The sequence below is a fragment of the Maniola hyperantus genome, chromosome 20 (assembly GCF_902806685.2).
Source record: "Maniola hyperantus chromosome 20, iAphHyp1.2, whole genome shotgun sequence".
Taxonomy (NCBI): Eukaryota; Metazoa; Arthropoda; class Insecta; order Lepidoptera; family Nymphalidae; genus Maniola; species Maniola hyperantus.
Window position 1 is genome coordinate 154,085 of NC_048555.1, and position 72,089 is coordinate 226,173.

Sequence of the window (72,089 nt, forward strand, 5' to 3'; positions counted from 1 at the left end):
CATCGTTAAAGCCCATTTTAAATTGGTTAAAACTTTCGTTTCGTTTTATCAAAACATTTCTTTTTTCAAACTTAACTTGGTAAAAAATGCCTAAGAATATTTTTTATTTATTTATTTATTTTAAGAATATTTTTCAATTTGCGTAACTTTAAAAACATATTGTACAACAAACTCAGTTGGGTATTGGTTCTCTTCGACCTATCTGTTCGATCCACTTTATTGTATCTCCTTAGTAACACTAGGGACATTGTAACTCGATAACTTTCCGATATTCCCCCCCCCCCCCCCGATCCACGGGCAGCTCGCAGTGGAACAAGGCTCTATAACAATTATTATAATTATACGATTATACATTCGTTTGTTTCGTACAATCTATACTATAATATTATAAAGAGGTTGCGTGTAAGTTAGTCTCTAGTAAATTACATGCTGTTCTATATCAAATCTAGGTTTTGAAGGAATAAAGAAAGTTAACGCATCTATCAACGGCACCGGCAATTTCTGCAGAAATTAAGTATAACTAACTTCAATTATTATTTTGCTTGGCATCTTACTTCGCACTTCGCACTTACAATGTTGTTGAGGAGAAAGAAAGCGTAGGTATCGTAGCTAATAATATAACGCTAGTCATTTATAAACCGGGCGCGAGATGAGCTGAGTCGGTGAGATGAGAGTTATGGTTAATGTTGTACTTACTTCACAGTATCTGCTCTGTGCGGGTAATTGCAGCAACAGCTCAATGGCTCACACTGGTGCAGGACTGAACATTCAAATGCCACTTGTTTTACTGTCTTAAATACACTAATTGTTCGTTACTCATCTAAATATATAAAAAACCGGCGAAGTGCGAATGAGACTCGCGCACTGAGGGTTCCGTATTACAATAGTATTTTATCGACATTTTGCACGATAAATCAAAAACTACTTACTAGAACTCGTTCAAACCAATTTTCGGTGGAAGTTTGCATGGTAATTTACATCATATTTTTTTAGTTCTATCATTCTATTATTTTAGAAGTTACAGGGGGGGGGGGCACATTTTACCACTTTGGAAGTGTCTCTCGGGCAAACTATTCAGTTTAGAAAAAAATGATATTAGAAACTTCAATATCATTTTTGAAGACCTATCTATAAATACCCCACCCCACACGTATGGGTTTGATGAAAAAAAAATTGAGTTTCAGTTCTAAGTATGGGAAACCCCAAAAAAAATTTTTTTCTATTTTTGTGTAAAAATCTTAATGCGGTTCACAGAATACATCTACTTAGCAAGTTTCCACAGTATAGCTCTTATAGTTTCGGAAAAAAGTGGCTGTGACATACGGACGGACAGACGGACAGACAGACATGACGAATCTATAAGGGTTCCGTTTTTTGCCATTCGGCTACGGAACCCTAAAAAGGAAAAGTTGACTGACTGACTGACTGACTGATTTATCAACGCACAGCTCAAACTACTGGACGGATCGGGCTGAAATTTGGCATCCAGATAGCTATTATGACGTAGGCATCAGTTAAGATAGGATTTTTGTAAATTCAACCCTTAGGGGGTGAAATAGGGGTTCGAAATTTGTGTAGTCCACGCGGACGAAGTCGCAAGCATAAGCTAGTTGTATAACTAAGACTACCTAGCTTTTTCTAAAGTACTACCTTACCCACTGTATAAAGGATCTCCTACTACCTATCCTAACTGTCTGGCGTCTGGCCCCCACCCCACTGGCATGTGCGAGGATGGGAAGTGTGAGATATTTATGCTGAGATCTATAGAGCGCACTTTGACTTTGCTCAGACTTAAAATTGAGTTAAAACGAGACAGATTTATGCGAGAGATATAGCTCTGTCTCGTTTTAACTCTGTCTTAAGTTTAAGCTAAGTCAAAATGCGCTCTATAGACCTCACCCTTAGTGTCATAGGACAATTAGTGTCTTTTTGCAAGGTAGGTGTCTATTTGACATAGTATGCAATTAATGTTTCATCGAGGCCAGGCACCATCATCATCATGTTCAACCCATAGCTCCGGTTCACTACTGAGCCGGGGTCTCCTCTCAGACTGAGAAGGAATTAGCCTTAATCCATCACGCTGGCCAAATGCGGATTGGCAGACTTCACAGACTTTTGAGAATATTATAGAGAAGTCTCGGGCGTGCACGTTTCTTCACAATAATATAGCTTTAGCTATAGCCGTTTCCCACAGCACACAACACACGTCATAGTAACAGCTCAACAAAAAGCAAAGATATATAAAGAGCTACAAAGAAGATAAAAAGATGTGTTGTTATTGCGCGACACTGTTGCGAACTTTGTTATAATAACAGACGACGACCACTCCGAGATAGTCGAAGAGCTGGGGGAAATATCGCTAGAGGTAATAGAGGTAGGGAAGAAGAGGTACCATATAAAATTACAAGATAACCCGCTCTGGCTTCACATGGAATTCCTGAAAATCTTTAGTAAAGATCGCGCGCGTCTACGCGATCTACGCGTATGATAAAGAAAAGCGGCTTTCAAATTTTCAAGTTTCCTATACGTACTCAGCAGTTTGAGCAGTACGTTGATACTGATAGCCACAGGATACTATTTTGGGAGCGGTCAGTGAGGCAAATATTTAAACTACTAGCTGACGCTCGCGACTTCGTCCGCGTGGATTTAACAATCCCGTGGGAACTCTTTGGTTTTCCGGGATAGAAAGTAGCTTTTTCTCTCTCCAGGTCTTTGACTGATGGGTATCCATGCAAAAAATCACGTCAATCCGTTGCGACGTGATTGAAGGACAAACCAACAAACCAATAAACCAACAAACCAACAAACACACACACTTTCGCATTTATAATAAGGGTACTGAGGTACTGATTAGTGATTACTTAGATATAGAAAAATTTGGTTAAAGAAACCGTAGAACGTCGAATTAGTAAGATAAAAACTGCATTCGAAGACTATCTTATGCACAGATCAAAAACATAAGCTGCACTTATTTAAAAAAATTGTAGATTTTACTGTATCGTGATAATCGTTAGATTATTTATGGAGACTAATAAACGATCGATTTTTCATAATATTTTTCGACGTAATAACAAAAAAAATTGAAAGTTCCGAATGAGCCAGTAAAGAATGTTTTAACTTTCACCAAGTACTACCTCAAATATCCCACTAGCTCTTGGAGCATAACTGTTTGCAAGTTCGCAAGTCGCGGTTTGCCGAGTTACCCGGGGCGAGGGGGGGCGGGGTGATCCCGGACCAACTTTATAATTATACGACTTTCGGCACATTTTTCGAGTCGAATACTTTATTTTTTATGAGCGAATACAACTTTTTTTTAATTGAGTTTCTTTTAACGAATGCAGTTTTGTGCGACAAATAGAGGGGTGTTCATATTTTAAATGGGACTAACTTTGTAGCGTTTTTTTTAAACTTTTTGAACAAATTGCGACACAATTCGAGATTATAATAATGATTGATACAGGTTTAATAATTTACCAACAGGATAAGCATGGATACAATTAGATAAACTTTAGAAAAAACATTTTTGTAAAATAATAAATATCATATAATAGGTAACATCCTAACCACCAGACCAATGAGGCAGTGACGCTGCCTTGGCCTTGTTGGCCTAATCCATACTAATATTATAAATGAGAAAGTATGTATGTCTGTCTGTCTATCTGTATGTTTGTCCCCATCCGTTCAACCGATTTTGACGAAATTTGGTACAGAGATAGCTTGCATATGGGAAGGACATAGGCCACTTTTTAACCCGGAATGCCAAAGAGTTCCCACGGAATTTTAACACTCCTAAATCCACGCGGACGAAGTCGCAGGCATCATCTAGTCCATACTTTCTTATTTATTATATTATGTAACATTATAAATGAGAAAGTGTGTCTGTCTGGCCGCTGTGGCCAGAATACGGTCACCACCATCATTATCAACAAATATAGAGGTCCACAGCTGGACCCACACCTTGCAGGACTTCCACACGCCACGGGATTCAGTCGGGAAGATAATATTATACAGATCGTTAGTTCATGTTATCACTTACATAATAAACCGTCTGAGTCCCTTACGGGTCCTACGACTATAGAGTCGAGGCTAGAGCTTCATACAAATGCCATAATAGTATGCCTCTACTGTATGGCGTGTTCGCGTGAATCCCGAGACGCGCGAGATATACGACGCATTCATTACATACAACAAAGGACGCGGTAATCTGCGTGAATTATATTCACTAACAAAAACTATGCCCTGATATATCGCCTCCTTGCAACGAGCGGCTCTCTCCGCCCCTGTTCGTGGAAGAAGCGATACACAACCCTTCCCTTTGCCAAAACATAGGATCACTGGGCGTTAAAAGTGCTTCACATCATCATTCCATCGCCATTCCACAACTGAGCACCCGTTTTTCCTCTCAGAATGTAAAGAGTTATGAACTCTCAGACACGCAGGTTTCCTCACGAAGGTTTTACCATAAAAGTGCTTACAATGCGTGATTTTTTTGTTATTTAAGTGCTATTTTTACACCTTTCTGCAAAAAAATTAAGCACTATGAAGCTAAATTATTTGTTTTTACTCGTATTTTTCAAGCAAGCGTGGACAATAAAGACTAGCATATTTAGTACATGAAATAACCGATATAATTAGTTAATTCATTTAAAAGTCTACTTAGGAACATATTTCTCGTAGCGACGAATTATAATATTTGAAGGGTGTGTTGAGTGCTAACTTCGTATATCGAGAAACGTTCTTGAAAGTCCTTGCATATCTACTCCTAGATGTATTTCTTGGTTTTTTGTTTGGACTGTACGATAGCTATTGGTGTCGTTGCTGTATGCACAGTAACTAATACTGTAAGCTCACAGTGTCTTCAAATTATAAATGTATTTTCTGAGAGTGGGATGTCTACTCGCAGACGCGTCGCTCGAAGTCCTTGTCGCTGTAATTGCTTGTACGCGTAAATTAGTAGTGTTAGCTCGCTCCGCCTTGAATTTATAGAGCCTAGGAATTGTCCGACACACAGAACGCTTTTGTTTGCGACAACAAACAGTAATTTAGAACGCACTAATGGAGAACGTGCTATGATATGAATAAACTTACAAAACTAAGAAGTTACGTTTCAATATGGTTTCAGTACCGTTTGTTATAGAGAAGGAATCTGTGAGGCCAGACCTCCATCCTAAGTTATGTGAAGATGGATTTGACTCGCTCCAGCAATGCACGGGCTGCAATGACTTGTATAGTACGGTATAATAACATTGTAAATTGAAAAATTAAAAAGAGCAACCGCCGAGTTTCTTGCTAGTTCTTCTCGGTAGGAACGGTATTCCGAACCAGTGGTAAATTAAAACTACCCGACTTTTCATAAGTACTTGTAAAAAGTTTGCATGAATATAAAAACATTCTATTCTATTCTATTCTATGTGGATGTTTGGATGTTTGTTACTCAAAAACGCAAAAACGGCTGAACGGATTTGGATGAAATTTGGAATGTAGATGGATTATACCCTGGATTAGCACATAGACTACTTTTTATCCCGGAAAATCAAAGAATTTGAAAAATGTAAATCCACGCGGACGAAGTCGCGGGCATCAGCTAGTCATTTTATAAAAATTAACAGTTTCTCTGCGCATTATCCCCCTGGGAGGAACGATCAGCGATTATGAAGTGTCTGGCAATGGATGACTTTATACGTCTTTGTTGACTGTTGTCCTTGTTTTAGTTAGTTAGCCGAAATCCGACTAGGTACTTTTAAGGAAAAATAACTCAAAAATCATTTATTCAGCATTTCCCATTTCACTAAGAGTGAAGGGTCTTACAGCGGCCCTAATTCTATTGTTAGACATGTATTCACTAGGGTCGACATCCCGGCTTAAGGAACGGAGCGAAATTTGCATGGATATGTGAAACGTCTCGCGTACGGAATACTAATCCCAACCTTCCGTTTCTTTCCCGACCAACCCTTCCGAGCCCCGAGCCCCGAGCCCCGGGAAACTCCAGCCTCGCAGTGAATCTTTCAAAATCTTATTATTTTATTTTATTTTATTTTATTCGTTTTTTGCAATCAACAATATACAATATAATTTTACATAATAACAGACTGAAAATAAGGCCAAATAGGATTACAATTTTTTACAGATTACTTAAATAGATATTAATTATAAATTTATAACAATACGTTTGATAATTTAAACAAGCTTTACAATAAGATAATAATATGAAAATATAAAAGTCAATTAACTAGTAAAAATACCTAGTAGGTATGTTATGTTATGTGATACTTCATAACTTTTCCAAAAAAGGCTATTTAAACTCAAACTTTCTTAAAATATACAAGTCAATTTAGAGTGATACTGGTAGTGCCACTTGTCGATAAGTAACCATTTCTCAATTTCGTCAATTTTCAAAATAGACATCATCATCATCATCAACCGATACAAGTCCACAACTGGACTTCCACATGCCATTGAATCCACCGGCTCCCTGAGACTCATCTGATGTCATCCGTCCACCTAGTGGGGGGTCATCCAGCCTGCGCTGAGCGTGGCGTGTGGCGTGTGGAAGTCTCTACAAGAGACCTATGTCCAGCAGAGGACGTGTATCGGTTGTGGATAGTGATAATGATGATGATGATGTTACCCTCACATCCTGTTTCGTCGTTGTGTTCCCGACTAGTTTCCGATCCGTCCGGTTCATAATAATTTGTGAGTTTACAAGCTGATGCCGGGAATTTCATCCGCGAGGATTTAGATTTTTAAAAATCCCGTGGGGATTCGTCGATTTTCCGTAATAATAAGTAGCCTAGGTATACCCACATACGGGTATCTCTGTACCAAATAGATGATGCCCGAGACTTAATGCACATGGATTTAGGTTTTTTAACAGTTTAATTTCCAGGACAAACCGCTTTCTATATCTATCCATCCCCAGGATGTAAGCTATCTTTGTATCAAACGTCAAAATCGGTTTAACGGATGGGCGGTGCAGAGCTAGCAGACAGACGGACAGACAGACAGACATACTTTCGCATTTATAGTCTGGAGTATGTATGTATGTATTTATTATATTTTTTATTGCACCACAAAACACAATATTTTTATTTTTTTAGAAGAATATTAGCCCTGTTAATTATGACTGATATTCCCCTTTCCCCTTCAACTAAGCCAAAAGCTTGTGCTAGGAGTGGATACGATATTTGTGCAACGGGTGGGATTTGAACCGGCGATCTTTCGAATTTCAGTCTGATCTTTAACCGTTGAGCTATTGAGGCTCTTGAGGTGACAGGCTACAAAAAAGAAATCTCAAAAATTAGGTACAAAAAGGCGGTCTTATCGCTAAATAGCGATCTCTTCAGACAACCTATACATGCATATAGAGTACGTATGTATTGGCGCGTGACGCGTGAGAGAATGAGCAAAGTCCGATTCATGAAAAATTCATGCAACTGACTAACACGAGAATGAACACGTACCTACTAAAGTTGAGACACTTGAAACAAACTTCGTTCAAGTTGGTCTTGTAATGAGTTGTTTACCGTGGCGGAGGGCGGAGGGCGGAGGTATGAAGCGTTCTTAGAACCGGTTTACATTATTCTAGTTGCTGGAACCACGCTGTATATATTATTGTATCTAGTTGTTAATTGACTATTCAGTCACAAGTTCTGACATTGTACGGTTTCTGCTAGCCCTGAATCTATACTATATATGAAATGAAATGAAATGATTTATTTGTTTTAAAAGGTCTTTTTAAAATTGTGCCATATATAAAAGGAAAAGCTGACTGACTGACTGTTCTATCAACGCACAGCCCAAACTACTGGATGGATCGGGCTGAAATTTGCCATACAGATGTTCAACCCCTAAGGGTTACCCCTGAAACCACCGGACAGATCGGGCTGTTTGGCATGCAGATAGCTATTGTGACGTAGACATCCGCTAAGAAAGAATGTTGAAAATTCAATCCCTAAGGGGGTAAAATAGGAGTTTGAAATTTGTGTAGTCCACGCAGACAAAGTCGCGAGCATAAGCTAGTTGAATAATAAGTAGCAGAGTGCTGGGGCCAAAAGATGACTGACGATTCAGCAGATCAAACATAATCATTAATCAGTACGACACAGCCTTCTCGCATCTTCATCTTTTTATCGACAAAAGGCGCGAGAGAGATATGTCGCGTTGTTTTCTTGACGTATCTCGTAATTGCTTAGTTACCATAAAATTACTCATTAGTTTTTGATAAATAGTGTCGTTGACTTCGTCATAATTTTCCACGTGTCATAGGAACTAACACGAAGTACGGAATATAATTAAACCCAATTAAAGCCCGCGATACATATAATGCGCAACGGCAACGCGGCATCTACATTCTGGTTTTTAATTCGGTGGAATTCTGTGTTACCAGAGATAAAACATTTCCTACAAAAAAGATAACATTAAATCTTGTACATTGTACAAACTATGTACACGTTGAACATATTGCATGCTAAAGGCAGAATTTGGCTGTACCTTTTTGTTTTTGTAACATCTCAACTGTTTACCCAGATTCGCAATAAAGAAATTTGTATTTGTATTTGTATATTATATAAATCAATAGGCTACTTGACTCATATCTAATTTCGTCCAATAAATGATTATTTATTATAGTATTTTGCTTAAGAAAACGAAATATATCAATAACAATTATTAAAAACGCAGGATGGATACATAAATCCAATTTAAAAAAAATACAGTTTTTATTTTTATTTGAAACGCAGAAAACGCTGTCAGCCATGATGTGACGTCATTAAATATGTAAACAAAGAAATGTCATCCCTATGTCACGCGGGGACTAACGTAGTATCCATATATATAAAATTTAAAGTCCTGACTAACTTATATAAATTTTTATTTAAATTTTTTTTTTTTTTTTTTTACTATTTTTTTTTTAATACAATAAAACTTAAGGCTAGCCTTATCTTATATAAATATATATCAACGCACAGCCTAAACATCTAAACAGCTGGTCCTAGATACATGAAATTTAGTGCGTGTGTTCTTTGTAGGTAAAGAGAAGGTATCCACTAGGAAAGGATTTTTTGAAATTCCACCCCTGAGTGGGTTAATGGGGGTTTGAAATTTATGAAGTCCACGCGGGTGAAGTCACGAGCATAAGCTAGTTTTTATATATTTCTAAAAACTCATAGTAAACGTAAAAAAATATCGTTTTCTCTTTATAAATTGAATAAGTTATTAAGTAACTTGTACTTACAACAAAGTGATCTTTGCAAAAATAAATTTGGGTTGAAGTCGTTAGTCATATAGGATCCCTTTAAGCAAGTCTTCGCGTGTTACGTATATTTATTTCACTGGGCACTCTAATCCACAACTTTCCTGTGGTCTTTATCGATGCGTTTTTACATTCTCGGATGATACAATAACGATATTTACTATATTTTTCATGTAAACTAGTATAGAAGTCATGTTTATTAAACTTTGGGAGGTTATGTTGTTGTTTACAAATGCATGACGTCAGAGCACAGATAATCTATCGGTCAAACATGGCCGACAGTGTTTTCAGCTGTCTAAGAAAAAAATATTTTTACATTAAAGTTTTACGGTTTTTAGGGCGCAAAAAAATATAGTGTTAATTTTTTTGATCTAACAGGACAAATATTAACCATTTAAGACCAACTTAAAAAAAGTGTCAACTAGCCTATTTCCGCATGTATAGAAGATCATCACTTGGGAACAACTCGACCGATTTGGCCAATTTTTAGGGTTCCGTGGGGATTTTTAGGCAGGCTGTCCGCAGTATTCCATTTCTACAGCACGATGTTGTCTCGGCATAAAATAAACTCTACGAAAGTGTATCTATCTGTCTGTCTGCTAGCTTTTCACGGCCCAACAGTTTAACCGATTTTGATGAAACTTGGTACAGAGTTATCATCAACATCTCGGGGAATATTACTTTTTACCCCGGAAAATTAATTAGTTCCCACGGGATTTTTAAAAACGCACTTAAAAATTGTACTAACGGTATATATATGAAAAAACCGGCCAAGTGCGAGTCAAGCTCGAACAATGAGGGTTCCGTACTACAGTCGTGTTTTTTCGACATTTTGCACGATAATTCAAAAACTATGATGCATAAAAATAAATAAAAATCTGTTTTAGAATGTACAGGTGAAGACCTTTCATAATAATACCCCACTTGATATAGTCACTTACTTCGAAAGTTGAAAATAATAATTATTAGTTCATGGCCACAATTTTTTTTTTGTGTGATCTAACCCTAAATTCGCGGTTTTCAGATTTTTCCCCAAATGTCAGCTATAAGATCTACCTACCTGCCAAATTTCATGATTCTAGGTCAACGGGAAGTACCCTGTAGGTTTCTTGACAGACAGACGGACAGACATACAGACAGACAGACAGACAGAAAGACAGACAGACAGACAGACAGACAGACAGACAGACAGACAGAAAACAGACAGACAACAAAGTGATCCTATAAGGGTTCCGTTTTTCCTTTTGAGGTACGGAACCCTAAAAATAGCACCTGTATGAGGTGCAGTGGAGCGCTGCAGTTGTCGTCTCGCGCAGTGGTAACTGGTAATGTATCGCACGAGTCCGCGTTCCTTATGTAACGTTGTGCCGCGCGCGTTTTGTGTGTGTCAGGCTTTAATAGATGTAAGGTAAAGTAAGAGCAAAGTTCTCAAGCCTCTAGGCTCAGGGCTGGGGGCTCAGGGCTGGGGGCTCAGGGCTGGGGGCTCAGGGCTGGGGGCCCAGGGTTGGGGGCCCAGGGCTGGGGGCTCGCGCCAGGTTCTCATCGGAACGTAATCATCCCGGCGCGGCGCGAGCAACTTTGTTTACGAAAACATGCGAAATTATATGATTTACGAGTATGTAAGGTAAGGTTGGGGAACAATTTTACACGCTAATTTCCAGAATAGACCTACCGGTGGAAATTCCCAGTACGTTATCTTTAAAAGTAATTATTTACGATAGCATCAGGTATCTGTTGAAATACTTATTTATTCGATGAAGAAGTAAAGAAGGTTTTAAGGCTCCCCACACAGCTGCGTTTTTATCGTCCGATATTTCTTACGAGAGAGCGTGGAAAATTGTTTGGAATGACATTCCAAGTCTAGGCTTTTGCTAATGTCGATTGCGATAATTCCACGCTGTGTTACTTACCTTCGTTTCTGGCGTGTTTGTTGGTCATCTGATGATATGATATCCATATTACAGAAGTTTTTAGGACACTCATACAATCATGTAACCACTCTCAATCTGTCGATAAAACAAAATGTCCTACAAGTACTCCAGGTGTGTGTACGGTTGTTTGCGTCTTGATACAAAACATTCTAGAACTCATATCGGAATATTGCAGGACGGAGAAACGCAACGTCCTACTTCCATTGAGGCGTTATTATCGCAGCAGTGTGTAACTACATGACCATCCTAATACAAAATGTACTAAAAACAGATATCGCAATAACGCATGCGATATTATCGACCTATAATAACGCGCCTAGTGTGGTGGAGCCTTAAATGTATGCTTAGCTGCGTTTTATGCTAAACATCGTCACGCGACAATGCAACATGCTACAAATTGAAACATTAATAATTATGCAACCTTATGTACTACTAGGGAGCCGCTGGATCCAGGCGGCGCAAGACCGTTGCGTGTGGAAGTCCCTACAAGAGACCTATGTCCAGCAGTGGACGTCTATTGGTTGATGATGATGATGATGATGATGTACTACTAGGTGAGGCCCGCGACTTTATCCGCGTGGATTTAGGTTGTTTACAAATCCCGTGGGAACTCTTTTCTTTTCCGGGATGAAAAGTAGCCTATGTCTTTCCCCGAGATGTAAGCTAACTCTGTACCAAATTTCATCAAAATCGATTCATCAAAACTGTTAGGCTGTGAAAAGCTAGCAGACAGACAGACACACTTTTGCATTTATAATATTGTGAGTTTATGTTATGACGAGACAATATCGTGGTGTGGAAATGGAATACTGCGCTCAGTCTGCCTACAACTGTTCAAGTTGTTTGTATCATGCGCGTGATTATGCGCCTGATCAATAAATACTTACATATACTTTAATTTGGGACTGTAGTCTGTAATGCAAACACAACCCACAGTACAAAACACAAAAACATGTTATAGAAGAAGAAAAAAACACAAATTCTGATTTAAAACACACGACTTTCCATGCATTTCAACCGAGAAAACCACCGCCATTTCGTTGCTCTGATAATATTAGGGGAAAGCAGGTAGGATTCGTACACTTTTTACTCTAGGTCATGTAAAAACAAAACTAATAAATATTTCAAAATAATTTCAACGCTGCTGGATTACCTAGTTATCTGGCTTTAATTATAGTGTAGTTCAGTGTTGATGCAAAGTAAGATGACAAAGCTATGATGAATTTCCCAAAAAATGGAAATCGTACGAAAGCACCCCACACGCGAGGTAGCTTCGTACATCGACTAGGGTACATTCGTACATAGTGGGGAGCTTTCGTACACAGGAATTAAAAAGGCTATTTTATATGAAATTAAACATTTATTGATATCAAAATTAACACAGAATCAACCTTAAATATAGTAATAATTAACAATATGGTGTTTACAAACAATTTATTACAATTTAAGTCATTCATTAATCAACATTCTAATTTACCGTTATAGTAACTCGCGTTTCATCTCTTTAGCCTTCTGTTTTCTCTCTTGTTCTCCTTTTTTCATCTTTTTTGCTCTTTCCTTTTCTATCAGTCTATTTTTTTCGGGATTATATGTTATATCCTTAATTTTTATAATACTTTTCCTTTCTTTGTGTCTTTTTAGGTCTTTTTAGGCTAAGGTAAAAGGTTGCATAATTTCTGGCGTCATCATCCCACAGTTGATGTAGATGGTGATGGAGGTGGCAATCTTGATGATAGATCTTGTTGAGTAAGAGCTATTTCTTTGGGAGTTGAATTGGGATAGCGCCTATGTCAAAAATAAACGATTTCTTAGTAATTATTATTAAACAGAGGGTCTTCCAAATTTCGTAAAATCCACGTCCATTGTAAGTTTTAACCATTCAAAACTGATTCTAAAGTTGTTGATTTAAATATAAAGAGTAGGTACGTCAAATGTTTATGACGTCATATCTATGTATATCTTTTATACAAGCTGCCATAGGTACTAAGCCAGCGTTTTGACGTTTGATAAGAAGTTGCTAATTTGACTTATAGCGCAGCTCACGACAGGCATGAAACTTCGAAGAAAGAAAACATCGAGGTTTCACCCACACTGGCAGGCGTCAAATGTCGTCTGTATTTGACGCTTGGTAGGCTATGAAACTACTAGGTATTTTTGATTTAACGACACCCCTAGCCTAATATTTAGCAGATGTCGATTTCAGGATCAAACCGAAAGTTTCTTCACTCTAGTTCTACTCTGCTAGTCTAGGCACCACCACTATTTGTTGCATGTTATCATCTGGGAGTGGTTTAGAATTGGAATCCCATAACCCAGTTAGTGCAAAAACGATCTGAACTCACGCGGGGTGCATTCGTAAAGTACGAATCCACCCCACTCCTAACTGCACGAAGGTACCCCAACCAAAAAAATCAAATAATAAATTTAAAATAAAAATAACGGTGAAGGCTATCCCAAAATTAATGTTTACACATGAATCTAAGGCACTTATCCAAAGACTATTATATGTTACTTTAACAATTTGAGCCAAGCTTATTACGAATTAATGTCGTCAAAGATGAGTCGAAAAATTATTTTCGCGGTGTGAAAACACGTTTTGACTTATTCAAAAAAAACGGACTGTTTTACAGCCACTGCACTTAGCTGTGAGCCTATGAATATGAGCGGGCCTCACATATACAAAAACACAAACGCGTCACTATGTTGCATAGTGTAGATATGACTGTTGTACGAATGCTCCCTCTGTACGAATCCTACCTGCTTTCCCCTATATAGTGTAGAAAATACCTATAGGGACTGTGTTCCTCTGTCGAAATACAGCCAGGTACGTATCGATAACAAAGTTGTAGGAAGAGGAAGTGGGTGAAACAAACAGTAAGCGGCGTGCAATTTGGTAGTTAGGTCGCTAGTTGAATGTGGCGGAGGGAGTTGGTCCGTGGTCCGCTCCGAGCGAACTTGGCGCGGAGAGAACTTCGTGCGGAATATCAATTCCAAGTTCAACTGGGTTGTTCAAATACTGGGTAATGAACCTTACATCTTTTCACTTTAATTCACTATTGAAAAGTATATGTAAGTAGCTGATGCCCGCGACTTCGTAGGCGTGGATTTAGGTTTTTAAAACACACGGCTTTCTACTTATGCATTTCTACCGAGAAAACCACCGCCATTTCGTTGTTCTGATATATAGTGTAGAAAATACCTATAGGTGCTGTGTTCCTAGCCTTCAGGTACCTATCCATAGCAAAGTTGTACGAAACAAACAGTGAGCGCAGTGCAATTTGGTGGGTCGGCAATGTTATATGTACCTTAATATAGATAGAAGTATTCTTTAGGGTAGATTCCTAACAACGAACTCTTTATCTTCAAAAGACCTTCTCAGCTTCCTTACATCTGTTGTTTGAGCAAATTATTTTCATGATATCATTTCTAGTATCAGGCTGGAGCCTTTAATATTAATCTTTATCCTTATTCGTACATAAGGATAAAGGTTAAAATGAAAACTTCCAGATTTCAGCAAGCATTATAACAATTTTGCTACAACACAGAAGTATATTTTGTAGTCCGAAATGTTAAACAGTAAAGGAGTCCTTTGTTTAAAAGGCTTTTCTCTTCGCGCCTTCTTGTTTTGGTGTGCCCCAAATGTACACGCGGGTATTCATAAAGATAAAACCGGCCAAGTGCGAGTCGGACTCGCACACGAAGGGTTCCGGTACTATCGTACAAGATATGACATTTTTATGTGCAACACTGCAAGATAATGACAACAACAATTTAAATTAATTTATTAAATCACATATAGATGGCGCTGTTATTAAAATGTATTCACGAAAAATGTCGTGACCACATTTTAATAACATTTTAAATTTTTTTGTGATGTAACCACAAATCCACGGTTTTTTGTATTTATTCCTTAACTTGTGCTATAAGACCTTTCTACCAAATTTCATGATTCTAGGTCAACGGGAAGTACCCTTTAGGTTTTCTTGACAGACACGACGGACAGACGGACAGAAATACAGACAACAAAGCGATCCTATAAGGGTTCCTTTTTCCTTTTGAGGTACGGAACCCTAAAAAGGTCAGACAAGGCGAGACAGACTCCATCCTTTAATTACGTTGTTTATTGAGTTAAGGCCACTTCAGTGCCCTGTATTCATTTAATTTGACATCCGCATGATCTTTATTGGGTTCTCAAGTTAACGTACGAACCTCATCATCAGAATCAACATGATCAACCCATCGCCAGTTCAGTACTGAGCACGGGTCTCCTCTCAGAATTCCTACGAACCTAAATCTGCCAAAATTATATGGATTGTAATTTGTAAATGATAAAAGCAATAATAGCCTAGTGGTTACGTCGGCTTCTAATCAGGACGTTCGTGATTCTATTCCGTATAGGGCGTTCGTGATTTTATTCCGTATAGGGCGTTCGTGATTCTATTCCGTATAGGGCGTTCGTGATTCTATTCCGTATAGGGCGTTCGTGATTCTATTCCGTATAGGACGTTCGTGATTCTATTCCGTATAGGGCGTTCGTGATTCTATTCCGTATAGGGCGTTCGTGATTCTATTCCGTATAGGGCGTTCGTGATTCTATTCCGTATAGGGCGTTCGTGATTCTATTCCGTATAGGGCGTTCGTGATTCTATTCCGTATAGGGCGTTCGTGATTCTATTCCGTATAGGACGTTCGTGATTCTATTCCGTATAGGACGTTCGTGATTCTATTCCGTATAGGACGTTCGTGATTCTATTCCGTATAGGACGTTCGTGATTCTATTCCGGGAACGCACTTCTAACTTTTCAGAGCTTTTAAGCACTTAAATATCACTTGCTTTAACAGTGAAGGAAAACTACTTACCTGAGAATGCCGTCATAATGTTCTCAAAGATACGTGAAGTCTGTCCATCCGCACTTGGCCTGCGTAAGTAGTAGACTATGGCCGAACCCTTCTCATTCTGAGAGGAGAACCGTGCTCAGTAGTGACCCAGCGATAGATTGATGATGATGTTGAGATTTCTGTATTCCAAAACCATTACCGTTTATTTCTTTAGAGCTCGAAACAAATAAATATTGCGTACACTAAAATGTATTATTTTCCGGGTGCTATACAAAATGCCCCTTCCCCATTTGTAACACGTATAGAAGATCCAATATATAATAAGTGGATGGCGATAAATCCGAAAGAAAAGTAAAAGTAGGCCGTTTGTGCGAGTTGCGACCCGAAACAAAAACGAGTCCAATAAATTGTGTCGCGAGACACGGAAGGGGAAGCACCAGTAAATGTGATCGACATAAATATCCCATCACGTGCTGGCCTCCACCGCCAGCGACGCTCTTCCCTCTAGCATAGCATCATAATATTCGAGCTAAATCACCACCATTACCATCTGGGTGTCTGGTCCGCTGGCGCTGCGCCAGATCCTTCTTTCCCGCACATGCAAACTGTGGAACCAACCCCATCGGCGGTGTTCCCACTAGATTACAACATGGGGTTATTCAAGGGGCGGACCAACAATAGACTATAGATCCCAATCTGTTCAGGCATTTAGACGCTATGGACCCTTAAAACATCACACTCCTTTTTTTGGGAGTCGTGTAAAAAGCAATGGATAACTGAAACGTTTAAGCGAAAATCTATTTTATGTACCACGCTACGCCGTAGCTACGCCGTAGCTGTCGCGGCAAACCAGTTCGTAGATTGTCGTAACGGTCATGTGCCACTAGAGAGAGAGCCCGCGCGTGCCAGACATTCGTTATTTTATAAAAGCTCACAATTTCTCTGCGTATTGTCCCCAAAACTGGGAGGAACGTTTGTTCGGATCATGGTGGCTTTGGGAGATAACAGGTAGGTAAACTTTTAAGGTGTCTGGCAGGTGGTTGCCATGATACTAGTCTGGCAATGCATGACGTGATTTCTAATACTAGTTTTGAAGAAAATATAAAAAAATTAGACTTTTTACTTTGACATAAGATTTTTTAAAGCCACCGTCTAAAATAACAGTGTTGGGGTCAATACGCAGAGAAACTTTCAGCGTTTATAAAATAACGAAAGTCTGGCTCGTGCCGGCTCTTAGTCCATACGAGCCACTCGTATAGTCTCTAGCACTAGTCGCTAGCCGCTGGTCACTAACCGCAAGCCCGCAAGTAATTTGTAGTTTGTACGAATCGATAACCGCTCTCGCTTCGATAAGCTGAGAGCTGAGAGGCTCGCAGCTCGGCTGTAAATAACTTGGATTTTAGTTCGCTTTGCTGATCAAACGGGATTTTTATTCAAATAAAGAATCGTCATAGAGTACAGATAGTATTTATATAGGTATGAATTGAATACCATCTTTCTTCATTACACTGTGACGATTCTTTATTTGAATAAAAAAAGTGTCTATTTCTATTCCCGTCTGATCAAATGATACTGTCTGTATCGTCGAATGCATCAACTGAGCACTGAGCAGCTGGTAATGGCTGGTATACGAAACTGTGTAAGTACACAGTTACATTTCTAAAGAAATACCCTGGGCGCGTTTGGAACCCTCGTAGCTTTAGTTTTAAGTTTGCGTAATAATTATCACCACTATCTTAAAAATCCAACAACTGACAATCAAAAAGATTAATTTATTGCCTATTTTGAATAAATTATTTGAATTATGAATTTTTGAATATTTTTTTCCGGAATCCGGACATTTTTAGCCAACTGAATACAAAACTCAGGACTATTAGTTTGCCCTCGCCTGCCATACATTTTCTAACATTTATGTTTATATTATGATTATATTATGTTTATATTATGATCTAGTCAAATTCTAGTTTATATGTAGAGTAGGTACAAAGTTTGCTTTTTGCTTTTCAGTTACCAGTAACTAAAGTTTGTTTTACGCTGTCGGGTTTTTTAGTTTTTTTTAATTACGTATTTTTTTTAGAAATTCATTAGTATGGTCCACGACAGGTCGAAATGGCAATTGGGGTATGAGGCTGGGGGACGCCACGCACGCACGCACCGGGTTAGCGCGGGGGCTGTGCGGGTGTGCGGGGCGTTCCCTCCCCGATTGCCATCTTGACCTGTCGTTTACTATTGGTGGTAGGTATAGGATAGGGCAATGAGTGTAATTTAAACTCGCTCTGCGTAGTGCGAGCCGCGGCCGCGGTCCGACAAACGGCATAACAAATGGCGGCCCCAATAAACGCTGCCACTTACCACTTACCACGCTACCATTAATACTACACGCTCTATGCCTAATAGGGTAGCAGTGTTCCTATTATAATATGTAGGTATTAGTGCCCATCATCATCATCATGATCGACCCATCGCCGCCGGTCCACTACTGAGCACTCAGAGTGAGAAGAGTTTAGTATGTCACGTTGGTACAGTGCGGATTAGCAGACTTCACACACCTTTATAATATTAGTGTGGATAGAACGCGACAGGTTGAGATGACAATCGTGGAGGGAACGGCCCGCTAGTGAAATTTTAGAAGCTAACTACAGAGTTACAGAGCAAAGATACAGATCTTTCATCAAAATATGTAGGTAAACTAATATGTGCCGTGAGAAGCTAGAAGACAGACAGACGGGTACATTCTCTCATCTATATAATCTAGTATGGTTTGAAATGAATTATTGTAAAAATGGTGCCCTTTAAATTTAATCAAAAGATTTAAAAAAAACTTTTCCATTGCAAACAGATTTCAATGACAAAATGGAAAAGAAATTAGAAGATGCAATTAAAATCAGAGTGTCGCTAAAAGCGGGGAAAATAGAGACGGAATTTATAAGATGTTCAAAAGTTTTCATGTTTATAACATGAAAGCTCAAACTGAAATAATGAAGTGGTTTTAAAATGCAGCACTTTACCCTAGTACAAGTTTTTTTTTCGTTTAAGTTTGCACGACTCTTCTTTTGGGTTTCATTCTATTCGTTTAACATCAGACTAAAGAAAATTAAGTTTTGTATTTTAGATCATATTGGTCGTTTGTCATGGATGACCCAACGCGTATGTAGCTATATCGATGAGAAGAAAAACTTTAAGAAGAACTGGTCAAGTGAGAATCGGACTAGCACACGAAAGATTCCGTACAAACATGAAAAATTACTTTTTTTTGTGATGTAATCACAAGTTCACGGTTTTAGGATTTTTCCTTAAGGTAGGTAGGTACTTGTGTTATACGATATTTCTACCCGCCATATCTATAGTTCGCAACAGGTCGAGATGAGGCGGGGGACGTCCCGCACACCCGCACAGCACCCGCGTTTCCCGCACCGGATTAGCGCGGGGGCTATGCGGGTGTGTGAGGTGTCCCCACCCTGATTGCATCTCAACTTGTCGCGTACTATATATTCACATCACATATTATGTTGTATGGATGAACTCGAAATCATTACCTACCTATGTCGTTTTTTAATACGTTTCTCGAAAAGTTTTAGAACTCGTACTTGAGGTAGGTAGAATGATACTTGTTAAAGCTCACTCAGTGTTTGAGTTTTATCGAACAAGTTGAATAGAAACGTTTTATCGATGATTGCAAGTTTCGGAGATTAAACACTTTATTGTTTTATAAACTGAAAAAGTTTGTATTTCGTTTATTGCACACAACACAAAGTAATATACCTAATACATATCAAAAACATACTAGCTGTAAAGTTGGTTTAGATAGGCAAGGTAGTAAGTATAAGTTCCTCTCGCGACTGCGTCCGTCGTAACTATATCTACCCGCTAAAAAGCGAATAGTGACCTCGGGTGTCTGGGGTTCTATCCCGGGCACGCACCTCTAACTTTTCGGAGTTATTTGCAGCGGTGAAGGAAAACATCGTGAGGAAACCACATGCCAATCCGCATGTGGTAGACTATGGCCAAACCCTTCTCGTTCTGATAGGAGACCAGTGCTCAGTAGTGAGCCGGCGATTGGTTGATCATGATGATGATGATTCCCGCTTATCCCAATGTGCGCGTCCACAGACATAAACGCTAAATGATGTGCACCAATGACGGCAAGCCAAACTAAGCTTAATTTAAACTTTGAAGCGTCACCGTAAATACAATAATTTCCGCGCTCAGCCACCGCGGGCCCGTTCCACGCTAAATTCCACTAAGCTATCCCAGCGCTGGGCGTGAAAGGTTCATAGCCAGCGACATGTTCCACTAGATGCGGAGACATGGTCGCTAACTATATGGGCCTCATAAGAAAGCTCAGAGTCACTCAGCGGGCGATGTAGAGAGCTTGCTTGGAGTTTCTCTACGTGATCAAATTGGAAAGAGGAGAACTAGAGAACATAGCTCAACGGGTTGCGAAGCTGAAGTGGTAATGGGCAGGGCACATAGTTCGTAAATCCGATAGGCGTTGGGGTCCCAAGGTGCTGGAATGGCGACCTCGCACCGGAAGACGCAGTGTTGGAAGACTCCCCACTAAGATGGATGGACGACATCAGACGAGTCGCAGGGAGCCGCTGGATGGTGGCGGTGCAAGGCCGTGGCGTGTGGAAGTCCCTACAAGAGACCTATGTCCAGCAGTGGACGTCTATCAGTTGATGATGATGATGAGATGCGGCGCTTCATTGCAACAACATACGAACATCGGCGTCCGCTAGTAGTCCGCTGGACGCAGTCCGTTTGTAAAAATTAAACTTGCGCGATAACTCCAAATAAGCGTAGGTATAGAGTATATAGACTATAATATGTAACTTTAGTACCTATCATCGTCATCATTGACAACCAATAGACGTCCACAGCTCATAGGACATAGCTCTCTTGACCACACTTCCACACACCACGGTCTTGCGCCGCCTGAATCCAGCGCCTCCCTGCGTCTCGTTTGATATCTTCTGTCCACCTAGTGCGGGGTCAGCCAATAACGCTGCGCTTTTCCGGTGCGAGGTCGCCATTCTAGTACCTTGGGACCCCAACGTCTATCGGTGTTTCTAACTATGTGCCTTGCCCATTGCCACATAGTAATACCTATATGGTCTGTTCTAAGTTCTAATTTGTCTATGTTCGTAGAAACGACTGCTTCTAAAGCGGATTACGATAGACAGGCGTGCGGACACCAATGTTCGGTGGAACATGCTGTTACTACATGAAATGCCGCATCTAGTGGAACATTTGCTTCCTTGCTAATAACGACAATAACACAGCCTAGTAATTTACGACACGCTGGAAACCAAAGCGTAGTTCAATAAAGCCAGTAAATACACAATTAACGATGCCACTAATGTCCGCTCTGTATTTGGTGCGTTGCATTCAAAGGCTTATTATAATATATTCCATAATAAATTGCCTAGCAAATACGAGGGTGGATTGATAAGTTTCCGGCCTGACTAAGAAAAACAAGGTTATTTAAAAAAAAAAATTTTATTTCCCAACATAATCTCCTCCAAGGCTGATACATTTCTCATAGCGGTGTTCCAGTCTATTAATGCCATCTCTATAGACTGATTCGTCAAGCTCCTCAAAATAACCATTTACAGCTTCGATTACTTCTTCATTGTCCGCAAATCTCTTACCGCCAAGCCATTTTTTGAGGTTAGGGAACAGAAAATAGTCACTCGGGGCTAGGTCTGGAGAGTAAGGAGGGTGCGGCATCAATTCAAACTTTAGATCGTTGATTTTAGCCGTCGCAACGATTGACGTGTGCGCTAGTGCGTTATCGTGATGAAACTTCACGTTCTTTAGTTTCAGGAGTGTAGTGGTGGACCCAAGTTTCGTCAACGGTTACGAATCGACGCAAAAATTCGCTTGGATTACGCTTATACAATGACAAATATGCGGTAGAAATGTTTTCTCGAATCAATTTTTGGTCGACTGTTAGCAAACGCGGCACCCATCTTGCACAGAGCTTTTCCATATGCAAATGTTGGTGCAAAATATGTTGCACACGTTCATATGACATCTTACAGGTCTCATCTATCTCACGCACTTTCAATCTGCGGTCTCCCAGCACTATTTGATAAATTTTTTCGATCATATCTGGAGTTGTGACCTCAACGGGGCGTCCTGAGCGAGGCTCATCAGAGGTGCTCACACGACCCTTTTTAAACTCGGAAACCCACTGCTTAACGGTTGAATATGACGGGGAGGATGCCCCCAGTGTTGAGTCCATCTCTTCTTTAATTTCCTTCGGCGTTAACCCCTTCAAATAAAAGTATTTGACGACAGCACGATTTTCCTGCTTTTCCATTTTTACGAAAAACACAGGGGCGTCTTGTTCAGCGTGCTCTCAAACCTACACTAGCAAGGCGATTGGCCTGAAACTATAGCTACAAGCTATCCAAGGATGGTACTATAGAATGTCACCTTAAGGTAGGCCTAGTGGCGCCATCTCTTGGTCAGGCCGGAAACTTATCAATCCACCAGCGTAAGTAGCACGCTTAATAATATCAAAGTGACCTAATTCAAAAAAATAATTTTTCGACCAATCTCAAAAATCATTTCTGCAATAATTATCACTACCCCTATTATAAATATGAAAGTGTGTTTGTCCTTCAATCACGTGGCAACGGAGCAACGGATCGACGTGATTTTTTGCATGGGTATAGTTGACGACCTGCAAAAGGACATAGGCTACTTTTTATACCCATCCCAATCCCTGTCCAATCCCCCAATCCATTATATCCCAATATATTTACAATAATATAATTTTTGTACGACAAAACATTCACAGTTACAAAAAAAACAGTGATCTCCATGATAGGCAAACTAGAAACAAAAATAAGCTAGCTACTCCTGCGCTCCGCCTCTGGAAGGTGGGAAAGTCATTTGTGGGAATGAGTGTAATATTTTATAATAAAATGCGACAAGCAATTTTAGACTTGCCTTTACACAAGTTTAAAAAATGTGTTAAAAGTATGCTCCTAAAAAAAGCATATTATACAGTCGCAGACTATGTAAACGATAAAAAAGCTTGGATTTGACTCGCTCCAGCAATGCACGGGGCTGCAATGGCTTGTATAGTACGGTATAATAACATTGTAAATTGAAAAATTAAAAAGAGCAACCGCTGAGTTTCTTGCTGGTTCTTCTCGGTGGGAACGGCGTTCCGAACCAGTGGTAAATTAAAACTACCTGACTATTCATAAACACTTGTAAAAAGTTTACATGAATAAAAAAACATTCTATTCTATTCTATACCGGAAAATCAAAGTGTTCCCACGGGATTTTTAAAAACCCTAAATCCACGCGTACGAAGTTGCGGGCATCAGCTTGTTTGGACATAGGTAAATGACACAACTTTACAAGATGTTAGATGTACAGAGTGCGCAGAACAAGCAGTCCAAACTCCACCAGAACACGAGGCGTAGGAGTTGACTGCGTATTGTATCAAAGTTAATCTTAGCTAGGCTTGTACGTTGGTCTTTGACTCATCACTTTATCATTACGCGTGCGAAATGTTGATAAAGTCAATACTACTTAACTGCATTTGAAATTTAAGCTCACACTCGTAGGTCATAAATTCAACTTATTCGTTAGTCGCTCGATGGTTCAGCTGATAGTCAGAACTCAGAACATTTCACGAGGAATATTTATGTAGGTAAGTATCTACTTATTACGCTAACGCTATAGCAAAACATTATAAAAAAAATGACCGCCAAGGAAATTAAGGCGTTATTTTTTGGACGGAACCCTTCGTGTGCGAGTCCGGCTCGTACTTCACAGACTTTTTTATTATATAGGACAAAATGAAACGCCCGCCATAACAAAAAACAAAGTATATATATTAAACACGTTGGTCCGTCACAGCAAGCTGGTGTCGTAGACGGCATCGTCGAGCAGCAGCGCCAAGTCTCGCGGGCGCTTGTCGGCGGGCGGCTTGCGCGCGCGGCGCAGCAGCACGTTGTACTCCGACGTGGCGCTCTGCAGCATGCGCAGCCGCTCCACGCTCTCGCGCAGGTACTGGTTCAGCTGCAGGGAAACTATACTTAGCTTCCTACAGATTAGTACGTACGTACTATTATACAGTGTAACCAGAACGCTAGCAATAACGAAGACAGATCGTAGTACTGATGATTACTTATATGATACCACAAAAAGAACCCTAGGTTTATCGTAACGGTTCACCATAGATTCAGAGTCAATGCCACGTTGTAGGTGGGGCATTGACCCCAGTTTTGAACGCTATATATTACGGGTTTGATAAATACTAAATCACTAAACAACAAAATGAGGCAAATGGTTATTGGTATTGGATTGTTTAGGTAGTAGGTATAATAATAACGCTAAGTTTTTGCTAGTGTCTGTTTACACCCTGTACATTCTGTGGTACAAACACGTGGGACGTATGACCTAGTAATAACAAGAGGGTTGAGTGGGCTACAGTGCGACAAGGCTCTCTTGGCACTAGAAGTACATTGAAAGGAGGGCGCTGTTGGAGAACAAAGGCTTAGCATATTCAAACAAAAACAAAGGAGACACTTGACGGCAACGTTAGTTCGAATTTTCGACACGTGCCAAGATACCCTTGTCGCACTATAGCTGTTGTGACTTCGGATAACAATACAATAATTATTCGATTCAAGAATGGGGTAAGCCGCCGAATCCATTTCGGCTGGACGGCGTTCGGAAAACTTCAAGATTATCTTCTCATCCAAAATTCCTCAGTGCTTGAAGACCAAAGTCTTCAATCTCAGAGTCTTTCAGCAGGCGATGAAGAGAGCTATGCTTGGAGTTTCTCTACGTGACCCGTAAGAGAACCAGAGTATCCCACATAGCATAGCGGTTGCGAAGCTGAAGCAGGGCAGGGGCCAAAATAGATGTTGGGGTTCCAAGGTGCTAGAACCGCGACTTCGCACCGAAAAACGCAGCGTTATAGTTACAAAAGATAAAATAAGTGTTGTATGTTGTAATTGTGCAGACTGCAGTGGGCAGGGCACATCATTCGTAAAACCGATAGACGTTGGGGTCCCAAAGTGCTGGAATGGCGACCTCGCACCGGAAGACACAGTGTTGGAAGACCCCCAACTAACAGACAACAGAACAGAACAGACTAGGTGGACTGACGAATCAGACGAGTCGCAGGTACCGGATGGCGGCGGCGCAAGACCGTGGCGTGTGGGAGTCTTTACAAAATACCTATATCCAGCAGTGGGCATCTATCGGTTGGTAATGATGATGATGATGATGTTGTAATTGTATGTAACATACAACATTGTTGTTTAACCTTTTCGAGTCTTCTTTCCATGAATTTCCTTTGAATCCACTCGCAAAGGTATGTGATAATTGCAGCAGCTACGGCTGCTTTACGTCTGCAAAAGAAGAAGGAAGAAGGCTCGGGAAGTAATACTGCGTGGGCAGAAGCAACAGAGCCAGCAGCCCGACGTCACCAGCCCGTTCATGCACCCGGTTATAGCCATGGAGCCTTACCGGACAACCTCACATTTCTCGTTCCCAGATTATATTATTGTAATGTAACTAACTATACTGTAGTCATAAAAGTTTCAGAATAATAATGTATTATAAAACCACTTATGGAATGACAAATGATATGACAAAGGAATCGGTGATATTCTTGGATGAATGAATGGTGATATTTCATAATTCATGTTGTCTATTGTCTACAATGTTAGCGGCATAAGGTTAGCGGCATATTATGTACCACAGATTAATAGAGGATTTATGTACTAAAACTTTCCGAACGTACCTTTCTGTCAGTGTCATCGTGAAATGTCAACTGTCATTTCAAATAAATGTCAATGTGATCAATGTCGTCGATGTCGTCTATTTAGTTTATTTCTTGCACAGACAGACCAGTAAATTTCTTGTTTGAATAAATAAATCGTAATTTTATCCTTGGTTATGCAAATTCTCTACTAATATAATAATATATTTCGCTAATCTAGTTTTTCTAATTTGCATACTAAAACCGAACGTGTACGTCTTTGGAGTTTTGTATTATTTTGATTGGCACGCTCGCACGTAACTCATAAAAATTCCATAGCTCAGTATTCTCACCTGTTTCTCGTCCTTTCAGGGTCAACAGTGTAATAATGCGTTAGTGGGCAGTGAAACAAAGAACGCGCAATTTATGTTTCTTCCGGTGTACAATTATATAACATGAAGAAAGTCGTGTTGTTCAAAAGTGTGTCAGAGGACTACGAAAGTGCTTTCCGGAGCCACAACTACGAGACCGTGTTCGTGGAGCCGCTGCAGTTCGAGTATCTGAACCTGCAGGAGCTGAGGTACAGGCTGCAGGACAAGTCGTACGACGGCATCGTGCTCACGAGTCCGCGCGCGGTCGAGGCGGTGTCCAAGTGCTGGGCGCCGTCCAAATTCGCGGTGTGGAACTCGAAGAGGGTATACACGGTGGGGGAGGCGAGTGCGCACAAGATCAAGTCGCTACTAGGCTTGGAAGCCCTCGGCGGCACCGCGGGCAACGCTGAGAACTTGGCTACACTCATAGCTAAAGAAAATAACGAAGGATCGAAATTCCTTTTCCCCTGTGGCAACTTGAGGTCAGAAATTTTACCTAACATTTTACATTCCAAGCAAATGTCAGTGGACGCTATCACAGTTTATGAGACTAAAGAGAATGAGAAGCTCAGGTCGAGTCTACAGGAGCTGAACGACAGGGTGCTGCCGTGCTGCCTGGTGTTCTTCAGTCCGTCGGGATGTGAGTACATCTACAGGCAGCTTCAGACGTTCAACAACAAACTGTCTAATCTGCCCCACTTTGCTATCGGCAACTCCACAGCTCATAAAATTGAGAACCTCGGCGTAGAGATTGCGGGAGTTGCTGCCAAACCCAAAGCGGAGAGTGTGATAGAATCTGTGCAACAATACTTCCGGACTGCGGACAAGTGCAGCTAGTGGTGTAACAAATAGCCTTCCGTGGCAAATATGAGCATCAGCCAATTATAAATAGCAATTTATTATTTTAGTACAACAGAAATATTATTCAGATCCAATAATGCCATTTGGTATGCATTATATTTAAATCAAATGTGTTATTGTTGTTCTTTATTCCAACAATCAAGTGTACTTTAGTGATTCAGTAGTCCATCCAGATACCAAAATAATACAGCCTATTTATATCTAAGTTTTCAGCAAGATCTAAGAAAGATCTAGGTGTTAAAGATTTGTATAGTCCGTAAAAAATGACTCCTCACATACCATTTTAACTCTATAGGTCAACTGTCAAAAGTATTTGACATGAGTTTGACACAAAAAGTAAAAATGGCTTGTTAGGAGTTATATTTTACGCGTTATAAGGACTGTCACAAGTCTAACCCCTTATTAAAGCCTTCACTGTACATTATTGTAAAAATATGTAGGCATATTCACATACTATTACAGTTTAATTTTGGTTGTTTTGTATATTTAGGAGTTATGTTCTTTTGAATTATTTTTCTGAAAAAATTGGCAACACCACGGTCTCCTTGTCACAGTGACCTTATTAAGATTTCCATAAGTAGTTGTGAATTGTAAACTAAATAGAAAGATATTATGTTTAGAATATTAAATATAAGGATTTAAAAAAACATTTCAAAACATTTTACAAAAAATATTCCTTTATTCGATGTATTGAACATTTAAAAATAAAAATAAAAATCTTTTTTATACGAATAAACTTTTACAAGTACTTTCGAATAGTCGATGCGAATGCATCTACCACTGGTTCGCAATGCCTTTCCTAGCGAGAAGAACCAGCAAGAAACTCGGCGGTTGCTCTTTTCATCAGAGTATCAGCTCTACAGCAAAAAAAAAAGTAAAATTTATCATTTATTAACCATACCTATTATTAAAATGTAAAAAAACAATTTATTGTATAGGATGTTGTATGAACAGATTGTTTAGTGAAAGTACATCACATTGCCACAACCCACCTTACCCTCACCACAGCCCTCACACAGTTATACAGTATTGTAAGATATTTTCAATGCAAAATAGAATCTTAGTTAATGTTGTTAGTCATTCAATAAGACTGATTCCGTAGTACACAATCTCTAAAATGGCACGCATAAATCTATTGCTATCCCTTTCATAATGTTGCTTGCGGAAAAGGATAGCACTAAATGTAGACCACTTAATTTAGTTTAGTTTAGAGATTAAGTACAAGAGAATCGGCCCCAATGCTTGCATAAATAAATAGTACAATAGTTATATAGAAACTAGACTGTCAATTAAATGCTAAGTCAGTAGGGCGATCATTGTCTAAAACCTGCATCAATCATTACTACAATCTCAACTGTTCTGATTGGCTGAATTTGTGCGATTTTTGTTGCAACAATGCATTGTAGCTAATAGTGAGCGAACGTTAACCAATCAGAGATGATTGCGATCCTGACATTGTAGCTGTCATTCTCTCGCAATCGCGCAGTGGGTGAAACCAAAGCGGATGTTGACCACGACAATTAATATCAGCTGCGCGATTGCGGGAGAATGACAGCTATGACAGCTACAATGTCACGATCGCAATCACCTCTGAGATTGTAATAATGATTGGTGCAGGTTTTAGGCAACCGCCCTACAGGGCTAATAGTGTCGATTTTGAGAAAAGACTCGCCATATTTGCTCTGTGTCAACTGTCATGGCAAAAGTACGATAGTACGGTAAACCCATGGATGAACGAAGTAAGGATACTGCGGTAAACCATACTTTTGACATGACAATTGTCAAATAGAGCGAAACAATGCGTAAAAAATGACTTCTCACGCGCCATTTCAACTTTTTGGATCAAATTTCATGTCAAAAGCATGATCTTAGTCCTTATTTTAAATTCAATTAAATTCCCATTTATTAGGTTTTAGATGTGAGAACTGGGCACAGATTGTTTCGCGTTTGTTGTTTCGTGTCACGTTTATGGAGGAGGCACGAAGGAGATTGTTCATGTGAGAGGTGTTCTGCAGTTGAATTTTGAGAATCTACAAAATAGTTAGAACCTTTTTGTTTGTCCTTAACCTAGAACAAAACACAAATGATTACTTACCTATTAGATTTAAAACATTAGATAAAGAGAGGTGAACCGTACTTTTGACATGACAGTTGAAAGTTAGAGTTAAAATGGCGCGTGCGAAGTCATTTCGTACGAACTATACACTAGTGTGACAGGTACTTTGACAGATGTTATTTGTGTATGGTGGTGGCATCGATATAAATGACAAGATATGCCCAAGCGAACAAAATTTTTCACGGTTTTGGAACCAAATAAATCAGCGCCACCTCTTAGATACTAATGTACGACCCGTTTGAAATCGTCACTGAGGTTGACAGACGTCACAGGTTGCATTGGTGCTAATAGCACCACTGAGTCGGTGCCATTTTGTTTGTTCAATGGCCCTGTCCATACGAAGTTATGTACTTATAAGTCAATGGGTGGTGGTTAATTTGTATATTTTGTAAAATAGACCTCGAATATGACTGTAGAGTGTAGATGTACAAACAATTTTATATAATAATTAATATCTTAATCGATAAGATTATGCATTAAAAGACAATTTATACAAAACTTGTTTAATCATTATGACAACATACTTGTAACCGTAACGGCGGCGGTTACGCACTCGTCCGATCCGAGTCCGTGCAAATACGTTCCTTTTTGTTTTGTATGGCAGCTTATGACGTGTGTCGTTACTCGTAGATAATCGCTGGTATTCTCACGGATGACGCCAGTGCAGTGCGCAATCGCCGTAAGACTACGAACACCCGCACCACATTCTTTCTGGTTCTGATAGTAGGAACCTAGTAGAAAACAACTACATACTACATAGGTACTACAAATGGATTTGACTCAACCGAGTCGCGTGGTACTCGCGTGTTGTATAGATAAGCTTCCACACTTTAGGCTGAGATCTGCGAATAGAGCGGACTTTGACTTAAGATTGAGTTAAAACGAGACAGATTTATGTGAGAGATATAGCTGTCTCGTTTTAACTCTGTCTTAAGTCGTTAAGTCAGAGTGCGCTCTATAGATCTGTAATGTCCTGGGGGCGAAGGGAAGGAAATTAGACGCAGAGAATATTCACACAATCCGTTTATTCCGTGTTCGTTACATGACTGACACTTGCATATCAAATGTTATAACACTACCCACTTTACAAGATCGCACTCTAGTCCCTCGTCTGTGACGAGGGACTGTTATCCGCGGACAGACCCTCATCTTGTATTACGTACGGTGGTCCATCGTAAGCGTTATGCATAGAGCCCCTCGTCTGCGTAGGTCGTTAAAGTACAAGTTTGCGCCGCGACAGAGACTGCAGGAGGCAGACGCGCGACTGCGCCCGTCTCTTGCCTTAGGTCCGCTCCACCTGAGTGGAGCGGAGAGATGTGTTCAGTCATCCAATCAGACTTAAAAGATTTTTTCGCGATAAGAATCTTTGGTCGACTGAAGACATCTCTCTGCTCCGCTTAGGTGGAGACCGGGCCTTATGGGTTTCTGTGTGGTTAGTATGAGTCTATGAGATTTAACCCCTCACCAACGTTGATAGAATTTAAGCGTCGAAACACAATAACGTCAGAGTAAAATGGACCTAAAGCTTCTTGATTCAAAGTCAAAAATTCAATACCCTTAATTTGTCAATATTTACATGGATCACGTTCGTTAGGCTACTGTAATTACACGTCCAGTTCGAACCGGCTGGGCCTGGGCGGTCGGGCAGTTGGAGCAGTCGGCCTGCGAGCGTCGTCCCATCTCCTGATCACTGACACGTACGATAGGACTGCGCTGCTTACCACTAACCCCGAGTTGACGACTGCAAGGGGCTGGAACAAATGGGTAACCATATCATCAACCGATGTACGTCCACGGCTGGACGTAGGTCTCTTGTAGGGACTTCCACGCGCCACGGTCAGTTAAACATATTACATAGTTTTAATCTTAATCTAGAAATTTTATTAAGCCAGTGAAGTTTTCACAAAAAAAAAATTATAAATAACTACTAGTTCCTACATATCCCGATCGGGTAGATATAATTATATTTAACTTTGCCCCGCAGTACGATAGTTATAGGCAGGTAAGGTTTGCAGCTGCAGTCAGGAAACGCATCAGACACATTTCCTGATTTCAGATGCAAACCTCCCGTACTTATAAAAAAATAAGTATTACATACAATATGTTGGTATTTCTTGTTATACCTGTCGCATGACCTGTGGAGAAATTACGGTTGACGTGTGAAAGATGAAATGTGTACCGCTGCCTTTAATTTTATATTGCTGATTTTAATTTTATAAGGAAGTATTATAAATAAGAGATACGTAAGTAGTTGTAGGTACCTATCAGTAAATGCTGACCATCGAATTTCAATAATATAATATAAGTAAGTAAACATACAATCGCGGAAATTTTATTATTATCGCACGCAAGTATCGACCTTGTTTCGAGGCGCAGCCCCACAGCCCCGCCGCCGCGCCGCACCGGCCACCGACATTTTATGGTAGGTAATTCAGAGTTTTTGCTCGAGAAACTATTAATTATGTAACTTATTATTTATTAAACTCGTATAAAATGTATATTTATTTGGAGCTAAACGAGTCTGCCCATGGCCACTCCTCCGCCTCGTGCCGCGAACTTAAGGGCGCCTGTCTACCAACGCAGAGCGGAGTGGAGACCAACCTGATTTTACCACATGGTAATTTTAATCAAGTAGGTACCTCTCAAAAATCTGCTCGGTCGACTGAACGCATCTCCGATCCACCCTCCACTTTTAGGGTAGGTACCTACCAGTTGTAGAGGAGCGGAGCAGACATAATATTGTGTTCAGTCGACTTAGGTTTTTGCGAGATGACGTTGAGAATTTTGTCACGTTAGGTTAATAAATATTTCTCGAAATTTCTTTTCTCCAAAGTTCTTCATTATGTAATATTCTCAAAGGTATGTGAAGGCTGGCAATCCACGCTAGGCCAACGTGGTGGACTATGGCCAAAATCTTCATATTCGGAGAGAAGACCCGTAATCAGTAGTGAACCGGGTATGGGTAGATGATAACGATGACGTCAAAAATTTGATTGGGCGACTAAATACCTAATTACCTACCTATATCTCCGCTTCGGTGGACCGGCTTCCGAATGCTGAAACAACATCGCGCGAAGGCAGCGCGCCGCGACGGCATTGCATATTTCCTCGGCTATTTTAATTTTTAATATTTTTCGACTTTATTAATTTAATTTTTTCTCTTGGTAGGATGAATAGCAAAGAAGTAGATAATACTTATGTAAAAAAAATGTAATGGATAATACCCCGTGCACGTAGTCAAGCGCGCGTTGCGCGTCGCACGACACGAGACTCAGCACGCCAGATGTCAGGAGCCACAGCCCGACACAGGTTGACACGATTATATCCTGGAAATGGAAAGCGTTGCAAAAATTAAAAGTTCAAATATACATACGACACGAGTTTAGTACTAGTTCCTTACGCCAGTAGCGCCGTCAGACAGAGTGTAACTAACGCTGGCCAAAACGAAGACAGGTGGTGATGATGATGACTGATGATTATTGATATGATACCACAAAGTAAAACGCAAAAAAATACAAAAAAATCCTATAATTTTGTAAAAGTTTTTGAAATATTGCAGGTAAAACATTTGTAGGTAGTCTGTTTTACTTTTTAATTTCTGCATGCCTGTGTACGTGTAGGGTGTGTGTTAGCATATTATACATATATAAGGAATATTCAGTGTACATTTAATTTACTATTATACGAGCCTTCGTTAAGAAAATACGTCTTTCAATCAAGACCTTAGTACGCTCACCTCACCTAAAAGTTCTCCATAATGTTCTCAAAGATATGTGAGTGAGGTGCCAATCTGCATTTGGCTAGCGTGGTGGACCGTAGACTATGGCCAAACCCTTCTCATTCTGAGAGGAAACCACGTGCTTGCTATGCGTTGATCATGATGCCGATAGTGGTTAGGACTCCGCTTTCTAATCGGAGGTCGGGGGTTCGATCCCGAGCACGCACCTCTAACTTTTCGGAGTTATGTGCGTGTTAGTTAATTAAATATCACTTGATTTAACGGTGAAGGAAAACATCGTGAAGAAACCTGCATGCCTGAGAGTTCTTCATAATATTGTTCTCAAAGGTGTGTGAAGTCTGCCAATCCGCACTTGGCCAGCTTGGTAGACTATGGCCAAAACCATTCTCACTCTGAGAGGAGACCCGTGCTCTGTAGTGAGCTGGCGATGGGTTGATCATGATGATGACTCGTTTTTGAAGCGCCGCTCTGCATCTCACGTAATGTCACAGGGAGACAAAATTTGTGCTTTAAGTTGAACACAGCATCATGTTTAGGACGCGAATTCAGTACGTAAGCACAATCACGAGTTATGAAACTTGTAACAATACCACGAGGCTTCACCTACACTAGCAGGCGTCAAATGTTACCTACGCTTGACGCTAAGTAGACCACGAAACGAGTAGGTATCTTTAATTTCATGTCATAGACCCCAAGCCTAATATTTGACAGCACAAACCGAGTTTCCTCAGTGAACTAGAGAGTTCACTCTGTCACTGATAAGCAGCTGTACCGTATAGAAGCAGATCATAGGCGCATACGCAGCGAGCCGCAGCGCGTCGGCTCCGCAGAGCAGCGTTAGGATTGCGGCGGCCGCCACGGACGCGCCGCCCGCCCCCCGCACACACCCGCCGCGCACAGCCACAGCACCGATGACGTCGTGCACACCACCTATAACAGCACACAGTGGAGGATACCCGTGGGCCGTTCTCAGTAGTGAGCCGGCGATGGGTTATTGATGACTAGCTGATAGTCACCAATTTTGGTTTGCTGAATTTTCAAAATTGGTCCAGTAGTTGCAGAGATTAACCCCTACAAACAAACTTACAAACATTACCTCTTTATAGTATTTGTACAGAATATAAGTAGATGATAATAATAGAACGCCAAATATGAAATAGGTAGGTACCTATATTAGGCGCTCTATCAACAATATTTTAAAAGTACTGAAATAAAATTCCCTGAGGAACTACCTTCTGGAAGCAATACAGGTATATAAAAAATTGTCACTTACTATTGATAGCACCTTTAGCACCCCCTCCGTAGAAGTGAAGACATTCTTCTCCAGATAAAATTGTCACTTACTATTGATAGCACCTTTAGCACCCCCTCCGTAGAAGTGAAGACATTCTTCTCCAGATAAAATTGTCACTTACTATTGATAGCACCTTTAGCACCCCCTCCGTAGAAGTGAAGACATTCTTCTCCAGATAAAATTGTCACTTACTATTGATAGCACCTTTAGCACCCCCTCCGTAGAAGTGAAGACATTCTTCTCCAGATAAAATTCACGTAATATCTCACGATCGGGTTTTGCCGTATTCGCTGTTTGCACCGAATTAACCATCCTACGTCAGCTGTACATTTAATAGATTTTACTGCACTTTAAGGTAAGTTTTTTATTATATTATAATATTATAATAGGAAAACTGGACGTAGCCAGGTACGGATACCTGTACCTACTTAAAAACCCTGAGTTTATGTCAGTAGCAAAATTTAGTAGGAATTAGCGAATATTTCGGTCTAAGGGCCGAGACACACACCACGTTGCGGCGTGCGGCGTCTCGTCTAAGGTGCGGTAAAATGTAAAGAAATCGTTTGAATGCAAAATAGAAGCAGTTTATTTATAAATACTATATACCGCACCATGTCTTTACATTGCCACCCCATTCCGTGTGGTCCATAATATGTCATATCCAAAAAGAAACTTATTTTATTTGCAGTCGTACCTACGATGCCTCTGCACTTTGCCGCACCATTATTGTTACAACGGCGACGACGTTACATCGTAATGTGTCCCGACCCTTGGATGAAATACTAAGCAAATTGATGTTTCAAGTTTCAGCTTTTATCAATATGAAACCCAATAAATGAACGAATGCCTACAATAAACCTAATCTGGCAGATTTAAACGATATTGAATCAATTAAAGTAACACCCAATCAATCGGATCAGTAGATAGGCATTACACGATACTTGAATTGAAATATAAATAAATGCACTTTATCTTAGCAGTGATCAACTTTAGGCATAGTTTAACAAGCGTACAGTTGGGCCAAGAACAAAGAGTAATCTTACACTCGAAACTTGATACTAGGCAAACGTAGATTTCAAGGCATCTATAAGGTATCGATAGAGGTGCGATCCGCAGTACCTAACCACCCAGTTTATCAACTTTCATGACGCGTAATAAGCGTTTAAGCTCGAAACCGTACTTGTTTCAACTAAAAGTAAAATAACAACACACAATTTGTATAAAAACCATATATGTATTATCATTAAAATTCAAAATTAAAATTTACTCGCACAAATATTACTGAGATCATATAATAATAATATGTTACAAATTCACCGATCCGCGGCAACTTCACGTCGCCGCGGTGACAATACAATGTACAACACACAAAGCAACGGACTCGTAACAACTTCACGGTGTTTCTGCGGCTCGCAAATGTCTTACCTACTTTAGTTTACAAAAACTTGGTTTGATTGACAAAAGTAGGTCAATTATGAATCATAATCATTTATCAACTTATTATATTTATTATCAAACTCAAAATCAGATCATTGAGTCTAAGTTTTAGGTAAAATATACTGGTCACTAGATTTGGCATTAATTTGTCAATTTTTTTTTAATGAAAATATTACAATAAAACTTAAAGCTAGCCTTATCTAATTACTATACAAATCATGCCCGCGTGGAATGGTGCCAAGAATACTGGCTGCATTTCCGCGCTGGACAGCCAGGCTGATCCGTTGCGCAAAAAATGAGCCAGCCCTTCTGTCACCAATGAGGCTATTAATCGCGGTGAAATGTGTCGTAATACTATTTGTCAATTGTTTTTCAAATATAACCAATCATTATTGTGATTATTACACTGTGTTCTTTGCAATTATTTGTTTGTTTGCAATCATTGTTGTTTGTCCACAATTTGTTTGCAAATGTTGTTATTGGCTAGGATTGCTCATTTGTCAATATGTCTATCCATATCCTAATTGTAAATCTTAAAGCATCATCCAATCCATCTACGTGAGTACGTAGCGGGAACGTCAGCCGCCTCCCATGTTATTTAATGGCGCCTTACGCGACTACGCGACTACAACAGTCGCAGAGGTGTAGCGTACAGTGTGCACGTATCGATTCGCGTTGTGGACGCTCCCGCATCCCGCGTTCACGACGCGCACGTATGGCCGTAGCTTTAATCGCAGAGGTGTAGGTACAGTCAGTGGCGTGCAGCTCATAGAGGCATACACGCACTGCTTACCCTCATTGTAATAAATCAATGCTTATTTTTCATTATAACCTGCCGTAAAATAAGGTCATACCAAAATGCATACCCTGGCTTGAGCTCCAGTGCACGCCACTGGGTACAGTGTGCACGTATCGATTCGCGTTGTGGACGCTCCCGCATCCCGCGTTCACGACGCGCACGTATGGCCGTAGCTTTAATCTTTAATGTGCAATTTTCACTTATTTTTTGCAGTTACTTCAGAGTTCAGACAATATTTTGTAAGGGAATTAATTTACTTTTGACGAATTATTAATGTATGATGTGATATTTCATACAAATTGACAGATTAACGCCAGAAGCTCGATTGCGGTAGAATGACAGCTACGATGTCACGATCGCAATCACCTCTGATTGGTTGACGCTCGCTCACTATTGGCTACAATGCATTGTTGCAACAAGAATCGCACAAATTCAGCCAATCAGAACAATTGAGATTGTAATAAAGGTTGATGCAGGTTTCGAGATGCCGTTCTAGGGATGACAATACTAATACTCAAATGTCAATTGTCAATCATTTACACTTACATTACGTCAGAGACCGCAGAGATAAACGAACGAATGAATATCGAGGAGAATCATCAAAGTGTACAATAACAGGTGTGTGTTTGTGTTTGTGTGATCGAAGCTAAAACAACACTTACATAGTATAACATCTATTTCTCCTTAGCTCACTTAAGAGTAAGCAAAATAGCTTCGTACTTAACTTTTAAGGTGCTAGTCCATTGAAGCGAAAAGGAGCGGAGACGTGTTCATCAGACCAATCAAATTATTAAAATGACGTTATAAAATTAACACGTCGTCTATCAATAATGTTATTGGTCTGCTTCGCCAGTGGACAGTTATAGTTCTTGCATTTCACGGAGGCCACTGACTCATGCTTGTGTTTAAGTCGTATCGGTATACGTAAGGTACACTAAATTTGTGCGTTTGACAGCGCTTGCTCGCGACTGATTGGTCCGACATGCACGCACACTTACGCAATGACCATGTAAACGACGTTACCACAAGTAAAGTTCAGTAGCATTTGCATTCATAGCATTGCAAGCAGAGGTGTCTCTAGCCCTTGTGGCGCCCGTGTGCAACCAGTACCCTGGCGCCCCCTAGTCTAGTAGGAGCAGGGTCAAAATAGAATACTGTTATAGTAGTAGTAGACTAGTTATATTTTCAAACGGAAATTCAGATGCAAATGGTGCAATTTTAAATGATGACGGCGTCGGCCATAACACGAGCGCAGGGTCTTTGAGAGCGCCGGCATCGACGCATCTTTGGAGGTGTCGCATTAGAGGGCGCTCGGCGCCCCCTTAGACCCGGCGCCCGTGTGCGCCGCACACCCGGCACCATAGGTAAAGACGCCTCTAATTGCAAGAACTGTACCCAAAGAGTCGACTTTTTATTCGCCAAATAATGTTTGAAGAATTTTGCCATTTCTTAGTTTTTGACTTCAGAGTGTTAAAAAAATTCGTTAATTAAAGTAACTTATTTGGCGATTGTAAAATAAACCCTAAGTAAGTCAAGGAAATATAGATTATATTGTGTACTAACAAACGGTGTACGAACATAGAGGAATCAAGCAGAAGTTCAGTGATATGTATAATACAATATTATAAAACGAATCTTGATTACAATATAAAAAACTTGATTATACAAACATACAGATTAATGCATTAATACAATAATTGGTGATTTGAAAAATCCATAATACTCTCACCCAGGGAGATGTTATGTTACTAGAGCGAGCAACGTTTTACAAAAACGCCTGAACTTGACTGTCCCTTATTACACCTGCACATCTCGCCCACGGCCATACAAAATCAATCACCGACACTTAAAACCAAAAGGTGGTCGTTTTCTCAGTACTACTGATTGTCATTTTACAATGTTTCCGCTTGAACTAGTGGACGAAATGGACGAATTCGAACCTCAAAACAACTGTATTTAAAAATCAATTTTGCTTTGACCTTCCCGTGTTTCGATCCTCGATGACAACACTGTCGATGTAAGTACAATCTTATATTAGGTCTAAATACGAGTCTTTGTACGCCAGAAGGAGTACAAAAACTCGTGCTATTTATCAATCAGTAGTCAGTCTCTCTCCGTCAATCATATCATATGGCGCAATTATCACGGTTAAAGTAACAAGAGTAAAAAAGATGAGACGTTTTTCCTAAATCCGGATTTTATTTTAACAGGTGGGAGCGAATTTTTTCGACGTTTTCTTTACGAGGTTTGCTCCTTCAGTAATATAACAGATCTCTGCTAATAAACAAATTATACAATTGAAACTGAAACACCAACGTTTTTAGGGTTACATCAATGCTAAGAGACGCTGGGATGTTTGATCTAGCCCTGTTTATTCGCTAAATTACATTTCGCAAATATACATTCATTTTGGATAGCGCACAACATGTATAATAAATATTCACTTGTATAATAATAAAGGCTTAAAAACAAATATAAAGGTGTGTACAAGTATTCCTGTTATCAATGATTTATCATCAAACCTGTTGCCCCGCTGCCCTTATTCGCTACGCATTGAAAACGTAACCACGCGCCTATAGGGTATGTCGCCCACGACTTTTCGCGACGATTCTACAGCGCGACTATACAGTCGCCACACCGCCACTGGTGGTATATTTTTGCATAGCTACTATCGCGACACAGCATCGATACAGTCGTGCGATGTAGCGACTACCTGTCTTGGACGCCTGTGGACGCTACAGTTGCAACATGAATTCGGTCGAGACAACGTCGGTCACGTTGTCTTTGTTGCTCCTTGTACAGAATCAGCCACAGCGTAGGCGACGTTAATATTGGGTGCACTCATATAATAAAGGATGCTAAATCAATACAGTCGCGCGTTTGCATCGATGCAGAAGCGATGTTGAATCGATACTATGCGATTGTATCACTACTGAATCGCTACTGTCGCCGTTGCAAATGCCACTAGCGGCCAAAAGTAGCGATGCAGACGCGCGTTAACGAAACGCGCTACTGAATCGCTGCAAAGACGCCGTTTGCACCCTGAGGCGGCGTTCACACGGCACTACCACCGCACTTTATACACACACTGGATATATATAGTCATCATTCCACATGTGGTTACGTTTCCAACGTCAGCCAACGCGCGGGCTGCATACAAAGGAAACAAAGAACGGTACAAACTCCCTAAGCTCATAGCGCGAGTACGACAGGTTAATTATACTCGCTGCAATATACTACCCTCTATTTGACTCATCATATCTACAAGTCAAGTCAAAGTCAAGTCAAATGATTTATTCAAAATAGGTAATAAATTACTCTTATTGATTGTCTGGAAAGGTACAATGCCGGTGTCTGGTCACGTGCCACTAGAACACGCAGTAGAAGCGACTGTTGCAGAACTATGTCATGTCTTCCACCTAAGCGGAGCGAAGAGGAAACGTATTTCATCGACCAATCAGGTTCTTAATAGATGACGTAAAAAAATGACGTCATCTTTTAAAAATTTGATTGGACGATTGCACACAGCTCCTGTCCGCTCCTCATAGGTGGAAAACGGGCTTCAATACACAGAACAACAGAAGAATACACGCGGACTCCGTTTAGACGCACAAAGCGAAAGCCAAAAACGCAAAATAATCGTATAACGCCAAAGCGCATATGCGAAATGCCAAATCGCTATGATATTAAGTATAGAAAAACAAATTAATAAGGGGTTTAAATTTTTAGGGTACAGAATCTTACAAATTAAAAACATTTTAAAATGTAAAAGAACCCTAATATTCAAAAACACCTTGCTTACATTACGTTTGGGTTTGCGTGCGTTGGAAATATCCAAACATTTTAATTTCGATATTTGCATTTTTGGCGTAGTATGATTAAACGGTGGATTCCCTGTTCACAGAACAGGAGGTCAGCTTGTAGTCTTTCTTCATACATCTATCGAAACGAGGCAGTCAAAAGTTGTCAATTAAATAAATATAATGCGTAAAAATTACTTCTCGTGCGCCATTTTAACTTTATGTGTCAAATTTCATATCCTAAGTAGGATTTTAGTCCTTATTACAAAGGTGAACCGTACTTTTGACATGACAGTTGAACCATAGAGTTAAAATGGCCCATGAGAAGTAATTTTGTACCGATTATAATATATTTCGGCATACAAACGTCAAATAGAAATAGTATAACATAGTGAGTACAGACAGTATAAAATTACATCCTATAACATCTTAATCGGTATATTATGTTGAAACCTTACGACTAACTATATATAATGTCTTACGAACTGTACCATGCAAACTAGTTGATCCGTTACTCAAGCGTCACAGTAAATGTATTTCGCATATAGTCTGTAAAAAAATGACTGCTCACGCGCCATTTTAACTTTATGGGTCAACTGTCATGTCAAACTTACGTATTACCTTTAAATTAAGGACTAAAATCGTACTTTTGACATGAAACTTGACAAAAAAAGTTTAAATGGCGCGTGAGGAGCTAAATTTGACTTGTTATACAATATTATACAACCACGTGACTTTTGTCAAGTCCAACCTAGATCATGAGGACGTCGAGCACTCCTCCATATCATGAGAACTTCTTATTAGACACTAGGTTATGCCTGCGACATAATCGGCGTGGACTACACAAATTTCAAATCACCATTTTACCTCCTTAGGGGCTGAATTTTCAAAAACCCTTTATTATGTCAAAGAAGTTCTCACAATGTGGAGTAGCCCTTAGGGTTATGGAGGTAAGGAAAGGTTCACGAATTTAACTAAATTAGAGTTTTTAAAGGCAGAATGAGTTGGGGAAGAAGGGATATCGTTAAGGGTAGGTTGAGGGTCAAAGGGTATCGTTAAAAACAAAATAAATCTTTAAAATGAATGGTGGTTGATACTTTGTAAGTACGTAATTATTACAAACTACACTGACATGACAAACATCGTGCGCAGGGAAAGGAATGATAAGGATGGCACTGTTTTATTTATTATTTACACTTGTCAGTTTAGTTTGGTTTATGTACGACCAGACAATAAATACAGTGCAATACATGAATGTACTAAATCGATAAATAACTTTGACTTAAAATACCCAGTCTATATTACATAAGTACATAACATAGGCATAATATAATATACTGTAATATAATTATTTCGTCTACAGAACCCTTATAACAAAATACAATAATACCTACATCTGTTTTGGCATGACGGACGGTCGGATCGATTATAATCTATTTTTCCTTAACTTAACGGCCGCAATTAACAAGCTATCTATCCACGATTTGCCCTACTAAGGATAGAGATTTGTGGTATGGAGTTTATGCCAAATTTGTATCTTTAGTAGAGCAAATCGTGGATGGATAGCGTATTAATTTCGACCGTTAAAAGGTAGACAAGTACATAATAATATGTATTCGCTGAAATGCGTAAGGGACCGTACTATACCCGGGTGCCGGCTGCCGTACTATACACGGGTGCCGACTGCCGTACTATACCCGGGTGCCGACTGCCGTACTATACCCGGGTGCCGACTGCCGTACTATACCCGGGTGCCGGCCTATAGTACCTTGTTACCGCGAACTTACAATGAAACCATGACACCAGTAGAAAATCCAACTCCAGAGGTCTAAAGCTTTATTGACATAAGGAGCTCATGCATAAGGAAATAAAAAAATATTAAAAACCCCGACTTCTAAAACCACTACAAAGTAAAAAATAACTTTTGTTTGTACACGTGTATGTATGTTGAAGTCGGGCGAGCTTCACGCTTTGATTTCTAGTTTCTGTTATTATGCTTCATTACATTGTATAATTATATCACTAGATTTGTTTAGTGAAATGATCAAATTGAGTTCTTATTTGACCATTTGGCGAGATTTCAAATCGTGGTGTTCACCATTTCCCTGCGAAATATTCACAGAACAGGCAAGCCCGCCGAAGATCGATCGACCGTCCAGTGCCAAATCAGATCGATTGTACTTTGAATAAGTAAAAATTACCCTTCACGTTTATGTGTATAATGTATAATCCATACATTACTTGTATACAATAGTAAAGCTGCATCACGGAACAACTCAACCTCTTTGTGACCACATAAAGGTCAGCACTGACCGGCGCAACCGCTCACTCACCGCATTCAAATGTGGACTTCAATTCGTGTACTGTACATACCTTTTTCAATAACAGACATCCTGACAGAGCACTCAAAGGTCAAATATCGTTAAAATAAAGCGTCCAAAAAAAGAACGAAAAGTCGTGTCCGCCATATTGTGACGTCCGCGTCCTAGCCAGAAATATATTTTGATTAAGTATATTTTTATTATATTTAATATTATTAATTCAACATATTTGTGGCCAGAAATATATTTTGATTCAATACATTTTCAATGGATTTTGTCCTACATAATCCACTGAAAACTCTACAAAATTAATGTTCAGAACACGACAAGCCCACATTGAATTGATGAGGTGACACTGCGTGTTAAAGCTCTGGTTTCTAAAGTATCGCTACCGTCAAATAATGGCCGCTTTATAGCGCTGAATGACGTCATTCAACTCACAATGACTACACTGTGCGGTCTAAGTACCACAGCGCTATCGCAAGAAACCAGAGATCGAGAGCGGCGCAAGTCAGCGCCAACTATAAGACCATAATAGAGAGTGCAAGAGACGCCCAACATCGCACACACAATAATCTAACGTTTGTGCAAAAACTACCAAGGAATGCTGCTCCATACAAATAGTCGACAAATAAACTTACAACTTATACACTAAATGGACTAGCATCAAAATCAGACTTGAGGAAACAATAATATCTATACATTACAATGCTCATGAATAATACAACAGTCTAACAAAATAGATGAGCGCACAAAATATTTTTTGGAGAACATTGCCGACATTTCACCACCCAGCTTTAATAGAATATATTGCCAATATTTCCCCACCCAGCACTTTAATAGAACCCACTTTGGAAAATATTGTCATCATTTTCCTACCTAACGCTTTAATGGAACCCACTTTGGAAAATATTGCCAGCGTTGCACCACCCAATTCAACACCTTTTAATAATTACTGCAACAGTGAACAACTCCATGACATAATAAAAATAGGTTTATTTATTTACTAGATGATGCCCGCGACTTCGTCCGCGTGGACTTAGGTTTTTAAAAATCTTGTGGGAACCTTTCACTTTTCCAGGATAAAAAGTAGTAGTAGCCTATGTCCTTCCCCGGGATGTAAGCTAACTCTGTACCAAATTTCATCAAAATCGGTTAATCTGTTGGGCCGTGAAAAGCTAGCAGACAGACAGACAGACAGACGGACGGACAGACAGACAGACACACTTTCGCATTTATAATATTAGTATGGATTTATTGGCTCAAGGTCGCCTTCGAGATTTGTTTCTTACAATTACTAAATCTGCCATTTTTTGACTGTAATAAAAAATCTTATAAATCCAATTTGTACTATCCAGATAAAATCATCTCGCTGCAGGATAATAACCATTAAAATTTCACACTGTATTAAAAAAGATTTACTTGGTATCATATGAAAGGTCTTCACCTGTGCATTCTAAAACAGATTTTTATTTATTTTTATGTATCATAGTTTTTGAATTATCCTGCAAAATGTCGAAAAAATACGTTTGTAGTACGGAACCCTCATTGCGCGAGCCTGACTCGCACTTGGCCGGTTTTTTTTGCATCTATTTTGCTCGACTGCTGTTACAGATCAATAAACTAGAATAGAATAAACACAAAATGGACGTGAATTCAGGCGAACTCTAATGGCAGTATAAGACAATCTCCCGACCTCTTCTAACCTCAACCCTCATAGAACCAACCTCCCTCGAATCGACACTCACGGAAATGTCTTCAACTCACCCTCTACTCCCTTGTCAGTACGACTTACATACAGCTAACGAAATATAACTCTCAGTGTGCACTGATCCTAATCATTACACATATCTAAACATAAACACTAACGCCTGAAATCTATAGAGCTTTACTCATACTTCAGATACCGTTAAAAGAACACAGTGGCGCCGATTCTGTTGTCTTTCTCTGAACTAAATTTCGAGTATCTGCATCTTTTTCTTTTTAATATTGCTAAAAAAGGACAGAACATGAATTTTACATTTAAAAACTAAATTTTAGTGCACGCTACAAATTTAAACAAAAGGCTCGCGATTAGCGAGTAAAGTCACGAGGTTTGACAGCTCTAAATTAAATTGAAAACTGTCAAACTGTGTCTGTCCTTTTCATATTACATTAGTAAGAAGAGGATGCGAATACTTTAAATTTTAGGTGTGCTCAGTATCACTACCAGTGTTATATCGCTGACATAAATCTGTCTCATTTTAACTGAAACTTAGGCCTGAGCAAAGTTAAAGTTTGCTCTATAGATCTGAGCCAAGTCCAGAGAACCGCAAACCACATATTTTTGATTGACTGATCGTGAAGACTAATGAATATACTTAAACTGTTTATACTACTGAGTGGTACTAGTTTCTGTCGCATTGCCAAAATAATTACCAATAGTGTCGATTCTGTTGTTTTTTTCTAAACTAAATTTAGAGTATCGCCATCTTTTTTTATAATATTGCTAAATAAGGACGGAAAATGAATTATAAATTAAAGTCTCTAAATTTTAGCGTTACTCTACAAACTTAAACACTAAGCATAAAACTGACATTAATAACGAAGTTTAAAAGTTTTAAATTAAATTGGCAGTTCTCTCAATTTGTATCATATACACAATCGGTCTGATCGAAAAGTTGTGGTCTACGGGTGCTCATAGACAAATCAATTCATGGCAGAAACCTTTCAGGGAAACTCCCTCCTGTCTATAATTATTCTATCAAGACCTCAATGCAACTAGAAAAGTCGAAAGTTCTCGCTTTAGAAGACTCAGTATTTTTGTGGCAATCTGTAGCAAATTCGATAGGTGCCTGCAGGTTTACCCCTCAAAGTTCCCATTTCAAAGATTTTGATCTAATATCTAATGTCTTTGTTTAGTTTAAAAATGTGGCTAATTCAGTTGTACACAAACTCAAAACTAAAATGACACGTCTAAATCTATTGCTATCCCTTTCAAATGTTGCTTGCTGAAAAGGATAGCACTAGATTTAGACCCGTTAATTTAGTTTAGTTTAGAGATTGTGGCTAATTCCGTTGTACACAAACTCTAAACTAAACTAAAATGACACCTCTAAATCTATTGCTATCCCTTTCATAATGTTGCTTGCGGAAAAGGATAGCACTAGATTTAGACCTGTTAATTTAGTTTAGTTTAGAGATTATGTACAAGAGAATCGGCCCCATTGTGTACAAGAGAATCGGCCCCATTATTGATTTAGCTTTAAAAAAATAATATAAAAACTTTAAAAAAAGAAACAACTTCAAAACTTGGACAACTTTAAACCTTTTTGGCTTGAAGTCGGTTAGAAATAGGTATGTAATCTAAGCTTCGAAAATTTAGATATATTTTAATGTGGGGTGCCAGCCAGGTAACCTCCCAGTGTGCCTGGGTGCTGCTGGTCCCTTTTGGATGCATCGGGCATCCAAGTAAGGGTCACTTTAAACAATAATCCTGCAGTTTTAGTAGCTGTGCAAAATATGCATACAAATTATTTCAAGATTCCAAACATTGACCTAGACCCATTTGTTAACCAGGTGGAAAGTATTTTTATCAATCGCTAGTTAATACCCGACATCACTGAAATGTAAGCACTTATACAAGTACACTGGAAGAGGTGTGCCATACCAAATGAGTTATTTTTGTCCTAATTTGAAGCGCCCCAACAAGTATGTTCAATTATGTATTACTAGATGATGCTCGCGACTTCATCCGCGCGGATTTAGGTTTTTTAAAATCCTGTGGGAACTCTTTTTGATTTTCCAGACAGACAGACACACTTTCGCATTTATAATATTAGTATGGATAGTATGGATGACAAAAATACTTGGTTAACAAATGGTTGAAGGTCTCGGGATCTTACATTAATGTTGACACATCCCTCCTCAGACATCTTAGAATACACAGTTAAAAAAGCACAGAACTAATCAAATCGGGTACAAAATTGGGGATCCATCGAAATAGTTTTATAACAAAACTCTCCGTACACGTCTTTTTACGCACACGTCACAGTGTCGCACGTCACACGTCACACGTCACACGTCACACGGCACACGTCACACGTCACACACAGTTCACTTCGCAAGTCTATCGTCTTTTCACATACTAACTCCTTCGTGATATATTACGATATCAAACATCGCTACAAAATAATGCTGGAAACACACTTCGCACATTGAAAACAAAACTGATCCTATCCAAAAATCTAGATTCAGTATGGTGTTTAGCAATCAAACTTAGCAGCCAAAATTAATAATAATCAGTCCTATCTGTAACCTGTAGATTGCTATTTGTCTTTTGACAAAAACAATGCTTGCTAAGTTTCTTATCTATAGATTACAGATAGATTGATTAATATTTATTTCGATGGTAAAACGACAAAGGATAAAGTGACACTAGTGGCTTCTACAAAAGTATAAAAGTTATTGAGACAAGGATCTGTAAAATGTTTTTTCTCGCAGACTAGATTTACCATTTTTGTTTCCAAAGTGTGACTTGTCACAAGTCACCTCACAGTATATGGCATGAGCAAAGCTGCACGACAAACAGCACTCAAGTTGGAGTGGTGTTCAGTGGTCGCTGGTCGCTGGTCGCTGGTCGCTGGTCGCTGGTCGCTGGTCGCAGGAGTTTGCGGCCGAGCTGTTCATTGAATGACGATTATATTTATGCAGATCAAATCCACTTATGACATATCATATGGCCCTACCAATTACGTGTATATTAGGTAATTACGTCGATTCTGCCATGCCATTTTCTTAACTATTGCTAAAAAGGTCAGAAAATTAATTTTAAATTAATAACTTAAAACCTTTTGTTTAATTTAAAACTGGCACCAAGTCACGAGGTTTGGGTTTTAAATTAAAATAAGAATTTGTCCTTTTCTTACTACATTGGTAACAAAAGACATGAATACTCAAAATTTAGTTATTATCAGAATCAGTATTAATGAATTGATTGCTTTCGATATTCGGTAAGCGCTGTGTTCTTGTTAGTGGGAGGACCCGGGTTTCATTCCCGGCAGGGGTTTGGAATTTTATAATTTCTAATTTCTGGTCTGTTCTGGTGGGTGGCTTCGGCCGTGGCTAGTTACCGGCAAAGCAAAACCAAGCGATTTAGCGTTCCGGTACGATGCCGTGTAGAAACCAAAGGGGCATAGGTTTAATAAAAATTGCTATACTCCTTCCAGGTTAGCCCATTTCCATCTTAGATTGCATCACTTACCACCAGGTGAGATTGCATTTAAGGGCTAGCTTGTATCTGAATTTAAAAAAAAATAGTGACACAGTGCTTAAATATAATCGTCATTCGCTTCCAGTACTGACTTCCCGTACCAACAAGACCAACAATCTCTCTCAAACAGTGACAGAGTCGACTGATACAACTGCATATTTTGCAATGTAAATTGGGTCTAACTGCAAAGATATAACATCCAAACTTGAGTGGATCTGTTACTGCTATCTGTTACAGGATAAAACGCTGCTAGAAGGTTGGATGAACTTTTTTGTGTTTTGCTTGTACAGGAGTCAATGAATTAAGGTGGCTATCCACTATGTTCGCATTCCCACTGTGTTCTGCACATCTGCAACTGCTCAAGTACACAGATATCTACAAGAACCACGCGTGTTCTATGGAAGACTAATCAAAGGCCCCCTTGATTTTTGGAATTTAATAACTTTACACATTTCTGTCAAATCTCAATCTAGCCGAATGTGTTATAGGAAACTTAAATAAACGGATTGCTTTGCTTGCGTACGAACACACTGATCTCTGGGAACAATAGTATGAGATTTTACATCTCACTTTGATAGAATCCGAACGTCGAAACATAGTAATGTCAGAGCAAAATGGTGAGTACCACTTTAGTTTCACAATGTTTTCGCTTGGAGCGCTGGCTGTAGAATGAAATTGAACTTTAAAACAAGCCAGTTACAGTCCATTTTACTTTGAACGGAAGTGTTTTGATGCTTGGAATCTATCCAAATCTGATACATTGTTTTGTGGTTATGCGAAAACCGCTACTGCATGAGGCTTAAAAAGGCTGGAAGCCAGAGCCGTAAACGCCACTGCGTGGTTCGCTCGCCGCAGAGCGTGCTGCGTTGTACGCTTCTAGAGCGCGAATGTATTCACATTCGGAACAGTTGTCGATGCGCAGAGCACCGTGGGTAGCCACCTTTACAGGCTTGCGAAGGTTCGCTTCTGCACGCACTGGTACGACACTAGGCCGGGCGTGTGGAGCGCCACGTGTTTAGAAGTCGGTGGTGGAGGCGGGTCACTATAAGGCGTGGTCGCGCGAGGTGGAGGGCTGCGGCGCGGCGAGCGGCGCGGCGAGCGGCGCGGCGGGCAGCGCGCGGTACGCGTGCTCGAGCGGGATGCGCCGCGCCCGCGCCACCGCCGCGCGCATCGCCAGCGCGACGCCCGCGCACGCCGCGCACGCGCCGCTCAGACCCACCATCTGAAAAACCATACAATACACTCGAGATGGACCATCAGGTAGCTTGTAAAAAATCCGATTGCCAGACTTGACACACCTTTGAAAACATTATCGAGAATTGTAAGATACGCAGGTTTCCTCATGATGTTTTCCTTAACCATTAAAACAAGTGATAAATAATTAATTGATTAAAACGCACATAACTCCGAAAAATAGTGGTGGGTACCTGGGACCGAACCCTGGGCACTAGGCCAGCGTGGCTGACTATGGCCCAAACTCTTATGGTGATGATGTGAAAAATCATGTGCAAAGCCATTACTTAAAATAGCCTGTGAAAAGTCACTGAAGTGGCAATGGGCAGGGCGCATACTGAAGACATACGAGTAACAAGGTGCTAGAATGGCGACATCGCACCGGAAAGCGCAGCGTTGGAAGACAGACGGACATCAAAGGAGTCGCAAGGTGTGGAAGTCCGTACAAGAGACCTATGTCTAAGCAGGAGGCATCTAATGGTTGGTCATGGTGTACTGACCGCAGCAGCAAAGAGCAACTCCCCCGGCGGCCTGTCGAGGGGCCCCATGCGCACCAGCAGCGTCGCGGCGCCGCTCGCCAGCCACAGCGCGCTCCACACGAACGCAGCGCCGCCCTGCAACGTCACCACTCAATTGCTAACTACTTTGTGATACTTCATCTCAGCCCGAGTTAGGCTCTCCCCAAATCTATCGACGTAAAATCCAAAAAGCTTTATGTATACATTATATTAGCTAAGAGCCATCTTGACTGCACGAAAAACGCCTTTCCGAGAGTTCCGTACTACAGTGGTAATTTTATACATTCAAAAACTATGTTGTATGTAAAAATATCGAAAAAATACGATTGTAGTGCGGAACCCTCGTTGCGCGAACCTGACTCGCACTTGGCCGGTTTTTTAGTTTCCTCGCAAATGGGAGAAAAGTACTGACATGTACATGTCTCGGCAAATAGCAATTAACAGCCTTGTTTAGTTTAAAAGGACTGCTAGCTTATCTTGTCCTTTTAAAATCATTCTGTGAGATGAGAGGCCTGAGTTTAACTAAAAAAATTTAAACATCCCCACAGTCCAGACTCTCATTTGAATGCAGGCCATTGCCCACAAGTGGGACATTAATTATTACCAGTTTGTCCCAGTCAAGCGGCAGCAGCGCGTCGAGGCGCGTGACGTGCAGCACGGCGCGCATGGTGTGCAGCATGAGCGACGTGAGCGCGCCGAACAGCAGATCGCGCGCCGCGCCCGCGCGCAGCCCCGTGGCGCCCCACACCAGCCCGCACACACACACGCTGCACAGCTGCACACACATTCACATACTATTGTAATTCTTTTTTTACTTCTTTTACATTTTAGACACACATCACAGATTCATCATCATCATCATCATGATCAATCCATCTCGAGTCACTACAGAGCATGGGTCTCCTCTCCCTCCCAGAGTGAGAAGGATTTTTCCCATAGTCTACATAGTCACTGGCCATGTGCAGATTGGTAGATTTCACACACCTTTGAGAACATTATGGAGACCTCTCAGGCATGCAAGTTTCCTCACGATGTTTTTCTTCACCGTTATAGTAAGTGATATTTAATTACCTAAAACGCACATAAGTCCGAAAAGTTAGATGTGCATGCCCGGGATCGAACCCCCGACCTCCGATTAGAAGGTGGACGTCCTAACCACTAGGCTATCACAGCTTACATAACAGATTATTACAATAATAATCATAGCCACACAGCTCATTTAAGATTTCTTTTTAATCCATTGAAGATTTTCTACAAAAAAATATTGTAATATTCACTCATTGAAGCAGCAATGTAGAAAATTCCTGTTGAGTAACAGTGTTACACACGGGGGTGTGACTCAACGGGAATAATTATCATTCAGTGTTAGACACAGAATTAGTAAATTACCCTGCAGGTGTTCAACACTGAATGATAGCCACTGAGCATCCCCCCCCCGCCTCATACCCTGACTACCATCTCCATACCTATCATAAATGATACAAAGTAAAATTGTGACCTCATATTAAGCTCATATGGTTATTTTTTTTTTATTTTTTTTTTTTTATACAGAAGGGGAAAATCCTCATGGACACCCGAAGGTAGAGCCGGACTCTTACCGGCTAAAAAACCCCTTCTGTCGCCCTGTTTGCCGTGTGCCCGCCTTTCAGCCTAAACACAGTAACATTATTGTCTATAATATAATTCCTATTTAACTTGTTCTTCTCTTCGCCTTTCTTCTTCCTCTTTAGAGCTTATTATTTTTTCCATAAAGCTTGCAACAAGCATCCATGTGTCTTCATGTTGTAACATTTTGTTCACTAAATTTTTGACACATATATCACCTATTTTCGAGATAAGTTCCTTCCTCTCTTTGACCCACTTTACGCAGTAAAATACTGTGTTCTGCATTGTCAATTTCGTCGCAGTACATGCACGTGGGAACCTGTGGTTATTTGAACTGTACCATAACTGAATCACATGTTTTTAAAATTTTTGTCTGTCTGTTTGAACTGGCTAATCTTCGGATCGGCTGAACTGAACCTATTTTGACTGAACTTTCACAGACAAGTAAAGGATTGACCAAGAAGTAATATAGGCTACTTTTTAAACTGACTTTCAAAAAGAGCAGGAATTGTTTTTTTCTACCTACAGAAATCTCTGAGATTTCTGAACCGATTTGCTTATTTTTTTTAATCAAAAGAGAAACTGTGCAACCCAATAAAAAACTCTTCAGTCCTGATGCTGTACACGACCTGACCACCAACTGATGGGATTCAGAAACTGTCAGTTGTAGACAATTGATATTGGAGGTGCCTACCAAGTAAAGACTTTTTGAACTCAAGGACCCAACTTGTCAGCCCTGATGCTGTAAAGAATTGCATTCCTTAATTGTGGTGATCCCATAAAATTTTCAAACAATCAATCTTGTTAAAATAATGAGAATTTGAATAAGTTGGGTTAGTATTTACTAACAACTGCTGGGTATTAAGGACAATTTCTGAACACTAAAAACTTGTAGAAGGTTATATGACCTCTAATATTGAGCCATTATCAGGGATTTGACTTCCAGCAATGTGCACATCAGGATGCATCAGTAGACTGTGAGTGCTGAGCACTGTTGCACTGACCACGAGCAGCAGGGTGAGCGCGCCCTGCGGCGTGAGCAGGTAGGCGGCGCGGCAGTAGACGGGCGCGAGCGCGCGCGGGCGCGGCGGCGGCGCGCGCGAGTAGTGCGCGTGCGAGTCCCACGAGCGCTCCGTGAGCTCGGTGCCGGCGGGCGAGCGGCCGCCCGCGCCCGCGCCGCCGCTGCCCGCGATCTCGAAGTCCTGCACGTCCTCGCCTCGGCAGCTCGTGGGCTCCAGCTCGCGGATCTCGTCCAGCAGCAGCTCCACTTCGTCGGCGCAGTACAGCTCGCTGGCGGACACGTAGCGCGCCGGCGCCGCGTGCATAGCCCCGCAGCCGCGAGCCCTGCCTCACCGCATCGCCCGCCAGCCTCGCATCCCGCCGCACACTAACGGCACCGCGGCCGCGCGACGCAGAGCCTCCGACCGAGAGGCGCTAGCCGCATTATTGTAAAACTACTCAATTTAATCGAAAAAGTTTAATTTATAAATAAGAATTTAACGCTGCGCTGTACTAGCACGCCATGTTTGTTTTCGTGGTTTTTTTTTAATGAAACCATAAATAAAACGTATGACAGTTTTCTTTTCAACTGGCTGTATGGCTCTGGGTTCTAACACAGAAAAAAGATGTTATGATGTTATTTGAAAAGATATTCATAGCTAGATAAGCACTAGCTAAGTCAGTTTTACAATAATTACTACGCTCGCCCCGAGCACATCTTTTACAGTGGGACATTCGTGAGTGGGACACCGGACAAGGCTCTCTTGGCACTTGAGTGACATTGACAGGGAGGCGCTGTTGGAGAACAAAGGCCAGACAAAGGCTAGAATATTCAAAGAACCTCAGAATAAGGACTGTTAGAAGTAGCCCTATTGTGACACTTACTGTTAGAGCGAGATAGCTAAATGCATTTAAGCTCTTGTTAGAACGTGACAAAATGATTATGCTTTGTCCTTATCACCGTGGCCACTTTTTATTGTTTGTCAAAATGTATTTGTACGCGAGTATTTGACAAACAACGTGAAGTGTAGAAGGAATGACATTTCACAAGTAAGAAAATCTGCTTGAGCGAGAGGGACTGACGGGGCCACGCTAGTTGCAAATCTGGACATATCTGTGCAAAGAACAAAGCGTACATTTGACGGTAACGTTAGTTCCGATTTTCGCCACGCGCCAAGGTAGCCTTGTCACACTGTACTCGTGTGCCCCGGCTCTAATATTTAACAAAACTAGTGAATTTCAGATTTTTTACTTAGCAACACCGTAGGTAGGTATATACTGAGGAAGGCGGAGGACCGTGTTTGGTGGCGCGCTCTTGGAAAGGCTTATGTCCAGCAGTGAACGCAAACAGGCTGATGGATTGGATATACCAACTTTGTCGCATTCTAGCTGATACGCTATATCTATGCTAGCTATGCTTGCGAGTTCGTTCACGTAAATTTAGGTTTTTAAAAATCCCGTAGAAACTCGTTGATTTACCGGGATAAAAAGCCTGTCAGTCTAGGTCTTTAACTTTACCCATGCAACAATCGCGTCGATCCGTTGTGACGTGATTGAAGAACAAACCAACACACTTTCGCATTTATAATATGGGTAGTAATGGGCGGTGTTAGGTGTAGTGTACATAAATAAAACTATAATTTCATTTATAAGTTTATTTTATAGAAAAATGCGACTATGTAACGTACAGGGTCTGTATCAAATGTAACCTACAATCCGCTCACAAAATAATATCACAGTATCAATGACCACTGCTAGAGCATACTAACTTAAAAAATGACTCTTCACGCGCCATTTTAGCTCTATGGGTCTACTGTCATATCAAAAGCACGGCTGCGCGATTTCGGTAGAATGACAACTACAATGTCACGATCGCAATCACTTCCGATTGGTTGACGCTCGCTCACTATTGACTACAATGCATTGTTGCAACAAGATTAGCACAAATTCAGCCAATCACAACATTTGAGATTGTAATAATGATTGATGCAGGTTGTACGAAATCACCCTACGGTTCACTAAAAACGTACTTTTGACATGAAAATTTACATATAAAGTTAAAATGGCGCGTGAGGAGTTAAATTTTACGCGTTATACTATGGGGTACGTTGAACACTATGGGGCACAAGCGCACAGAGAGGGGAAGTCGTCGACAAAAAACATTATTACAATCGCAATCGTTGTGATTGGCTGAATTTATAGTATAATACATTATAGCCAATAGTGAGCGAGCATCAACCAATCAGAGGTGATTGCGATCGTGACATTGTTGCTGTCATTCTACCGTAATCGAGCAGCTGTGTCAGTCAACTGTCATGTAAAAAGTAAAAAGTTGACATATAATATAGTATAGAGCACATATTATTATTATGACAAGTGCGATGCACTGTACACTCCCATAGTGCGAACCTACCACTTCAGCCCCCCGAGTGTGTAAGAAAAACGCATTCATCTTAATCGGTAGCAAATTCTGCCCCTCGATTGGTTGAAATTGTTCACATTTTTTCACAGCCAATCAAGGGGCAGAATTTGCTACCGATTACGATGATTCCATTCGTTACACAATCGGGGGCTGATCTTTTAGAGCCAAAATTTTAAAATAATATTGTCATAAATTTTTATTATTAATTACAGCCAATTAATTTTTTTTTTAATGTAATGACCAAGTGAACGCTCAAAACCCGTGATTTTAGCACGCAATCGCGAACCTACTGTTTAAATTTGTATTGTGCACTAAAATTTAGAGTCTTTAAATGTGAAAGTAATGTTCCGTTCCTTTTTTAGCATTAGTAAAAAGAAAAGGATGCAGATACTCTAAATTTAGTTTAGAGAGAGACTAGAGAATCGGGGCCAGTTGTCATACCAAAAGTACGATTTTAGTCCTTATTTTAAAGGTGAACCGTACTTTTGACGACCGTTGACCTATAGAGTTAAAATGGCGCGTGTGGAGTCATTATGCACGGACTATACAAATTTTTGAGCCCATGTAACTTTACAAAAATCTCTAGTGTCTACAAAATTTCATATTTGCTTGGTTGTTATTCAAAAAAATCTTGTTAAAACAAGTACCTACTTAATTTAAAAGTTTATAAAAAACCCCCGATTGCGGTTTGCACTGCATCTTTTTCAGCCAAGCATATAAAATCCGCCATTTTATGCATCCAGTGTTAGTCGCGCCATCGACACGAATCCAATTACGTATCGTTTATCAAAATCGGTTGAGCCGTTGAGTAGTTACGAGCGGACATAGGAACAGACATACATACAGGTCAGACACACTTTGCCGCAGTCGGGTAAAGAATGAAAATAAGTTTATCATGAAACAATTTATGGCAATAAAAAAAACAAAAGTATACTTGCGTACACGTACTTACAAGTCATTAATGTACTTAATTAACGATTCGAAAAGAAAAAGAAAACAAAACTCCTCACTTAATGTCAACGAAATACTTATATCAAAATAACAAAAGATCTTCTTAAGACTAGAGGTCGACACTGACCATCGCACGCACTGCACAGCTCTTCCACTCGATATAACAAAGTGTCCGTTCGTCGGTGCGTCCCCACCAACAGTCCCGTCAAATCAACAACTTTGTATCAAACGTCAAAACGCTCGCTTAGCAAGGGAGCTTGCATGAAATACATATATGCCTATACAAAGGCCATTAATAACGTGCGAACTGGGTCATAAATCATTTTTATCAAACCTCTCGCTCGCACTTACAGGCACAACTGAAACTTGATGCTCTGATGTTGTGGGTAACAGCAACAAAAGGATTTGTCAATAGTTGATACAGTTGATACAGAGCAAGAGCTCGCAAACGCACACATTAATTGTACGTTACTTACACCGATACGACTTAAACACAAGCATGAGCCACTCGCCTTCGTGAATTGCAAGAACTGCAGGTTATGAAAATCGCTGATACTTTGTACCTGCGTCTACTACCTGCCTCCGTACGGCATCCTTTATCGATAACGACTTCTGCGGCATTCTCACTACCCTTGATCGTAATGATTTATGACCCCGTTCGCAAATTCGTAATGGCCTTAGTATATAAGGCAGCTTGCATGAAATATCTAGTCTTACACCTCGTATACTAAAGCCTCAATAGATCCACGGTTAAAGGACAGGACTGAATTCCGAAAGGTCGGCGGTTCAAAGCCCACCTGTTGCAGTATTGTCGTACCTGTTCCTAGCACAAGTTTAAGGGTGTTTCCACTGACGCGGTGGTGGGCGGAGTGGAGCGGAGGGGATCGTGAATTGGCAATTACGCTGCTAGAAATCTCTGTAAGTGATCTGTGAAAACCGTGTAAGTGGATCAGAGCGGAGTTGAGCGGTCTTTCCAATAAAATATATGTAGACGCGGCCCCCGTGCCGGACAGAACTGGGTCGAGCCGGCTGCGGTGCCTAGCGGCGGGTAGGGTAGACTTTGACTAATCGGAACAAGGCTCAATACAGCTCTAGTTTGCTCAGCTCAGCTCCACTCTGCTCCGCTTCAATGGAAACACTTGCCACTTTTCACTGCTCTTCTCCGCTCCACTCCGCCTAGCTCCGCATCAGTGAAAACGCAACCGTACGCTTGGAGAGGAAAGGGGAATATCAGACATGATAAACATGGCAAATATTTTTTGGTGGTGCGAAGAATCAGTGACAACCCATACCGTTGCTACAATCGTAAAACAACAGTCAAATGTACATCTTAGAACTACTAGCACAAGCTGAGATATCTTTGCGACCTTTTATATCTTAAAGTAACGATCGTTTCTTATCCTTATACTAATTTGTCAGTATCACTATTTTATTAATTAACTCTTTGTAAATACTGGAACTTCACTGAGGTAGGCGTGGCATCAAGGCTCACTCAGCTGAGATGTATAGAGCATAATTTGACTTGCCTCAGAGTTAAAACGAGACAGATGTAGGTCTCCGACAGAATTCTGTCTCGGTTTATTTAAACAGTCTTCTTAAGTATGCTCTATAGATTTCAACCTCACAATTTACTCTATAGTTATTATTTTTAATGCAAAACAATGTACGTATAAAAATGTCAGTTTAAGAAAAAAATACAATTAATGTATTATGTGTAGGTAAGTATAATGTTATATGCAACTATTGTCTGTTCATCGTAACTTGACGCGTGAGTATTATGTTGGCAACATTGCAAATTACTCAATAATAAACCCTAAGTTCTAAGGAATAAAGAAACAATCCAATGGTGCCAACAATAACTCTGTGGTACCCAATCTTCAAACTAAAATGACAAATTAAAATGTATTGCTATCCCTTTCATAACACTCCCTGTAGAAAAGGATAGCACTAGAGTTAGACCTGTCAATTTACTTTAGTTAAGACATTGTGTACACAGGATGAGCGACACAATATTTGTTTACAATATACTACTTTACTTGCTCTTACAACTACTAATAGGAAAAAAAATGCGAGAACCGAAACGTTTGCTTCAATAATTAATAGTAACGAGAATCACGCTTCTTACAAACTATGTAACTTGTATCTTAAGCACTAAAAGTACCGGATTCTCTCTAAGACTAGACTCACAAGTCTAAAACTTTACACAAAAAATAACACGGTATATCAATCTGGTTTTTCTTATTGAATAATACCAGCACTAGAATTAGCTCCCACATAATATGCATAGCAGTACAGTACGCATTAGAAAGTAATGTACATCGACCTTCAGAAGGAGATAACAGATTTGTAGATTAATGTCTCTGTCGTGGAGACCGACAAAACGTCATAGATCAATGAGTGACCGAGACAACGCTCTACAGAGTCGTTCTAAAGGCCGATGTACATTACTTTCGGCCTCGTACTGTACCACTTTATAAGTCACATCGACAAGATTCGGAAATGCGCAGAAAAGCGCAAACTTATGTCGACTAAAACTACACCAATGAAATACAAACCTTATTGCTTGACATTAAGATACAAACACAAGAACAACAGAGACTCGTGCTATCTCGCTCATAATTCGCGCGTATGAAACATGGCGCGTAGGCAACAGCCTATAGCGGACGGATGCTCGCTATGATTGGCCGGGATATTCGCAATTCAAAAATAATATTTCTGCGCAGGTACATCGGCGTAACTTATAAAAACGGTAGTAAGAGGGAAAACAGTATTTTTAGAGCCAGAGAGTGAAGTGTATTGTCAGTCAGTAAGACGGGAGCTACGAGATCGTAGGTCGAGGTCGTCGTCTGGGAAGCCGGGCGGGCGCGGGCCGGCGGCGAGCTGGCGCAGGATGGTGCCCATCATGTACGCGTGCGCCTGGCGCGGGCTCTCGCGCTGCAGCGTCATGTACACGTACACCTCGTCCGGGCCCAGCCGCACGCCGCTCTCGGCTGCGCTCGTCGACGCGGACGCGGCGTGCGTTCGGGGTGTGTCACTACCCTTGTAGCCAGTTTGCGTTTGGGGTGTCTCGCTACGGGTGCAGCTCGCATGCGGTAGTAGTGTTTCACTACGATTGCAGCTCGCATGCGGTAGTAGTGTCTCACTACGATTGCAGCTCGCATGCGGTAGGAGTGTGTTACTATGATTGCAGCTCGCATGCGGGAGGGGCGTCTCACACGTCGGAAGTGTCTCGCAAGAGTCGAAACTCGCTAACATTTGGGGCATGTTGCGAAAGTTAGAGCTCGCATGAGTTCGGGGTGTGTCGAAGGGGAGGTAGTTGCAGGGTGTGTCCAACAAGCTGGGGTTCGAGGGCGTCGACTGCGCGCGATAGTAGGGCATCAGCGAGGGCGAGGGCGAGGGCGAGGGCGAGGACGAGGGCGTGTCGGCGGGCGGCTGGCAGGGCGGCACGTGGCGCCGGTAGTCGTCCACGCAGTCCAGCTCGATGCCCGCGCGCAGGTAGGCGTGCACCTCCGCGAAGCTGGGCGCGGCGCCGCTCTCCAGCGCCTCGAAGCGCGGGAACAGGTAACACTCCGACGTCTGCAAGCCACCCGGTAACATCGGTTAGTACAACATCTACAGAACAGAGACGAGGCGCGGGGCGCGGGGCGCGGGGCGGACATGCAGACCTCGAAGTTTTATCGGTTCCGCAATTTCAATTTCGGGTGGATCGCATTAGATATTGATTATAACAGTGCATAGAAAATAAACTTTAATATAAAATCTATATAAAGGAAAAGCTCATCAAAGCAGAGCTCAAACTACTGGACGGATCGGGCTGAAATTTGGCATGCAGATAGCTATTATGACGTAGGCACCCGCTAAGAAAGGATTTGTGAAAATTAATTCCCTAAAGGGATAAACAAGGGTTTATAATTCGTGTATTCCACGCGGAATAAGTCGCGGACATAAGCTAGTTTAGTATATATGGCGCGAAAATATCTCAGCCAACTATAGCGCGCGTCTGTCCGCTATTGGTTGTTGCCTGGGCGCCATGTTTTGTACGCGCGAATCAAACATGAGTCTCTATTGTTCTTGTGTTTAAAGCCTTAAGAGGGTGCAGTTCGGTGCTTTCTTCATACAAAAGTAGGAAGTTGATTACTACATTATTTGATTTAATTAAAACTAGATTTATATTATTGAGACGTGGTTACGCCATAGCTGTTTTCGACTTTTGAGATTACACTATTAATGTTATGCCAGAACAATTTTTTCTCAAAACATTTTATTTTACCTCAAAATAAACAATTAGTCGACGGACGTAAAAACACTATCATAAAAATTATACATAGCGTAAGTGCCGTTCCAGTATTCGCGCGTTAGGGAGTAACAAGATATCTCAGCTTCAATTTCTACATCATAAAAATATCGATTTTCACATGAAATAACATCAAGCAACATAATTATAACTTCAACATATAACAAACGCGCACCGCACCACCAATCATATGTTCAATCCGCCCCCGATTGAGAATAGCGTTTGAGAGTAGCGTAAAGAAGAATAGCGTTTTCATCGTTATCGTAATCGTTAACCAATTCTGCCCTTTGATTGGCTGTGACAAAATGTAAACAGCGAATCAACCAATCAAAGGGCAGATTTTTGTCGACTATTACGATAACGATGAATACGTTTTTCTTACACAATCGGGGGGCTGAAGACATATTGGAGATGTCTCTCAACAAGTTCAAGTTTTCATAAAACGTAAACTTATTGAGAAATCCTACTACAGTGTAAAGGATTATTTAAATGATAAGAAAGCTTGGGATTGAGTTGTTTAACAGCTTTGATTGTTCTAATAAGTTTAAGTGATGTGATTTTGTGGAATGGTGATAATCCTAATAATATTATAAATGTGAAAGTGTGGATGTTAGGATGTTTGTTACTCAATCACGCAAAAACTGCCGGACGGATTTGGTTGAAACTTGGGATGGAGATGGATTATACCCTGGGGCCTGGATTAACACATAGGCTAGTGGAGGCAAACACAATAGATCGGAGACGGTCGCAGTGATTCAGGGATATCGAGGACCTGTATAGCCACAAAGAAGAAGACAGGCTCAAAGAATCCCCGCGGGATTTTGAAAAACGTAAATCCACGCGGACGAAGTCGCGGGCATCAGCTAGTATAAAATAATAATTAAGATTAGTTTTGGAAGGAAGAATTGAAGGCAAAAGGCTCAATAGCTCAACCGGTATAGGAGTGGACTGAAAACCGAAAGGTCGACTGATCAAACTCCGCCCGTTGCACTATTGTCGTACGTACTCCTAGCACAAGCCTAACGCTTAATTGGAGAGGAAAGGGGAATATTAGTCATTTAACATGGCTAATATTCTTTTTTTTTTTTTAAAAAAAAAGAAGGGCTCCAGGTCGCCAAACACGCAAATGGTTGGACGATATAAGGGGGTGTACACTGTACAGGGCTTACTTACCCAAAGTTAGAAGAGGCGGCTTCAAATAGAGAAGCTTTTTGCATGATGACCTCCAAACTTCGTTTCGAAGGCACGCGATGATGATGATAATAATAAGAATACCCAGCTGAGTTTGTTGTGGGCTCTGCTCAGACCTGGGCGCGTTTGGAACCCTCGTAGCTTTAGTTTTAAGTTAACGTAACTAAAATTATCACCACTATCATCTGTATCCCGACCATCAATAAAAGTACCTACTCTGAATAAATGATTTGAATTGAATTGAATCTCCTATCACCCAGTCCCATGAGGTCCTGCGCAGACTGGAGTACGGGATGGCAGAGGATCAACTCGAAATTAACACTTATCCAATCGAAATAAGGTAGATATTTCAATGCTCGGTGCTCCAGCGAAAACTGCGCTGCGATGTTCCGAGCTCAATCACCGACTATTGAAATGTACACCTTATTTCGATTTGATAAATATTAATTGATAAATTTAAAACCTTCTGCCGTCCCATCCTCCAGTCTGCGCAGGCCCTAAATGACACTGAATATAGATATTTTTATGTTTTTTTAAGGAACAACAACGTGATTCTTCATAGAAAAGCACCATTCATATTTTTCTATTTCTGCAAAGAAATTTACGTCGCCCCGCTGTGGCAACCAAGACAACGCGACCCAGTCCATGTGGCGACTGTAGCGTTCAGAGGTAGTCGCTACATCGCACGCCTGTATCGATGCTGCCTACGGCCGCGCGGACGAAGTCGCGGGCATCATCTAGTGTATAATAAAGGTGGATTTGGCGTTCCTAATACCTACGTGAAGCACTTGCACTAATCAGTGCGAGAGATCAGACACCAGCGGTGCCGGTGTCCGACCTCTCGCTCTGCCCGTTAGTCCAAGTGGAGTAGCGTAAGTAGGTATAACGCGTAAAATTTAACTTCTCACGCGCCATTTTATATTTTTGTGTCAAATTTCATGTCAAACATACGATTTTAGTCTTTATTTCACAGGGGAACCGTACTTTTGACATGACAGTTGACCCATAGAGTTAAAATTGCGTGAGAGGAGTCGTTTTTTACGGACCATACTTGCTTGAAGTAGGTAAGGAATGCTCTATCCATAGGCAGGTATAGCTTGTCACGAAGGGCCAACAAGACTTTCGTGTTTGCGGTAGAGCGCGAGGCGGCGCTGCAGCATCTTACTGTTGAGTTCGGTCGGGGGCCGCAACAGCGCGTGCAGCGCTCGCAGCTTGGCCAGCGGCGCCGACTGCGTGGCGGACGTCACGCCGGTGGCCGCGCCCTCGCTCACCTCGGAGCCCTCGCTCTCGCTGACGCAGGCCCAAGGCTCCATCTCCCGAGGCGCAGTGCCGACCAGCTGCGAGGCGGAGCGGGAGATGTCGCTGTCGTCCCCCTCGCACAGCGTCTCGAGCAGGGACTGCGTGTCGGAGTCGCTGCGGGGGAGTGGAGCAGGGAGGGTAGTTACCCCGAGCGCGGGGTCCGCCCGCGGGTCCGCCTGCTCCGCGTTGATGAGCTCAGTCGTGATGCAGCGGTCCTCCTCGGTGGACGTGTCGATGAGGAGCACTTCCAGCATGTCGTCCTGGGGAATTATATTGCTGGTGAGCTTCTGCACTACCGCGAGGCTTGTGATTACGATTATCGCAACTTCCTCAGGGTGTACCCGAGGAAGCTACTCTACTTCCAGTGGGAAAGTGCTGCTGTATCTGGGAGCCACAAGTTTTGACAAGGAACTGTACAAGTGCAGGCGATCACAATGGATCGCAGACGGTCGAAGTAACACAAGATATCCAAGCACCTACATAGCTCAGTGACGACTTACCTGCGAGTCCAGCGCCGTGACGCGCGCGATGAGCTGCTTCTGTTGGATCAGGCTGAGGAAGTGCACGCAGGCGGCGCGCGGCCAGCGGCGGGCGGCGGCCACGGGGCGCACGCCCGCGAGCCGCGCGCGCAGCGCCTGCGCCGGCAGCGCGCCCCACTCGCGCCGCAGCGGCCGCAGCCCGCGAGCCGCGCAGCGCTCCACCGTGCCGTAGTCGACGTGCCGCACCTGCACACCGCACACCGCACACCACACGCCCTCAGAGAAAATACTCAACAACACAATTGTGATCACAGCTTACAAACTACTTTATGAATCGTTGTTTTCAGTATTTGCTATTTAATAAATACAGTAATATAGTACATAATATACCGAAATTAGGAATAGGACTATTGTCCGCGGAGGGCAAGAATGGGTCATTAAGTATCGCATAACGTACACGATGGTCACTCGTAGCGGCTGCGGACACCAGCGGACGTGCAGTCACACGCGCGTTACCTTGATGAGCGAGCGGTGCCAGTCGCCTTCGTAGCGGCTGCGGACACCAGCGGACGTGCAGTCACACGCGCGTTACCTTGATGAGCGAGCGGTGCCAGTCGCCTTCGTAGCGGCTGCGGACACCAGCGGACGTTCAGTCACACGCGCGTTACCTTGATGAGCGAGCGGTGCCAGTCGCCTTCGTAGCGGCTGCGGACACCAGCGGACGTGCAGTCACACGCGCGTTACCTTGATGAGCGAGCGGTGCCAGTCGCCTTCGTAGCGGCTACGGAACGTTCAGTCACACGCGCGTTACCTTGATGAGCGAGCGGTGCCAGTCGCCTTCGTAGCGTCTGCGGACACCAGCGGACGTTCAGTCACACGCGCGTTATCTTGATAAGCGAGCGGTACCAGTCGCCTTCGTAGCGGCTGCGGACACCAGCGGACGTTCAGTCACACGCGCGTTGCCTTGATGAGCGAGCGGTGCCAGTCGCCTTCGTAGCGGCTGCGGACACCAGCGGACGTGCAGTCACACGCGCGTTACCTTGATGAGCGAGCGGTGCCAGTCGCCTTCGTAGCGGCTACGGAACGTTCAGTCACACGCGCGTTACCTTGATGAGCGAGCGGTGCCAGTCGCCTTCGTAGCGTCTGCGGACACCAGCGGACGTTCAGTCACACGCGCGTTATCTTGATAAGCGAGCGGTACCAGTCGCCTTCGTAGCGGCTGCGGACACCAGCGGACGTTCAGTCACACGCGCGTTGCCTTGATGAGCGAGCGGTGCCAGTCGCCTTCGTAGCGGCTGCGGACACCAGCGGACGTTCAGTCACACGCGCGTTATCTTGATAAGCGAGCGGTGCCAGTCGCCTTCGTAGCGGCTGCGGACACCAGCGGACGTTCAGTCACACGCGCGTTATCTTGATAAGCGAGCGGTGCCAGTCGCCTTCGTAGCGGCTGCGGACACCAGCGGACGTTCAGTCACACGCGCGTTGCCTTGATGAGCGAGCGGTGCCAGTCGCCTTCGTAGCGGCTGCGGACGTTCAGTAAAACGCGCGTTACCTTGATGAGCTAGCAGTGCCAGTCACCTTCGTAGCGGCTGCGAACATCAGCGGACGCTCAGTCACACGCGCGTTACCTTGATGAGCGAGCGGTGCCAGTCTCCTTCGTAGCGGCTGCGGACACCAGCGGACGTTCAGTCACACGCGCGTTGCCTTGATGAGCGAGCGGTGCCAGTCGCCTTCGTAGCGGCTGCGGACACCAGCGGACGTTCAGTCACACGCGCGTTATCTTGATAAGCGAGCGGTGCCAGTCGCCTTCGTAGCGGCTGCGGACACCAGCGGACGTTCAGTCACACGCGCGTTATCTTGATAAGCGAGCGGTGCCAGTCGCCTTCGTAGCGGCTGCGGACACCAGCGGACGTTCAGTCACACGCGCGTTGCCTTGATGAGCGAGCGGTGCCAGTCGCCTTCGTAGCGGCTGCGGACGTTCAGTAAAACGCGCGTTACCTTGATGAGCTAGCAGTGCCAGTCACCTTCGTAGCGGCTGCGAACATCAGCGGACGCTCAGTCACACGCGCGTTACCTTGATGAGCGAGCGGTGCCAGTCTCCTTCGTAGCGGCTGCGGACACCAGCGGACGTTCAGTCACACGCGCGTTGCCTTGATGAGCGAGCGGTGCCAGTCGCCTTCGTAGCGGCTGCGGACATCAGCGGACGCTCAGTCACACGCGCGTTACCTTGATGAGCGAGCGGTGCCAGTCTCCTTCGTAGCGGCTGCGGACATCAGCGGACGCTCAGTCACACGCGCGTTATCTTGATAAGCGAGCGGTGCCAGTCGCCTTCGTAGCGGCTGCGGACACCAGCGGACGTTCAGTCACACGCGCGTTGCCTTGATGAGCGAGCGGTGCCAGTCGCCTTCGTAGCGGCTGCGGACGTTCAGTAAAACGCGCGTTACCTTGATGAGCTAGCAGTGCCAGTCACCTTCGTAGCGGCTGCGAACATCAGCGGACGCTCAGTCACACGCGCGTTACCTTGATGAGCGAGCGGTGCCAGTCTCCTTCGTAGCGGCTGCGGACATCAGCGGACGCTCAGTCACACGCGCGTTACCTTGATGAGCGAGCGTTGCCAGTCGCCTTCGTAGCGGCTGCGGACATCAGCGGACGCTCAGTCACACGCGCGTTACCTTGATGAGCGAGCGGTGCCAGTCTCCTTCGTAGCGGCTGCGGACATCAGCGGACGCTCAGTCACACGCGCGTTACCTTGATGAGCGAGCGGTGCCAGTCGCCTTCGTAGCGGCTGCGGACATCAGCGGACGCTCAGTCACACGCGCGTTACCTTGATGAGCGAGCGGTGCCAGTCTCCTTCGTAGCGGCTGCGGACATCAGCGGACGCTCAGTCACACGCGCGTTACCTTGATGAGCGAGCGTTGCCAGTCGCCTTCGTAGCGGCTGCGGACATCAGCGGACGCTCAGTCACACGCGTGTTACCTTGATGAGCGAGCGGTGCCAGTCTCCTTCGTAGCGGCTGCGGACATCAGCGGACGCTCAGTCACACGCGCGTTACCTTGATGAGCGAGCGTTGCCAGTCGCCTTCGTAGCGGCTGCGGACATCAGCGGACGCTCAGTCACACGCGCGTTACCTTGATGAGCGAGCGGTGCCAGTCTCCTTCGTAGCGGCTGCGGACATCAGCGGACGCTCAGTCACACGCGCGTTACCTTGATGAGCGAGCGTTGCCAGTCGCCTTCGTAGCGGCTGGTGCAGTAGAAGCCCACACGCACAGCGGCCGCCGACAGGCGCCGGTTCTTCCCCTCGCCGCGCTCGTAGTAGAGGCTGCGGACACCAGCGGACGCTCAGTCACACGCGCGTTACCTTGACAGTGTCGACATCGAGGATCCTGACGATGAGTGAGCGGTGCCAGTCGCCTTCGTAGCGGCTGGTGCAGTAGAAACCCACACGCACAGCGGCCGCCGACAGGCGCCGGTTCTTCCCCTCGCCGCGCTCGTAGTAGAGGCTGCGGACACCAGCGGACGTTCAATCACACGAACTTTACAACAAGGCACTCATCCGACCCGCGCCGACAATTAGGGAGACACGAGTCAAACGAGTTGGCGAGCAACGAGAAGTGAGTGTGTAGTTTTAATAGTTGGATACAAAGAAGAAGAAAGAGTTATAAGAAGAAAATGTTATGCCTAAGAGTTGGTTATCCCAGCGCTTTCTCCACTTGCTACAACAAGCCAACAAGGCTCAAGCAGAGGAAGCGCCAGCATAAACTCGTGTGTAGCACAACCCGAAAACTGCTTCACAAGCACCAGATACATTTTGTCTAACGAATAAAGACGTTCTGACAGTTTTAGTATTGGGTATCTGCCAAAACGATAATTTTATCCACGTAAAGTTTAGTTATTTGGCGGTTGTGATACAGAGAGGAGAGATGCGAGTGTCTGGGGCGGTACTCACTTCATCTCGTCCATGACGTTCTCCATGGCGATGTTGTACTCGTCGCCCAGCCGTTGCAGCCAGAAGTGGCTGGGCGAGTACACCTCGCCCACCGTCACCTCCAGCAGGTCCTCCACGGCCACGCCCGCCAGGCTGGCGGCCGGGATGCTGTCCGCCAGCCCCAGGCAGTCCTCGGGGAACACGTCCGGCGCCTGGAGCAACGTCGACGTCACAACTCGGGCTACACGTGAGCCTGACGCGTGGTATATCACTACCCATATTACTGTGTTTCTCACGCCACAGCAGAGCAATATGGATTGGCCTGATTTTTTACATGGAATTGAAGACCTGGAGAGTGCAAATTACCCACTGCGCAAGTACAAGGCTTTTCAACAGGACGCATTTAATGTATCAAAGAAAACACCGAGTCGCCACAACGGTTTCGGTATTCCGGACTCCTTAATACAATAAATGACAGATTGCAATTCATTACTGAAATACCCACATTTAATATTAATAAACAAAACTCAATACAAATGCTTAAGAATAATACTAGGCGCCATGAAGTCTTCCCCCACCAATACAAGTTGAATGTGTTGATCCCCCAGTGCAAATAAGAAGCCAGTATTTATGTGACCGCTTTATCAGCAAAGTTTTGCAGCTGTCTTGTGTTATCAGAGCCAACCACGATAAACCCTTTCTTTTAAAAAGTTTCCTCAAATTGACTTCCCTACCTCATCCAATTGACTCATCTCCCAGACTCCCTCTGTTTTCTTCCTCCTTTAAAAGTTTGACTGGTAAACTCCCAATTTGGAATGTAGGTATTCACAAAGATACAAATGAGGCCAACCATAAATTTAATGAAATTTTACAAAACGACTGGCCTGATTCTCTCACAATATATACTGATGCATCAAAACTATCCCAAATGCACAAAAACCATGCACAAAATTAGCATTAAATTCAAGTGTCCCCCAGAAACTTCAGTATTCACAGGAGAGTCCATTGGCATTTTAGAAGCAGTCCTTTTCGTTGAAGTCCATAACATAAGACAAGCTTTAATACTGACTGACTCCTTAAGCTGCTTACAAGCTCTTAAGGATAACCCTTTCCGTAGTAAGGTGAGAGTAGCTATTGTGTTTAGGATCAGAGAGGCGTTATATGCATGCCAACAGAAAGGCCTAAATGTTACACTGGCCTGGATCCCGGGCCACTCCGGTATCTCTGGCAATGAGACTGCCGACGCTAGCGCTAAACTTGCGATAGAAATGGGTACTATGAAGCATTTCATAAACCACCCCCAAGATTTCCGTTCCCTAGCAAAAACTGATTTGGAAAGCTCTTGCAATGCAAAATATGCTGAATCGATTTCTATCCAACCTAACATCCCACGACGGCCTTGGTTCTTCTTTCATAAAAAAATCGGCTCGCTGGGTTACCTCTACTATAAGCCGTCTACGAATTGGTCATGCCTTCACCCCTGTACACTTGTCAAAATTAAGAGTGCGTGACAACTCCCTGTGTGAATGTGGTCTAGACAAAGGATCAGCCTCCCACATACTCTTTTCCTGTCCCAAACTCCCCTTTAAACTTTACTATATCCTCCCTCTTAAAATTCCCCGTCCTCTAAATGTTGAATGTGTTTTAATGTTAGTATATAGTCCTTATATTAAGTATCTATGTAAATTTATTAAAATTAACAAACTAAAGCTATAATTTGTGTATTTATGTTTCTCTATTGTCCTTTCCGTGTGTGTGTCTGTCTCTGTGATTCCAGTTGTAATATTTTATGTGACAGTTATATTATGTCACTAACAATAAATTAACCCTTCTATTACAGTAAACAGTTTAAGATTTTAACTGCACATTTTTACCGGCCAATCTCCTCGGTGTCTCCTTCAAGCTACTTGAGACTGATAAAGCCATATATTAAGAGAAGAAGAAGAAGAAGAAGAAGAATATTTATGAAAAAGAACGCAAAACATGTCGATAGATCCACCCGCTGCGCAAGTTGACGGTCGGGAGACCTTTTGATGTGACACCAACTTAGCTTACATAAATAAAGTACCAGGAGGACATAGGAGCATAAGAGGCTAGACAAAGAATTTCCATGCAACACTTTTATGCCAAAGAGCATAAAAAATCGGTCAAGGCTGCACCTATTACGGTTGACGAGATCAGCCCGCTGACAGACAGTACGTATCGTGTGGTGGTACTCACATAGGGGATCCCCGGCAGCGCGTCCTCGGGGTCGGCGGGCAGCTTGGGGCGCTGCGGCGCGCGCGCCAGCAGGCGCGGCGCGAGCGGGCGCGGCGACGGCGGCGCGCGCGCGGCTTCGCTCAGCAGCCAGTCGCCGCGCGCGCTGTCCGCCGTCACCAGCACGCCCTCCACGCGGTACACCAGGCTCAGGATACTGGAGTGTCCGAACCGCGTGAAGTTCAGCTCGCGCCCGTGACGCTCGCTGGTGACCACAACCACAATTAGCTCCACAGGACTAAGGCCCGCACTGAATTTAAACATATGGCGTTGCATGAGTGTGTTTACGGAGAAGCAATTTTACACGCGTTTCGGCCGAGCCCGCGGATGGCATCGACGCGTCTCACGCGGCGGCAATTCTCGATGAAGCGAACCTTCTGCCAGTCTTTACTTGGAAATCGCACAACGCAGACTCGCCCACCGCCTGCATTCTGCAACGCTACACGCTGTAAGGATTCGCATATCTATGAACAACATCGATTACGTGTGCGCTGATAAGTGCCGCCTCACGCGCCACGAGATGCCACAACACACGCGACTCTCCTTAAATGAGGTCTAAGGGCTCATACGCATTAGCGGTCAGTCGCCTGGCACTCACCGCCACCGTCGCGAGATACGTAATCCCCCGCCGTTCTCAGTAGTGAGCTGGCGATGGGTCGGTGATGATGATTATCCATAGATGTCGCTGTTGGAGCCTGTCACAACACCAAACACACTTACCTATACAGTTTCATCAACTCTGTACACCAAAGCCCAGAGGGATGCTCCATCACCAGATCCAGCACCTCCTTCTTGAGCTCTTCTAGTTGTGCCCGCTTGCTGCCGCTGCTGGAGCCTGTCACAACACAACACGTCACTCAACAACACTGGCCTCCTACTCAAAGACAACAACACTGTTTCACCTTCACTGTTAGCACAGTAACGCTGGCCTCACACAGCCAGAATGTTTTTTCTTATACTGATCAGATCTTAAATTTCGGCACAAAAAACGTAACCATTGTTAAGGATCAAGTGAACTGTCGTTCCTTTAGATTTCAGTCTGCTGCTATGGTTGACGAGCGAAAAAGCTTCCAAGACTTACTTGAGGCAGTCAGGCGCCCCGAGTCGTCGTCTCTGAAGGAGTCCCTGCGATCATGGTGCTGCTCCTGCAAAAGCTTCCAAGACTTACTTGAGGCAGTCAGGCGCCCCGAGTCGTCGTCTCTGAAGGAGTCCCTGCGATCATGGTGCTGCTCCTGCAAAAGCTTCCAAGACTTACTTGAGGCAGTCAGGCGCCCCGAGTCGTCGTCTCTGAAGGAGTCCCTGCGATCATGGTGCTGCTCCTGCAAAAGCTTCCAAGACTTACTTGAGGCAGTCAGGCGCCCCGAGTCGTCGTCTCTGAAGGAGTCCCTGCGATCATGGTGCTGCTCCTGCAAAAGCTTCCAAGACTTACTTGAGGCAGTCAGGCGCCCCGAGTCGTCGTCTCTGAAGGAGTCCCTGCGATCATGGTGCTGCTCCTGCAAAAGCTTCCAAGACTTACTTGAGGCAGTCAGGCGCCCCGAGTCGTCGTCTCTGAAGGAGTCCCTGCGATCATGGTGCTGCTCCTGCAAAAGCTTCCAAGACTTACTTGAGGCAGTCAGGCGCCCCGAGTCGTCGTCTCTGAAGGAGTCCCTGCGATCATGGTGCTGCTCCTGCAAAAGCTTCCAAGACTTACTTGAGGCAGTCAGGCGCCCCGAGTCGTCGTCTCTGAAGGAGTCCCTGCGATCATGGTGCTGCTCCTGCAAAAGCTTCCAAGACTTACTTGAGGCAGTCAGGCGCCCCGAGTCGTCGTCTCTGAAGGAGTCCCTGCGATCATGGTGCTGCTCCTGCAAAAGCTTCCAAGACTTACTTGAGGCAGTCAGGCGCCCCGAGTCGTCGTCTCTGAAGGAGTCCCTGCGATCATGGTGCTGCTCCTGCAAAAGCTTCCAAGACTTACTTGAGGCAGTCAGGCGCCCCGAGTCGTCGTCTCTGAAGGAGTCCCTGCGATCATGGTGCTGCTCCTGCAAAAGCTTCCAAGACTTACTTGAGGCAGTCAGGCGCCCCGAGTCGTCGTCTCTGAAGGAGTCCCTGCGATCATGGTGCTGCTCCTGCAAAAGCTTCCAAGACTTACTTGAGGCAGTCAGGCGCCCCGAGTCGTCGTCTCTGAAGGAGTCCCTGCGATCATGGTGCTGCTCCTGCAAAAGCTTCCAAGACTTACTTGAGGCAGTCAGGCGCCCCGAGTCGTCGTCTCTGAAGGAGTCCCTGCGATCATGGTGCTGCTCCTGCAAAAGCTTCCAAGACTTACTTGAGGCAGTCAGGCGCCCCGAGTCGTCGTCTCTGAAGGAGTCCCTGCGATCATGGTGCTGCTCCTGCAAAAGCTTCCAAGACTTACTTGAGGCAGTCAGGCGCCCCGAGTCGTCGTCTCTGAAGGAGTCCCTGCGATCATGGTGCTGCTCCTGCAAAAGCTTCCAAGACTTACTTGAGGCAGTCAGGCGCCCCGAGTCGTCGTCTCTGAAGGAGTCCCTGCGATCATGGTGCTGCTCCTGCAAAAGCTTCCAAGACTTACTTGAGGCAGTCAGGCGCCCCGAGTCGTCGTCTCTGAAGGAGTCCCTGCGATCATGGTGCTGCTCCTGCAAAAGCTTCCAAGACTTACTTGAGGCAGTCAGGCGCCCCGAGTCGTCGTCTCTGAAGGAGTCCCTGCGATCATGGTGCTGCTCCTGCAAAAGCTTCCAAGACTTACTTGAGGCAGTCAGGCGCCCCGAGTCGTCGTCTCTGAAGGAGTCCCTGCGATCATGGTGCTGCTCCTGCAAAAGCTTCCAAGACTTACTTGAGGCAGTCAGGCGCCCCGAGTCGTCGTCTCTGAAGGAGTCCCTGCGATCATGGTGCTGCTCCTGCAAAAGAAATGCAGTTTTCCTTGAGGAACCCAACACCAATCATTATAATTTGGTCAAGGCAACAAGTCAGTTTTTTAGGACTTAAAAAGAACCCTATAGGATCACTTAGATGTTTTTGTGTGTCGTGTCAGTCAAGGAAATCAAATCAGTCAAGGAAAAAATAGGGTATTTCCCGTTGACCTAAAATCACAAAATTTGGCAGGTAGCAATGTCTTATAGCTAATGTTTTATTTATTTTATTTTATGATTACATCTGAAGCTATAGTTCCCGGCAGTTAAAT

The 72,089-nt window shown here is 42.6% G+C and overlaps 4 protein-coding genes across 5 annotated transcripts in view; 1 reads left to right on the forward strand and 3 right to left on the reverse strand.

Moving 5' to 3' along the window:
* The first annotated feature begins 25,900 nt into the window (after positions 1-25,900).
* Positions 25,901-29,561, forward strand: LOC117991571 (uroporphyrinogen-III synthase-like). 2 transcript variants are annotated; one of them, XM_069505622.1, is made up of 2 exons: positions 25,901-26,031; positions 26,132-29,561. In XM_069505622.1, exon 2 carries the CDS (start codon positions 26,215-26,217, stop codon positions 26,965-26,967), a length of 753 nt encoding a protein of 250 aa, XP_069361723.1. In that variant the 5' UTR covers positions 25,901-26,031; positions 26,132-26,214; the 3' UTR covers positions 26,968-29,561. The 2 variants fall into 2 exon arrangements, with proteins under 2 accessions (XP_069361723.1, XP_034835058.1); XM_034979167.2 differs by having other exon boundaries at positions 25,923-25,938.
* A 37-nt stretch (positions 29,562-29,598) lies between these two features.
* LOC138403727 (uncharacterized) lies at positions 29,599-47,269 on the reverse strand. Its single transcript, XM_069505382.1, has 7 exons — positions 47,251-47,269; positions 47,028-47,157; positions 36,444-36,556; positions 33,619-33,776; positions 32,332-32,433; positions 30,684-30,858; positions 29,599-29,838 (listed from the first exon to the last, which is right to left on the reverse strand). The coding sequence occupies exons 1-6, from the start codon at positions 47,267-47,269 to the stop codon at positions 30,712-30,714; spliced, it is 669 nt and encodes a 222-aa protein (XP_069361483.1). The 3' UTR covers positions 29,599-29,838; positions 30,684-30,711.
* LOC138403719 (uncharacterized) lies at positions 46,372-52,636 on the reverse strand. Its single transcript, XM_069505361.1, has 4 exons — positions 52,109-52,636; positions 50,104-50,274; positions 49,482-49,595; positions 46,372-48,970 (listed from the first exon to the last, which is right to left on the reverse strand). The coding sequence occupies exons 1-4, from the start codon at positions 52,427-52,429 to the stop codon at positions 48,791-48,793; spliced, it is 786 nt and encodes a 261-aa protein (XP_069361462.1). The 5' UTR covers positions 52,430-52,636; the 3' UTR covers positions 46,372-48,790.
* Positions 52,637-55,464: 2,828 nt separating this feature from the next.
* tej (tejas) overlaps positions 55,465-72,089 on the reverse strand; it is a 19,650-nt gene continuing 3,025 nt past the window's right edge. Inside the window, exons 5-12 of the mRNA XM_069505608.1 lie at positions 71,742-71,805; positions 69,641-69,755; positions 68,885-69,125; positions 66,686-66,876; positions 66,098-66,239; positions 62,761-62,985; positions 62,407-62,520; positions 55,465-59,052 (exon numbers count right to left, since the gene is read on the reverse strand). Of these exons, the coding sequence (XP_069361709.1) occupies positions 58,276-59,052; positions 62,407-62,520; positions 62,761-62,985; positions 66,098-66,239; positions 66,686-66,876; positions 68,885-69,125; positions 69,641-69,755; positions 71,742-71,805 (1,869 nt within the window). The 3' untranslated portion in view covers positions 55,465-58,275. The remainder of the gene's footprint in view (positions 59,053-62,406; positions 62,521-62,760; positions 62,986-66,097; positions 66,240-66,685; positions 66,877-68,884; positions 69,126-69,640; positions 69,756-71,741; positions 71,806-72,089) is intronic.

Bases quoted from the DNA above. Each gene is read 5' to 3' on its own strand.
- LOC117991571 (XM_069505622.1), top strand. From the start codon at position 26,215: ATGAAGAAAGTCGTGTTGTTCAAAAGTGTGTCAGAGGACTACGAAAGT.
- LOC138403727 (XM_069505382.1), bottom strand. The intron at 36,557-47,027 runs GTGACTTGTGAC...TGCACATTAAAG, and splicing joins CTCATGCCATATACTGTGAG to ATTAAAGCTACGGCCATACG. The intron at 33,777-36,443 runs GTATGCATTTTG...GTGCTGTTATAG, and splicing joins GCACTGGAGCTCAAGCCAGG to GTGGTGTGCACGACGTCATC.
- LOC138403719 (XM_069505361.1), bottom strand. From the start codon at position 52,429: ATGCACGCGGCGCCGGCGCGCTACGTGTCCGCCAGCGAGCTGTACTGC. The intron at 49,596-50,103 runs GTAATAATTAAT...GTGACGTTGCAG, and splicing joins CGCTTGACTGGGACAAACTG to GGCGGCGCTGCGTTCGTGTG. The intron at 48,971-49,481 runs GTCAGTACACCA...ATGGTTTTTCAG, and splicing joins AGTTGCTCTTTGCTGCTGCG to ATGGTGGGTCTGAGCGGCGC.